General features: G+C 35.3%; 1 protein-coding gene across 1 annotated transcript; it reads right to left on the reverse strand.

Moving 5' to 3' along the window:
• Nucleotides 1–27,937: 27,937 nt before the first annotated feature.
• LOC145679549 (glutamate receptor ionotropic, delta-2-like) lies at nt 27,938–29,158 on the reverse strand. The gene has a single exon (XM_081750126.1). The coding sequence runs from the start codon at nt 29,156–29,158 to the stop codon at nt 27,938–27,940; it is 1,221 nt and encodes a 406-aa protein (XP_081606252.1).
• Between the last annotated feature and the right edge of the window lie 42,931 nt (nt 29,159–72,089).

The following is a 72,089-nucleotide window of genomic DNA, read 5'->3' on the forward strand; positions in this document are numbered from 1 at the left end:
GGTTAAAGGAAACCAACTAACTACAAGGGTACAAATAGTTTATTACATTCATAGTGAAAAAAAAAGACAAACATATAATTATGAAGAAAATATTAAAAGCACAAGTTCTTGGTTATATATTAATAGAGTACATAGAGTTATATTTTAGTAAATTTTTATATATTCAATCATATTGACAAATGGAAAAAAAAAATAAATAATTACATGTATCATATCTTAGGCATGCTAAAGCAAAATGATGATTTGCGACATACGCAAATAAGACACTTATTTCACTTTAAAAAAAAATTTGGACAAAGAGGAAAGAAAAAAAACTTTTAGGTGTATTAGAACTTATATGAGTCTCTACCTCACGTCGAGATATTAAAATATTAATAATTTCGAGCGTCCAAATCACAACTCACGCACTAGTCGTAGTGTCCAAAACGTTTCGCTCCATTTAACTTAATTTGTGTTTATACATATATATATATCTATATATATATATCTAGTGGTTTACGAAAAAAAAACAACATTCATCGACTATATTTGGTTTATAACTCTTAACAGATTGTATCTGCAATCGCACACTGCTACGTTTATATCCATCTAGGGATTTCGAGAAAATCACTTTCACTAGAGGAAGTTTCTCCTCTTAGACGGTCTATTTCCAAACTTATTAATCGAATAATTTCAAGTTATTTATCCAACACTGGGACACTTCACGAGACCTTTCATTAGGATCACTTTCGTATATGTTTATATATGGTTCGGATTTAAAAAAAAATGATCTTCCACAGGTGTACGGAGTATGATGGTTCAAATTGAGGATAAAAAAAAACTGGTCAAGTCACAGGATACATATGAAGGTGAGACGGATTCAAGGTACACTTTCCACAATGGTTTTAGGTTAATTGCTCAGGGATAATATTTGTTATGATGTGGGTTACGTTTAGACCTGCCGATATTTTTTCAATGCATGCCATTATATAATTACAGAGGTTATCACTTACATTGATTCAGAAGAAAAGGAAAATTACTTAAGTGCACGGCGGTATTCTTAACAAAATCTACATTCTTAAATTCGTCGGAAGACTTCTGGTAAACTATAGCAACCAATACACGTCTAGGGGGACAGACACGAGCGCTCTTACATATATTCATAATACATTTAATATCATACTTTTACTTTAACATCATATTCACATACTAATTACACATACATTTCGAAGTATTTATTTCTCTCTCTATATATATATATATTTATAATAAATGCGCACACATTTAAATTAATCACCCCCTACAATAAATTCTAAGAAGGTTGCAACATTGTCCAAGAAAACAAATGACTTCCAACATTACATTTGGAAACAAATTAAATTTTATCTGATACCGCGCGTCTATAAATTTTAACTTTTATATAATCAATTCGTGTTTAAATCATGAAGGGAAAAAAAACTTTGTGAGGCAGGCACGTAACACAGAGCATTTCTAAATATAACTAGGTAAATCAAAATACAATTTCTGGGCCCAGATTAACTACAAAGTAATCGAAAACCAAAACAGAAAGGAAAGTGACCAATGGATTAAAAAGAAACTTAAGAGGAACGACGGTGAAAGAACGTAATCGAAGTGTCGTCAAATACTAAGTCTTTGTTCATTTCAGCGATAGGTCAAAATGTGATGGAGGACCCAATCATTATCTACTCCATTCATGAATCGTGTCTCGCAACGTCTCAGCTGGTAATTTCAGATCAGAGTTGTACGTTAAATAAATCGTAAGTAACAAGTTCAAAATCTTGGGGGGGGGAAGGTTGAAAATTAAAAAAAACTTGAAGAAATGAAGACAGAGAGAGAGATAGAGAAGAAGGAAGACGAAGAATAGGGGCGCCAAAGACTTAAGTGAGAAATAACTAACGCTACAAAGTTAGAAGTCGAATTTCGCTCTCAACAAAATCCATAGCCAAAATATTCTTAACATGCCAAAAAGGGTGGTCTACTCAAATACGTAGACTCAAGGGGCGCCCTGCTGCCAAGGATGCAAGTTCTGTGTCCATCAGATCCCAATCCCACAAGAGTTTGCTTGTAAGATTGAAATCCGATCCCCGTATCCGGCCCAGACCAGCAGGATAAAAGGAGAGGGGGAAAGGGACCAGGTAACTGCGTCCCCAATTTTGAAATCTCTAAGTAAAAAAAAATATTCGACCCCTTAGAAAAACTAAGAAGGTTCGAGGACAGTAATGAAACTAGAATAGAAGTATTATCTAAGATATCCCTAACTAATGATTTGCCGAAATAAAAAAAAATTAAATAAACTGAATTTTGGATCGGTGATTCCTATTGTCAAATTTCACCGATAGCTACCCTGCGCAGACACGCCATAGTCTGGGATGTCGTTAATTTCCCTCGTCTAATTAAACTAAGAAAAGAAATGAAAATACTTAAAGGGACTAGGGGTCGACATCCGGGTACGCGAAAATAAATTTCAATAACTAATTGTTTTGATTCTGTACCCAGTCAGAGCTGTCGCCTCCATGAACATTGTAAGCTAGCCCGAGTAGGTAACGTGGGGAAAAAAAATCTCACGGAGCAGGATATTCTATTTTAAAAAAACCGACCAGAAAATATAATTCACTACAGCCCTGTTGTATAACTACTACTGTCTTTTCATAATTTATTATTCAATATGTCTAGTCTGCGATTATATGATGCTACCCCTTCTATCAGATGGTATTACTATGGTTGATTATTACTATAACACATTAAACTACAAAGTATTACCATAGTCCGACTATATATCGCCCTCCGGTCCGCGTGATATTATGGTGCAGGGGTCAGAACCTGAGATGTTTGTAGCTACACGTATCTATTCAATATCTATATATCAACACACGGCGAAGTATTCACTGGGCTACAATATATTTAACTATATGGGTGTCCTATATTCTATATTCATTTACTACAATATTCATATACTTATTAATATTCATATTCACATTAATATTCATTTGCCACGACGCTATATTCTACAAACACCCTGTTTCCTCTATCTACGCCCAGCCTATTTACACATTTCATCATAATACTTTAAAATCTATAATCACTACAAACATTTCCCGCTCCGATCACCGCACGACAACCTCACTCGAACCCAAGACTCCTTCACACACACACAATACTATGTAATACCTGGTAGCTTTATTAAGAAGAAAGAAAAAAAATCCTACGTATGTTCACTGAAAATAGAATTATCCGTGATAATGTTTAATGTTTATAAAATTCTGCAGCAACAATGAGCTTCTGCAGCCACGAAGAAAAAATGGACATTTATTATAATTTCAAAGCGAAGAACTAGCATCATATCGCCCGACTTCTGTTAAAAATTTACGTATTGTTTATTTATTTAAATATCTCGATTTCTAGACTATGCAGAATGTTGAAACTTTCAGAATATATTAATTTTGGGTCACTTGACCTAACTGTACATTCATATGGGCTGTGAATTATACCTTCTAGGTTTTATTTCGGAAAGAAAGGTCAATTTCATGAAAACTAAATCACTAAGCACCTCGACGGAAGAATGGCGGTTAGTACTGACTTTTGACACTAGGGCTAGCGACGATATAATCAACCCTTGAACAACTGAATGTGACCTTGTACACGGAATCATTATACTATATTACGTTCACTATTAAATATCGTGTATGAGTTCACTTAATGACGGAATAATAAAGAATTTATCGCATAGTAAATACTACACTGTCCAACACACTCTTTCATCACTTAACTACCACTATCACTGATACTACATTACAAATATACACATACTACTCGAACTACAAGACACATCATGCCAATACACACCAATCATCACTATCATTAATACATGTTATACTAATAAATATACACAGAAAACATTCATATTTTACCATGTTAAATCGGCTCTATGAAAGGAAAGGGGAAGAAAGGAAACAGGGCCAACTGGCCCTGTATTTACTAAATCACATTCTTAATGCAAACTGTTTAATCAATGCCCCGAGGGGACATATCGGAGTATTAGCTAACAATAGGACCCCTGCCCTGAAGGGGCAGGAACCCGGAAACAAACTAAATGTTCAACTCATCCCGCTGGAAGCCGTACTCCCAATTTGGGAGTCAGATAGGAGCCCTTACTGATAATTCACACGTGCATTGTGATTACTATTATAACTACCACAAAATTAAATACCGCCATGTATGCTAAAAAAAATCACGTACTAACTACACAGACAGATTACTGAACGGACAGGTCTGACCGAACCTACACTGATTCAGGAGGGGCAAAAGGGAAATTTAACTATTCGATTCACTGAACTTCAAACTGGGTTTGGAAAAGGAGATTAAATGCACACACTATCCTAAATTCTGTCCATATCGATCGGTGGATGAAAACATGGCGTCATTATCTTGCATTTACTATTTCAGATTTTTTAGACCAGTTTTACTATGTAATTTAAGAGTTCATGGCTCCCAAGACTTCCAGTGATCTTTTGGACGTTAATAAAGTCCCAATATTACCTTGTTTGCAGTTTTTCTCACTCCGTTGCGACCTTTTAAGCTCGACGATCAAATCCAGTGTCTTCAATAACACTTTTCGGCGTGGAATGGAATAATTGCGCCCTAATATCATAGCGTGGGTTTATCAGCCAATCAAAACTAAGCATTTTGGCGGTGGGGCTTTGAAACGAATAAAATTTGGTAAAATCTGGATTAAACTAGATTTTAGAAGGACCTAGGTATCTAAAAGAGAGGTGAAGGGTGGTCCTGAAAATTCTGTCGAATTTTAGATTGGTTATTTGATCTGGAAAGTTCCGTCCAATAGTGGATCTATATTTTCGGATAGCACTGACACGTAAGAATTGTAATAATCCATTTACATATACATATGCAAGACTTATAACTAATTTAAAATATAAATAAAGATATTGATTCCCAAAACTATAATCCGTAATGAATTTTTTTTTTTACAGTTTTCCATGTTAATTTGAAATAGAATAATGAACAATATTACGAATTATATGAACAGCCAGAAATTTTTTGTTAAACGTCAGGTACAGTCGGTGCAAAAAATTTCGGGCACCCTCCTATTAGAAACATAATCTCATTAGACTGTAATGGCATATTACAGTTCCCCGGCGTCGTTAAAAAAAATTTTGTTTGAATAACAAAATTTTGTTGAATAGAATTAACATGTATTAATATTAATAAACTAACTACTCACTCATACACTCATACACTCAAATCAGACAGTGTAACATTCACTTTGGGTATTGAGATAGAAGTTCCCGTTTTTTGTCCTCAGTACAGTTGAAAAGTTTAAGACTTTGGAAATTGTGAGTTCCGATACTTTCACCTTTTAGATTGTGTAATACGGCACAATTTTTTCAATAATTTTACTGCTAAAAATGTTCACGAAGGAACAGGACTGACAGGAGTTCCAGCTGAGATATTGGAAGAGACAACTCATAGGGTTTCACTCGCAAACTGGCATACCCAATGACATTAAGATCTAGTTTCTCGACTATCACTCCCTCGATTCGCTAGAATTCCATTTCCGCCATTAGTTTGTATTGGCGAAGGGGCAGAATTCTGAGATCTACTTGCACAGTTATTGTTAACATTGCCGCCTTGACCATTACCGTTTTCTCTTCTCCGGTACGCCCCGTTAAAGTTCCTCCTATTATCGTCCCTATTCGGGTTCGATTCCCCCATTGTGCGGTCATAGGGGCAATAACCCCGGCGATTGTTAAACATCGGTCGGTTACGGAACAGACGTCGACCATTATATTGATTGCTTTCTGAGCCACTCCCACTCGGATAGCGAGATCCAGCTTGGGTGTAACTCAGAAAGTCCGTTTGGCAACTAGCCGTTGCCTTGCTTTTCACAGGTTTCACAACTTTGGCTTGTCGGGCGAAATACCTCTTTGGTGGGCCTCCAGTTTCTTTCCCACACAGGGCAGCTAGGCGTGACGTAACTTCTCGCACCGTTTGGCACAAGTGGGAAGCAATAGCCCGCGACTCATCTGGTGGAAGAGCGTTCACTATGATGTCTACTAGCTCGGCTTGCGATGGATTTTCTGCGATCTGGTAGTACAGTTCGATGATCTTCCAAGCATAGTCCAGAAGGGACCCATACTTGGCTCGATCATATCTTAAGGATTGGAGGTTGCGTTTCTGAAGCCTCTCTATATGTTCGTTGCAGTATTCTTCCTTAAAAAGGATCAGAAAATCATCAAACGTATGAATTCTATATTTAATAGAAGCAAACCACGCGCCTGATGCTGCAATTAAAAGTTTTTCCACTATTTGTAAACGTTCTCTATCGGTCAGCCGATACATTTCTAAACACTGCTGCAATCTACGCAGAAAAACACGAGGCTGTCCATTGGTAATATTCCCGTCAAAAGTGGGAAAACGTTCGATGTCCCTCAGCGAAACCTTGGAACCCATACTAACATAAGCAGGGGAATAGTTAGTGGGAATTAACATATTATCCTGCACAATCGGAGTCGTCACCGGATTTACCACCGACGACGTAGTAGCGGTGTTATAACTACCCATGTAAGTGAAAGGGATTCTGTTGGTCGTATTGAGTATGTTGGGCTCCATCCCCGGACCAATCGCATCCATGAACAACGACTCAGAATGGCACCCATCTCCTCTTCCCGGCAACACGCTATGTGATTGTATACCTCCATGTAAGGAGGGAGCACTCACGCTAGTGACCGTAGTCGTCACAACACTCGACTGATTCGGCACACTATTAGAATTGAACCACGACTTTGGTTCTGACCGATGCATGGGGTAGTGCGTCGCAATATCCCGTGCATCAACCGACATTAAATTTTCTTTTCCTGCGCTACATGTAGTTGTTATCGCAGGTAATATTTCTGAGAAATCGCTACCGGGGAAAGGATAGGTTACCTCTGGTTTTCCGCAACTAGGTTTCGTTATTTCTCTTTGAATATTTACTATTTCGTTCTGAATTTTCGAAATTTTTTGGTCAGTCATTTCCAGTTTGGTTTCTAATGATAAATCTGACAAGGTTGACTTTAAACTATCAATTTCGGCCTGCTGTGTTTCTAATTTATTGTTAATCTTGTGCAATTTGGTATCTATTTGTTCGATTTCAGAATTTACATTATCTAATTTACCCTCAGTCTCCTGCTGAAGTTGCTTTAGGGACTGCTGAGCCTCGCATCTGACCAAATCAATTTCAGTAGACGTTTGCTCCCTCAACGTGGTTATTGAGGCAGCAAAGTCCGAACATATGTTGTCGATTTTCTGGGTTAATGCCTCGAATCGAGATTCGGTTTCTCGTTTCGAGGTGTCAAATTTTTCATTTATTTCACGTCTCATCTCTCGGCTATTCTCATTCATTTCGCGTCTCATTTCCAGGCTATTATTATCTATTTTTCCATTTATTTCGCGTTTCATTTCCTGTAGCATTTGCTGCAATGAAAGGAGGAGAGCGTCATTATTAGATGACCCAGTCTTCCTTTGCTTTTCTTTGGGTTTATCACCAATTGGATCCCCATCTTTTTCATCATCATCGAGGTCAGATATCTCCACTGGAGATATTTGGCCTCGGTTCTTCGGGGTACTAAACCCTCGCTCACCGTCCGAATCGGGATGTTCATTTTCTTTTTCAGAGGATAAACTCATGGGTTCACGCGACTGGTGGAGCTTCCCCTCACATTCTTTACAATATTTGACTATCTCACCAGCCCGGACCTTTTCTGCATTTTCCGCAGTATCCTCTAAATTAATACAACTGAAATGAATCCATTTCAGCCCACATTCGTGACACCTCACTAGCCTACGAGAGACGCGAGCTCTTTTCTCACTACTTTCTAAAGTACATTGTGTACATGAGACTTCCGCGTTCTCGTGTGATACGACTTCTCTATTGGTTGCCATAGCTTACACCCAAAAAGACACAATATAAACACATGCAATTATATACTTATCAACTAACAAGACTTATTATTCAGGTACTATTCATAAATTAAGGGACTCCTATCTAATTCCCTCCTTGGGTCAACTTCCAGCATTTTCAAATTTTAGAATTTACTTTGACAAATTCCTTCATTTCCCCTTTTCTACAGAGAGAGACAAAGATAGCAGAATAGCCAATGACTATAATTATTTAATCTCACTGTGACTTTTTAATTATTCATCTTTGTGGCCAAGTCAATATGTGCTCGATCCTAAACAGTGTTTAATAAATAATTTCAGATTCGTTACCAGGGAAAACAATTGTTTCCATGGTAACTGTCCTATGTCAACGGTCGCCAATATTGAAAGAAAAAAACGTTTGTCCGTTGCCATAGAAACCGCCGTTTCCAGGGCAACAGATCCTGTCACGGTTAGCCAATATTGAAAGAAAACGTTTGTCCGTTGCCATAGAAACCGCCGTTTCCAGGGCAACAGATCCTGTCACGGTTAGCCAATATTGAAAGAAAACAAAAAAAATATGTAAACGAAGAAAATAATACGCAATGTAGAGGAGAGGAGTCGCTAACAATTAACTTTCTTTAACGAGGACGATTACGAAACATCACCTACTGATTGAAATCCAGATTATTTTCTAATAAATTGAATTCCAACAAACTTCCTTGTTATTGTTAATTACTTCATATCGGACTCCCGAAGAAAATTCATCTAAACAACTTATTGACCGTGCCAATAGCGACTACTCTCAATCATGACTCCGTTTTCTTTCATTTAGAAATAGGAAAGAAAGAGAAGAAAGTAGAAGGGTAAAAGAAGGAGGTAGGTAAAGAAGAAAGAAAAGAAATAGGGTATTTTAATAAGAAGCAGATTACTGGATAATTCCGGAAATATAGTAAAAGGTCGGTAAAGTCGTTGAAAGATGAATCATTCTAAATGTTATTAACAACTAATCAATTTTGGAATGCTTCGGAATAGACACATGTTCCCTCATACCACCCAGACCTAGCTCCAGGCACCACGATCATGGGGTTGCCCAGACCTAGACCTGGAAATGGGAAAAGTGAAATTTAATTCTTTGTAATGTTATTCCGACCGGTGACTGATAACTATCCAGCATCTGAACTCCGTCCTCTAGGATCGACCACACATATGAATTAGCCAAGAGGGAAAAAAAACAAGCTTATTAACTCAATATAAATTTAGGTATCGTATCAATAAAAGGTTCGACTTCCTGGAAGAAAGATGTCGTATTTAGGCTTATCCTGCTATTTTTGCTTCACTCCTCGAGCCGATTTAAACCGTTAGTGACGGTCCTTCATGACCTAGGTTATTTACCTTAACACATATATTAAAACATGACACATATATTACAGATGTTAATATGACAAATGATATCACTAGAATTGCTTATATTAAATCTATCATGCATTCACTCGCTCACTCACTCAGGACAGTGTATATATGGTTAAAGGAAACCAACTAACTACAAGGGTACAAATAGTTTATTACATTCATAGTGAAAAAAAAGACAAACATATAATTATGAAGAAAATATTAAAAGCACAAGTTCTTGGTTATATATTAATAGAGTACATAGAGTTATATTTTAGTAAATTTTTATATATTCAATCATATTGACAAATGGAAAAAAAAAATAATTACATGTATCATATCTTAGGCATGCTAAAGCAAAATGATGATTTGCGACATACGCAAATAAGACACTTATTTCACTTTAAAAAAAAATTTGGACAAAGAGGAAAGAAAAAAAAAACTTTTAGGTGTATTAGAACTTATATGAGTCTCTACCTCACGTCGAGATATTAAAATATTAATAATTTCGAGCGTCCAAATCACAACTCACGCACTAGTCGTAGTGTCCAAAACGTTTCGCTCCATTTAACTTAATTTGTGTTTATACATATATATATATCTATATATATATATCTAGTGGTTTACGGAAAAAAACAACATTCATCGACTATATTTGCTTTATAACTCTTAACAGATTGTATCTGCAATCGCACACTGCTACGTTTATATCCATCTAGGGATTTCGAGAAAATCACTTTCACTAGAGGAAGTTTCTCCTCTTAGACGGTCTATTTCCAAACTTATTAATCGAATAATTTCAAGTTATTTATCCAACACTGGGACACTTCACGAGACCTTTCATTAGGATCACTTTCGTATATGTTTATATATGGTTCGGATTTAAAAAAAAATGATCTTCCACAGGTGTACGGAGTATGATGGTTCAAATTGAGGATAAAAAAAAACTGGTCAAGTCACAGGATACATATGAAGGTGAGACGGATTCAAGGTACACTTTCCACAATGGTTTTAGGTTAATTGCTCAGGGATAATATTTGTTATGATGTGGGTTACGTTTAGACCTGCCGATATTTTTTCAATGCATGCCATTATATAATTACAGAGGTTATCACTTACATTGATTCAGAAGAAAAGGAAAATTACTTAAGTGCACGGCGGTATTCTTAACAAAATCTACATTCTTAAATTCGTCGGAAGACTTCTGGTAAACTATAGCAACCAATACACGTCTAGGGGGACAGACACGAGCGCTCTTACATATATTCATAATACATTTAATATCATACTTTTACTTTAACATCATATTCACATACTAATTACACATACATTTCGAAGTATTTATTTCTCTCTCTATATATATATATTTATAATAAATGCGCACACATTTAAATTAATCACCCCTACAATAAATTCTAAGAAGGTTGCAACATTGTCCAAGAAAACAAATGACTTCCAACATTACATTTGGAAACAAATTAAATTTTATCTGATACCGCGCGTCTATAAATTTTAACTTTTATATAATCAATTCGTGTTTAAATCATGAAGGGAAAAAAAAAACTTTGTGAGGCAGGCACGTAACACAGAGCATTTCTAAATATAACTAGGTAAATCAAAATACAATTTCTGGGCCCAGATTAACTACAAAGTAATCGAAAACCAAAACAGAAAGGAAAGTGATCAATGGATTAAAAAGAAACTTAAGAGGAACGACGGTGAAAGAACGTAATCGAAGTGTCGTCAAATACTAAGTCTTTGTTCATTTCAGCGATAGGTCAAAATGTGATGGAGGACCCAATCATTATCTACTCCATTCATGAATCGTGTCTCGCAACGTCTCAGCTGGTAATTTCAGATCAGAGTTGTACGTTAAATAAATCGTAAGTAACAAGTTCAAAATCTTGGGGGGGGGGAAGGTTGAAAATTAAAAAAAAAACTTGAAGAAATGAAGACAGAGAGAGAGATAGAGAAGAAGGAAGACGAAGAATAGGGGCGCCAAAGACTTAAGTGAGAAATAACTAACGCTACAAAGTTAGAAGTCGAATTTCGCTCTCAACAAAATCCATAGCCAAAATATTCTTAACATGCCAAAAAGGGTGGTCTACTCAAATACGTAGACTCAAGGGGCGCCCTGCTGCCAAGGATGCAAGTTCTGTGTCCATCAGATCCCAATCCCACAAGAGTTTGCTTGTAAGATTGAAATCCGATCCCCGTATCCGGCCCAGACCAGCAGGATAAAAGGAGAGGGGGAAAGGGACCAGGTAACTGCGTCCCCAATTTTGAAATCTCTAAGTAAAAAAAAATATTCGACCCCTTAGAAAAACTAAGAAGGTTCGAGGACAGTAATGAAACTAGAATAGAAGTATTATCTAAGATATCCCTAACTAATGATTTGCCGAAATAAAAAAAAAATTAAATAAACTGAATTTTGGATCGGTGATTCCTATTGTCAAATTTCACCGATAGCTACCCTGCGCAGACACGCCACAGTCTGGGATGTCGTTAATTTCCCTCGTCTAATTAAACTAAGAAAAGAAATGAAAATACTTAAAGGGACTAGGGGTCGACATCCGGGTACGCGAAAATAAATTTCAATAACTAATTGTTTTGATTCTGTACCCAGTCAGAGCTGTCGCCTCCATGAACATTGTAAGCTAGCCCGAGTAGGTAACGTGGGGAAAAAAAAATCTCACGGAGCAGGATATTCTATTTTAAAAAAACCGACCAGAAAATATAATTCACTACAGCCCTGTTGTATAACTACTACTGTCTTTTCATAATTTATTATTCAATATGTCTAGTCTGCGATTATATGATGCTACCCCTTCTATCAGATGGTATTACTATGGTTGATTATTACTATAACACATTAAACTACAAAGTATTACCATAGTCCGACTATATATCGCCCTCCGGTCCGCGTGATATTATGGTGCAGGGGTCAGAACCTGAGATGTTTGTAGCTACACGTATCTATTCAATATCTATATATCAACACACGGCGAAGTATTCACTGGGCTACAATATATTTAACTATATGGGTGTCCTATATTCTATATTCATTTACTACAATATTCATATACTTATTAATATTCATATTCACATTAATATTCATTTGCCACGACGCTATATTCTACAAACACCCTGTTTCCTCTATCTACGCCCAGCCTATTTACACATTTCATCATAATACTTTAAAATCTATAATCACTACAAACATTTCCCGCTCCGATCACCGCACGACAACCTCACTCGAACCCAAGACTCCTTCACACACACACAATACTATGTAATACCTGGTAGCTTTATTAAGAAGAAAGAAAAAAAATCCTACGTATGTTCACTGAAAATAGAATTATCCGTGATAATGTTTAATGTTTATAAAATTCTGCAGCAACAATGAGCTTCTGCAGCCACGAAGAAAAAATGGACATTTATTATAATTTCAAAGCGAAGAACTAGCATCATATCGCCCGACTTCTGTTAAAAATTTACGTATTGTTTATTTATTTAAATATCTCGATTTCTAGACTATGCAGAATGTTGAAACTTTCAGAATATATTAATTTTGGGTCACTTGACCTAACTGTACATTCATATGGGCTGTGAATTATACCTTCTAGGTTTTATTTCGGAAAGAAAGGTCAATTTCATGAAAACTAAATCACTAAGCACCTCGACGGAAGAATGGCGGTTAGTACTGACTTTTGACACTAGGGCTAGCGACGATATAATCAACCCTTGAACAACTGAATGTGACCTTGTACACGGAATCATTATACTATATTACGTTCACTATTAAATATCGTGTATGAGTTCACTTAATGACGGAATAATAAAGAATTTATCGCATAGTAAATACTACACTGTCCAACACACTCTTTCATCACTTAACTACCACTATCACTGATACTACATTACAAATATACACATACTACTCGAACTACAAGACACATCATGCCAATACACACCAATCATCACTATCATTAATACATGTTATACTAATAAATATACACAGAAAACATTCATATTTTACCATGTTAAATCGGCTCTATGAAAGGAAAGGGGAAGAAAGGAAACAGGGCCAACTGGCCCTGTATTTACTAAATCACATTCTTAATGCAAACTGTTTAATCAATGCCCCGAGGGGACATATCGGAGTATTAGCTAACAATAGGACCCCTGCCCTGAAGGGGCAGGAACCCGGAAACAAACTAAATGTTCAACTCATCCCGCTGGAAGCCGTACTCCCAATTTGGGAGTCAGATAGGAGCCCTTACTGATAATTCACACGTGCATTGTGATTACTATTATAACTACCACAAAATTAAATACCGCCATGTATGCTAAAAAAAATCACGTACTAACTACACAGACAGATTACTGAACGGACAGGTCTGACCGAACCTACACTGATTCAGGAGGGGCAAAAGGGAAATTTAACTATTCGATTCACTGAACTTCAAACTGGGTTTGGAAAAGGAGATTAAATGCACACACTATCCTAAATTCTGTCCATATCGATCGGTGGATGAAAACATGGCGTCATTATCTTGCATTTACTATTTCAGATTTTTTAGACCAGTTTTACTATGTAATTTAAGAGTTCATGGCTCCCAAGACTTCCAGTGATCTTTTGGACGTTAATAAAGTCCCAATATTACCTTGTTTGCAGTTTTTCTCACTCCGTTGCGACCTTTTAAGCTCGACGATCAAATCCAGTGTCTTCAATAACACTTTTCGGCGTGGAATGGAATAATTGCGCCCTAATATCATAGCGTGGGTTTATCAGCCAATCAAAACTAAGCATTTTGGCGGTGGGGCTTTGAAACGAATAAAATTTGGTAAAATCTGGATTAAACTAGATTTTAGAAGGACCTAGGTATCTAAAAGAGAGGTGAAGGGTGGTCCTGAAAATTCTGTCGAATTTTAGATTGGTTATTTGATCTGGAAAGTTCCGTCCAATAGTGGATCTATATTTTCGGATAGCACTGACACCGTAAGAATTGTAATAATCCATTTACATATACATATGCAAGACTTATAACTAATTTAAAATATAAATAAAGATATTGATTCCCAAAACTATAATCCGTAATGAATTTTTTTTTACAGTTTTCCATGTTAATTTGAAATAGAATAATGAACAATATTACGAATTATATGAACAGCCAGAAATTTTTTGTTAAACGTCAGGTACAGTCGGTGCAAAAAATTTCGGGCACCCTCCTATTAGAAACATAATCTCATTAGACTGTAATGGCATATTACATCTTCTTGCTAACTTCTATAGGCTTTAAACCAATTGTTCTATGCACACGATTATTATATTCGCTAACTAGTGTTGGTAATATCTCTATCCATTTATAATTTCCTTGTGTTGTAAACTTCTTCCACAATGTTTTGTTTAAGTGTTCTATTAACTCTCTCAACAACAGAAGCTTTCTTACCACTATAGGTTGAGTAATGATCAATCTTACCTCCATGAACGTCTTAAGTTCCTTATTGTAAAACTCTTTGCCTTGACCTGTTTGTAAGTTACTAGGTTTTCTCACTCTTAATATGGATTCAAATGCTTCTGTAACATTCTTGCCGCTCTTATCTTTAACAGGAACAGCAAAAGCATATTTCGAAAACACATCTATAATCGTTAGCAGATACTTATAGCCTTTGTTTAATTTGGAAAGACCTTTTAATACTCCGCTATCCATTTCCACAAAATCAGCTTGCCAAAGATCATTGATACCTTTTATAACCACACTTATTCTGTCAAATTTTTTTCTAGATGATTTCTTCTATAATATCTTCTCTAACACCTTTACCATCATATAGTCAATCTTTCTTTTTAACGAATTGAGTTTTATTAATTCCACATATACTACATATACCTTTCTTTAGATATCTTCCATTCTTTCTTTGTTCAATTCTAATGGTATCTTTCTTCGTATCTGTTGATTTCTTGCATTTAACACAATACATTAACATTATTATTTATTGTATAGAAAATCAAGAAAACAATTAAAATTTATCATTACCTAATACTATACTTTTAACATTATCGTCATCATCACTTGATTTGTTTTTTATCTTCATCTTCTCTTTCTATATACATAATAAGCAATAATAATTTATCTTCTTTCAAATCAGAATCTTTGGATGGTCTAATTCTTAACTGATCATACATATTAAGGTGTAATGGAAAACTTTCAACTAGTGTCTCATTTAAAAATAGGTCTATAAGATTTTTATTGAGGTTTTCTTATATATGCATTATCCTACCTCTATAAAGAAATTTGTATGCGGCAGCTAAATTATATATAAAAAAGACTGGTTTCCCAACTTCATCTTCTGCCAATCGACATGGTAATTCAACTATTTCTTTTCGTGTAAGTAAATTAAACTCTTCTTTCACTGATTCAAGCTGTTCTAATGTTATAACATCTTGTTTATCAATAGCATTAGATACATTAACCAATCTTTTGTTTTTAAAATCAACCCAGGATGTGTAATTTGACGTAAAAAGTTTATCTATTTTATATTCTTTAGATTCTTCTTTTCTACTTTTAACATTACCAAAGATATCCATATTTATTATATAGTAAACGCCTTTACGAAAGCTCTCTTTCTATGCGCATTACAACAAACAATAATTGTCCTTCTTCCATAGCAGAATTTTTATTTGGTTTAATCGTAATTTTATCACTCTTGTTAAAGCTAAAAGGTAAATTTTCAATCAAGGTATCACCCAAATATATCTCTAAAAAGTATTTATCCAAACTTAATTCCATATGTATTATTTTTTCCATTATAGCGGAACCAATAACCATTAGAAAGATTGAATATTCTAAAGATTGGGTCTTTAACATTCTTAGTTCTTATCGATATAATAGAGGTATGGTTTCTTTCTGCATAATCAATTTAGTAGTATCCATTTTAATCTTTTGAAAATCTTCTTTCTTTATGTATGTGTCTTGTAACGTTTCTAATACATCTTCAAATCGTTTTCTATCGGTCTCTAATTGAGCCTCTGTTGACTTAAGTTGACTTACACTAACAAAATCATTTAAATTCTCCAACAATTTTAATTTTTCTTCACTAATATAAAACTTCACCTTTTCTATTTACAACATTACCAAATATATCCATGCTCATTTATTATAAAGAAAATGCCCATCCTAATTTTTCAAAACATTTCTTTAACATTTTATTTGTTTAGGTGAGTGTTTAAAATCAATATCAACATGAACATCATGCTTTTTCAACAGATAGTACAAAACACATTTTAAGTTAAAAAAACATTATTCTTTTCGGATACAGTTCTTTAAAGAGCTCGTGTAAGTTTTCGAACTCGTTTATAAGTGTTTCTTTCATATGTTGTAATTTTAATGGTTTTTGATCGGTAACGTGATAGTGTATTAAATAGACATCATCATAATATTCTATGTATTTGTTTTTCTTTATTACTTCTAGAACATATTTTATTGATATTAAATCTTTTAGCATATCTCTAAATTCATCATTTAACACCTTGAACACATCTTTGGAAATAATTCTATCCTGTAAAGCTTCTAAACGAGATAATTGTAACTTAAATCTTTTTGTAGTATCATAACGTGATTTTCTTGCACAACCAGCTTTCATTTCTTCATTAGTACTGTAAACCCAACCACTCTCTACAGAACAATCATTACAAATGTAGCTATTCATACCTTTTGTTAATGACTTACTAACACAATTACTGCATCCTAATGGTCAGAGCTATAATTTGACAACAACTCCTCTAAGGTAATTATTGGACGTAACTTTTTCAACTCTTCATTCGTGTACAAAATTTTAGGTATTAACGTTTTCCATAAGTCAATAACTTTATATATGTTGTTTCTATCTTTTAAGTATATCTCACTAACATACTGAAAATACTCATATAAATTATATCTATCTAGTGCATCTAGTTCATCCCCATGCTTCTTAAAATAATCTAAAACTCTATTGTGTATAGCTTCCATATTTATCTTAAACAAAACTTTTATGGATACAAGCCATAAAAACACTTAAACTTAATAATATTTAATCATTTTTATTCATATACATAACGTCACTAAAAGAATACCCTTGATTTAGAATTAAAACCTTAACAGAAAGATGACCACATATAACTGAATTAAAGTCTTGTATTCGTTCGTCATTGTAAAATAAGTTCTTGGTACCAAGATATTGTACTAGTTCTTTAGGAGGAACACCGCCTTAAGAATCGGACACGTACTTGTCGTTGTCATCTTTCCAATAGCATATCCAATGAGTACAAATGTTTTCTGATTTATCGAAGTTAACTATACCACACTCATTTACACAGGGTTTTTGTGGAGTTCGTAACTCATAAATACACCTGTAAATCGTTTTATCTTTAATTCTTTAACCAACCTCTATATCGAAGTTGGTCAATGGTTTTAGTTTTTTACTTCTTTGGTTTACGTGCTCCTTGTTTTTCTTCTATAGCCATATTGTACCTTTTCTGTTCTTCAAGTCCTTGTTTATTTTTCTTAGCATCAAGCACAGTTTTAGTAATCGCTGCTGCACCACCTGCTAATGAACCAACTGCTCCTAAAGCTGCTAGAATGGCTGGAATTGTAAAGATAAAACCACGCATATGCTCTTTCTTAATCTTTTTCCTTTGTGCAGTAGTTAGAGTTAAATCCATTCCCTTACCTTCTTTAATTTTCTTGGATTTATCGTTAAGTAGTTTCTTTGTTAATACATGATCGATATTTAAATTCTTTAGTTCACTATAAGGAACACTAAACATACAACCTTTAATAAAACACATCTTCCTATTTATTTAAGAGAAAATCTTGGGTTGTAAAAGTACAGTTGTTGTAGCTCCACCAAAATCAATTAAGGAATCATTCTCATCTGTTATCCTTATCTCAAAATTATCAACCTTGTCTTTAGATATAGGGGAAAATAATGGATAAGTAGGCTCGTAAATAATACTATGTTTAAACTCGGCATCTGTTTTAAATGATGCTATAATTCCTGTTTCTCTATGTGTGTACTCCGTATCTTTAACAAAAATACTATCTGCTATATTACAGTGAACATTAATTGTATCGAACGGATGAAACTTTGGTAACTTAATTCCAATATGTGTTTTGTTCTTTTCTAAATATTCATAAAACCTAAATCCAAGAACAGTATCTATATTTCCTATTATGATATCAATATCACCTGTTTCTATATTTACTCTATTTGTTATATGATCCTCTTTTAACGTTATGTTTATGGAGCGAGATTTTAAATAATCATTAAGACTGTGTAAGCTGTATTGTCCATTTGGTATACTAACAATTTAACCTCCATAGCTAAACGACGTATTATGTTTAATGTTTGGAGTTAGATATGTACTGTAAAACCCAACTAGTCCTATACTTAAATAGTTGTTACTGTTGTCTAATTTCGTAATGGAGTTTCTTCTTTAGAACAGAAGTATCACTCGTTAACTTAAATACCTTAGCCATTTATTATATAATAAATGAACGAGTTTGATTTACCTAGAGATATTCGAAGAGAGAAAGTAATCAAGTTAATAGAAGATATCATTCAAAAGTTAGAATACAGCTTAAAGAAAAAAAGAGAAAACTAAGAATTGTTAGATATGCATACTACACTTTGATCACGTTATCGGTTATACTTTCTGCAACAACTGGGTTTATTAATATTTTTATACCCGTAAAAATTTACTCAATATTGGCAACGTGTCTTGCAACTGGAAGTGCTATTATAACAGGTTTGTCTTCTAAGTTAAACATAAGCAAAAGAAAATATGAATATAAGACCAATGTCACTTGTATTAACTCATTTAAGGAACAGTTAGAGATGATAATAACATTAAATGGGGAAATGGATGAAGAATATATAAAAAATACGTTGCATAAGATCAGAGAACAACTTAAAGATATAAAATCATAAAATATGCTGACACCCAGGGCTTAACTTATAAGGACCCGCCGATTTGTCAGGTCTGAATAAAAATTTTCTATATAATAAATGAGTAAGAGAACTATTAATTGGGATGTAAAAGAGATGAAAAAGAAACAACAGCTAAGAAAAGAAATGGAGAACTTCTACCTGATGACATTCGATGTCTTATTGTTCGTCTATCTGGTTGTGGTAAGACTTTTCTGTACTTCTTATTACAGCCAGGTTGGTTAGACAATAATTATTTCTACATATATTCTAAAAGCATGAACCAGCCAAAGTATGAGCAATTAAAACAACGATTTGGAAAAGCAGAACTAAAGTTCAAGAAGGAAATAGCAACGTTCTTAAACAGTAATGACTGTATTGTAGCTATTGATAAATGTGAAAAATACTCTGTCGTTGTGTTTGATGATTACATTTTGGAGAACCAAGATACTATTAGAAATTACTTTACGAGAGGTAGACATAGACATTTAGACTGTTTCTATCTTGCACAGACATATTCAAAAGTACCTAAACAGCTTATAAGAGATAACGTTAACTTCCTATGGGTATTTAGACAAGATGATACTAATCTTAAATATGTGTATAATGAGTTTGTTGGAGGAGATATGCCTTATAATAAATTTAAAGAGATATGTTCAAAATGTTGGCAAGAAGATTATGGTTTTATAGTAATTGATATGACAAGGAAGGTAAACAATGGGAAGTATAGGAACAAGATAAAGCACTTCATAAACGCTTGACGTTTTTTACGTTTTTACGTTTTAACGGTTTACGTTTTACGACGTTTTTTCACGTTTTTTCACGTTTTTTGACGTTTCTTCGTTTTCTATATAATAAATGGATGAGAAAGAAATTAATAAGAATATTAAGTTAAAGGAGTTCTTGATAAAGGGCTTCAAATCTAGGAAGAAAGAAAGAGCAGGTATATACGATAAATTTAAGACACAAGAACAAACTGTAATTGATGCTATCCAAAATTTAGGAAGTGAGATCAAAGAAGTAGCAGAACAAAATTAAAATATAAAAACTGAACTTCTTCCAGGTGTACATAAGATGGCTTCAATAGATCCTAGTCTACCAGAAACACCTAAAAAGATAACTTATGATAGTTCTCCAAGTAGTAGTGATACACCTATAACAGGAGAAATAAAGCAAATGAGAAAACAAATTAAAGACAAAGTCAAAGGAGTAGAACCTTTAACAACAGCACAATCATTTGGTAAGATTGCAACAAAATATTATAGTAGAAGAAACGATAGTGTATTTGGAATAACAGCTGTTGAAGAAAATGGAAGAATAATAAATAAGATAAGAAATTCTGCAGTTAACGTGAGTTGCGATGATTTGATAATTAAAGGTAAAACTTATAAAGGAACAGAATGTCTATGGGAATTGTTAACGATGAATACTAATAAAACCTTTGAAGATTATGATAATGACAGTTTTGAACAGTACAAGGAAATAATAATAGAATCAGATGCTGCATTCCAAAAATATATTCGAGATAAAAAGTAGCATCTAATATAGGTTTTAAGTACATTAATATTATCAAGCCTATTTGGGATGATTATATTAAGCCATATTTATTTCCAACTCCAACAAGAAAGAAAACACCAACGTCTGGGGAAGGAATAAAATATACAACGAATTACCTAAAGAATATATATGGATGGACGATGTGAGAAAGTTAATTGATCGGTTAATAGTTATAGATGGAGAAGAAAAGGCTGGTAATAATAACTTTTATAATGAGAAAGTAGGTATAGTGATTATGATTAATAATAAACTTTCGCAATTTATTCCTAATGATTCGAAAGGTATAGGTTATTTGATTAAGATCTTAAATACGTTACCACCACGATTCTGGATGATGAGAAGCTTGGAAAAAAATTAGTAAATGATTTGATTAATAAAATACCGTTTGAGCTACATATTCCTGGAATGTCGTACTGTGGTCCGGGTACTAAGGTAGAAGAAAGGTTAGAAAGAGGTGATAAAGGTATTAACCCATTAGATGAGGCTTGTAAAGAACACGATATATACTACAGAGATAACAAAGATACAGAGTCAAGACATATTGCAAATAAGGAACTTGAAACTAAAGCATGAAATAGAGCATTTAGTAGTGATGCATCAATTGGTGAACGATTAGCTGCTTTTGGAGTTGGTACTGCTATGAATGCTAAGGTTAAGTTAGGATGGGGATTATAAGTTTTTAAATGTTATTATGTATAATTCTTTTATGGGTACATCCAATAAAAGCGTTGTTTCAAGATTTTCTTTATAATAAATGGATAGTAATGAGAGTTATGAGTTACAGAATTATAAAAATAACACAAGAACATTTAATAATTTGAATGAAGCTAAGAAAGATATTGAGTTTGATTTCGATGTGGGGAATGGTTTTATACATCCACACAAAGCAGATTGTCATATGACTTTTGAAGTTGGTGCATCAGCTGGAGGAACATTTGGTGCAAATCATACTATAAAACTTGTATATAACTTCTTACCATTCTTCTTTTCTCAAATTGAGGTTAGAAAGCATGGAGTTGTTATAGATAAGATTGAACTACCTGGAATAACATCTACAGCTATTAGAACATTAAAGATTTCCAAACCAGAAGTTGAATATCTAAAACAAGCAGGATTTGAAACAGATGATAAACTTGGTCTACGAAAGGACTTTAGCGTTTTGTATCAATTAAGATTCATTCCAGGCTCTTTAAGTGATTATAAAGAGGTTATGTGGAAAGGTGGATTAAGAATAATATTAACAAAAGCTAACAACATTAACGATGTCTTGTACAAATGGGCTGGAACAGGAGCAGGTGCAACAGCTCCTCATGATGGAAAAATAACAATAAAGAATATGGAGATAAGAATGCCTATTATTGAATACGAATCTAATTACAAAAACAAGTTAAAGTTGAATATTCTTAAAAAACCTAAAATCATGTTTTCATTCCATACTTATCAGTGTGTTCAGAAAACTGTTGTAGGTTCTTTCTTGGAGTTCGATGTTACTACTCAATTTAATTCTAGAAAATTTGATATGCCTGATTTCGTAGTTGTAATGTTCCAAACTGATAGAAGTGGTAACCAAACAGCAGATGCAAGTAAGTTCGATCATTGTAAGGTAAAGAATATCTATCTTAAGAATTGAAGGAATGAGGTATTTCCAAAAGAATCAAGAAACTTAGATATTGCTAACAAGAATTATTTTACGATGTATGAAGATTATAATGCATTTAAGTGAATAACATGTGGTAATACCGAAATGTACTATGATCCTAAAGAGTCTATAGATAATAGACCAATGTATGTGATTAATTGTATTAAGAGGAAGAATGGGTCGGTAAATGATAGAACAAACATAAAGATTGTAGTAGACTTTGCAGCTGTGGCTGATAACACTATATGCTATGCGATTTTAATTTCACAAAAACTTTACATATGATCCTAAGACTGAGAAAGTAGTAGAAGAGTTTTAGATGATTAAATGTATTTTTTGTAGTGTTTATGGAAGTTTTCCATACACGTTATTCTAAAATTAGAAAAAATGTTTAAAAAGTTTTTTGTTAAAGATAAAAATTGAAGAGTGATCATTGATTTTCTATATAATAAATACGATGGCGAGTCATATTGAGCTTTTAAATAAACTTGGAAGTTTTGAGCAGAAACAAGTTATTGGATTAAGAGAATTAGAATTAGATACAGAATATAAGATTGTGAAAATGGAAAAGATTAAAACTAAGTTTGGAAAGAGGATTTTAGTTGGAAAAAGGAGTTTAACGTCTTTCTTCCAACTAGATTTACAAAACATTTAACAGATAAAATGTTTGATGAGATCATTAAAGATGGATAAAAAATCAAATACACTGGTCTATGGCTAATTATTTGAATAGGAAAAATGACGTTAAAGCATTGAGATTCCTTCGCATAGGTGAGTTAGAAAAAGTAAACAGTATGTGATAACATTATGGAAATTGATTCAAACACAAGGTTATGGTCAAAGAGACACAAGGTTATGGTCAAACACAAAGTTATGGTACATTTAGATGAGAAATATAAGATGTTATTACCACAAATATATAATGATGATATTGAGCAAATGTTGAAAGACATGAAAAGTATAAGCTGTTTGTTAAGTATGAAGGTTTGAAAGATTTAGATAATGGTTATAAAATACATCAGTTTTACTTTAGAAATGAATCCCAAAAAATAACAAAAATGAATTAAAAAATTTTCGGAAGTAAAAAATGGAGTGTTAAGTATGGAGCCGCAAAAGAAATTTATTCTTACGAATAATTTCAATGTAATCATTAAGAATGTTCAAGAAAGCACAGAAGTCGTCTTCGAAATTAATGGTTGTTTATTCAGCTTAAACTATGACCAATGGACTGAGTTTAAGAAGTCATTGTTTCCCATAGAGAACGAGGTTAACAGAAGATTCCATTATAAATATCCAAACTTGTAATTTTAAGTATGTTTTAAGTGTATAAGTGTTTTATGGGTACAAACCTATAAAAGCTGAGATCTTTAGACATACACAACGCTATGTTAATTGATTTTTAAAGATCCATACATAAATAAGAGATTTATTTAAGTTTTGTTATAGTATCCTTAGTATTACGCAACCTACAAGACACTCAATGGATATTAAAATTATTTCTCTATTGATAGCCGTTTGAATTTTGAAAATCGGCTAATAAACAACGGAGATATAAAGATTTTAAAATAGTACCCTCCAATACGCCTCATGACAGGGTTGGTTATCGTGTTCAAAAAAATTATCATGTTTGGTGGTAATTCATTGGTAATAGTTTCAAAGCTTAATTCGTAATTTTAACAATTCTGGAAAAACATGTTAAAAATAATTAGTTTTTAACCCTGTTTTTATAATTTCCCTTACAACTTTGGATTTAACTAAGTATTACTGAATGTTGATTGGAAGGAAAGAGACCTAAGAGATATTTTGCCATGGATTCAATGACGTCATGTATTGCGTTGTCTCGTTCATGGAGACTACGTCATGGATTCAATGACGTCATGTATTGCGTTGTCTCGTTCATGAGGACTACGTCATTGATATAGCGCCATCTCACGGCTGGCAGCTAGAAGTTCTTTTGAAGGAAAGAGAAAAGAAGGAAGGGAGAAACCAGATTGTGAGTCACGTCTAAGAAAGAAAGAAAAAGAAAGGTTATACTGCTCTTGCTTCTCAACTGAATTGTATGTGTATGCGTGTGTGGCAAGAGTGTATATGTATGTAACAGCGAGTTGGATGAGAGACAATATATACAATTGACTGTGTTCAGCATACCAAACTTTAACTTCTCATCATTCCGCCATCTATGGACCGATTTGGATCAAACAAAAACTATCTGTTCAATCAAAGATAGCACTATAAGTTATAAGTTTTAGATGTGAGTATTTATGATTTTAAATGTCATAAAAGCCTATTCAATCTCAATTTAGAATTGTTGTTATGTTAATACTTTGCACTATATATAGTTAGTTGGACCCCTTATGTAAATAGTTTTGTACTATTCTTCTGTTCTGGTCAAAATATTGGAAAAGTAAAAAAGTGTCCTAGAACCTACATACATACCCTACTAGTCTTGCTAATATTCTTGCTATAAAGAATAAAATAACTAAACATTTGATGTAAATAAATGTAAAACAAGATATTGCAGATTACTGAAATTGCGATTTAATTCAATTTTAAGCATTATACACCTATGTGATTGTTCAAGTTGTTTTATAAAGATGTAGATTATGAATTATACTAATTTCTCAATGAAATGAAATTAAATCTTTAAGCTTGACGTCCCACACTTATGTCGGCTATCTGATGGAGACGGTGATGATGAGAAATGAATTGAAATCTCTTCTCATTGTAAGAATGTTAACGTTCCTTAGTTTATCGTCTTTGTATAAATTGATGGGCATGGCGAATGAATAAGGCTAAACTTTTGAAACGTGACAGTTAATCTAATTTTGTTTTTTCAAGAACTTCTAAATAGAAATTAATACTTTTTAAAAAGCCATTCCTATAATAAAAAAAGGAATTTACTGTACTGAGGCTCGAACTTCCGCCCTCCGTATCTAGAACTTCAACAGCAATATTAAACAGGATTGACCACAAAAGCAACTCATTAAAAATGCATTGTGATATACTTAATAGTCAATAGAATAGCTAATAGATATAGTTAATAGCGCAGTTCACACTGGGAGCTTTAAATAGCCATTTTCTGACTTTTTCAGTAATTCCAACTGTAGATATTGATTGATTTCCCATATTGGAACTTCTCGAAGCGTGAATTGTCTGTTTATCTAAAAATATATTATTTTCTGTAGTTTCAATTTTACGTTTACTATTTGTGAGTGTTCCTAATATCTGTGCATTGTATGGAGTCATTTTTCCTCTAATTTCCATCGCAATATTCTTCGCATAATTATCTGACAGACTGAAGTTTCATAAGAATCAAAGATTTTTGATTATAATTTTCTTATTTTGTTTCATTTTTCTCAAAAATTATAAATAGTTATTCATTACTAAACTGCTTTGTTAAGTAAAGCACAAAAACACGATAATATATTAAGGAAATTAAGTTATTAATGAAGATGTGAAAGTTATTTTATATGCGAACTTTTTATTGCGGATGACACAGCTTACAAATATGGAAATTTTGGGGGACAATAGGACACTTTAAATTGTTGTTAAGAAGAGGAAGAGAAGTTGATTGGGACATTAGAAAAAATAATTGTATCACGAGGAACGTGGTGGAGGGCATGGTAGTAGAAAAGACGAGGGGCGAAGAAGAATATAATTGATGGACAATATCAAAACAGAAAAATGGCACTTGAAGACCGCGGAGCGTGGAAGCTTCTCAGTTGCAGCAAGTGATTTGCCAATAGTGGCAGAATGCACATGATGATGATGATGATTAAAACATTTTTACAACAGTGTTCCAAATAGTTATTTATTTTGTTGAGCTGCAAATTTTGCATTAATGAAAGTTGTTGTGATCAGTTGTGTTATTTACATTTGTTGCATGCATTTGTGATTGAAGTGCAAGTTTCATTCCTATCACCTATCCCTTTGAACAATTCAGTATAGGTAAATGAAAGCTGATGCTACTTGTGATAATGTAAATTAATTTCCAGTTGAGGGATAAAAATGTTGAACTATTATCGTTTTCAGAAAGTATTTACGTCGAATTTAAAGTCCTCGTTAGAAAGGATTTTTAAAACAATCTACTATTGTACAAAAGTAAGTTTTTAACATTTATCTTTGAGGTTGAAAACATCTTTTTAACTGATTCCAAATCAATTCTTAAGACCTTAATATTGAATTTTTCATTACTTGAATGTCCTGTTGTTAACTTAGCCTAAATGTGAAACTACTTTTACGCAATTAGTATCGATCAAGAAACGTTTGATGATCTATGATATTGCCGTTAGGCAGTTTCTATACTTCCTGTGCGCACGTGGAACACAATTGCATTTCTGTATTGTTTGTGGTAGAAATATGTTGAAACAGGATCTTTCCCATACAGTTTTTAACAGTCAACTCTATCTTCCCCGCTTAGTGAAGGATATTTTAATGCACACTTTTCTTATTTCAAATAAACATTTTTCTGTCTCTTTACTGTAATGAAGAAAGAAGGCTTACGTTTTTAATATTAGCGTAAATGTGTTATTTTTAAATCAGTCATTTTCTTTACGTATTTCAAATATTTTTTTTTATTTTCAAAGGTAAAACCGTTTGAACTAACTCTTTGACACTGATTATATTTAGTTCATTTATACATAAAGGATATTAATATTGAAAGGTTTATAATTTTTTTTCAATTTGAAACGTATATTATAAACAGACAGTGTGTAATATTAATTAGTATATGAACGGTATATTTGTTAGTGACGTTAGTTTCAAGTTCCATTTATTGCATGCTTAATACATAATACACACACACACACACACACACACATATATATATATATATATATATATATATATATATATATATATATATATATATATATATATGTGTGTGTGTGTGTGTGTGTGTGCGTGTGTGTGTGTGTGTGTGTGTGTGACTGTGTGTAGCTATTATACCTCTCTTTCTATATAACTGTTTTTTATGTTTGTTCGGAATGAAAAATGCTAACTCTTGTAGAATTGTAGTGATATAGTGTTATACAGATTAATGAAACGAATGATTCTTTCTATATAATATGCATAAATATATTCTGAAAATGTTTGTACTAGCAAGTCAAAACATTCATCTATAGAAGTCTAAACATTCAAATGTTTCATAATTCACTCTAATTTTCATTAATAAAGTCTGGAAGTATCCGGGAGAAGCAGAAATGTCCAAAGAGGTATGTTTTGTGGAACTGACATTAGGCACTTTAAATTATTTCATTTTAATGATCTGAGTTTAATACTTACACTATTTTAAGATACATTATACGCCCGTCAATACGAAGAGGACCTCCTTTAACAAACTTAGCAATCCATAGAAATTAACGACATTAACTAAGAAATATGGTCCATTTATCAGTGTGTACTATTCTTTTACATTTCAAGATCTTGTAAACTTAAAAAATGGAATTATCCTCATTGCACTAGGATACTTTAAAACCTGTTTTTCAGACATTTTTCATGATAAATCTGTCGTAATACTTCAATTGTAAATACGAGCAGTCCAGTTACATACCCAATTAAAATTATGTAGAAACACGGGCGTATTTTGTGCAATGAAATTGATTCGACACCAGCTGCACAAGGATTTTCACATTTCCTGTCATCCTTAGATTGTTCTACAACTTCTTTTTCCCATTTCTCGATCAATCCAGCGTGTTTCATTCTTCCAATAAGAGTATTAAAACGATGAAGAAATGGTGAACCTTTGGCTAGAGCAATAGCCTGAGGACGAATATCCTCTTTGTCATTCATCATATGAAACCGGGGAGGACAACTTAAACATTTATGAGCCTTGTGTGCATAATAATCTAAAATATTATCTAAAATGAAAACTGACGTATTTCCATATTGTATTAAGTTCGCTACCGTATTTTCAAACTTTACATCTATAATAAATCTCTTATGAAGTGTCCACAGCAATCTGTTTGATTTATCATTAAATACCATGCTACTCGATCTAGAGCCTCTTACTTCCAGTTGAGAATCTACAAGATCTTGAAGAGTGTTGATATCCGAATATCGTTTGGGGATAGATAAAATACTCACAATACCTCCTTGATATAATGACGCAAAGATTAAGCTACAGTAAACCCACATAAAGAATATCATTCTTATTGCGTTACTCTTTGGCTGAGTTACTGATACTTGCCAAAGAATAGACCACATATAACAAAATACTCTACATAATCCTTTTCTAGTATCAGCTTCAGCAAATTTTCCGGCTGGAAGTACTATTAGAAAAACAAGAATCACAGAAAAAGTACTAATAATACAGTACCACACTTCGGCTTTATAGAATAATACTAAAGCCAACCACGTTGGTAATTCTTTCGCTTTAGGTACCAAAATTGCATATCTTGGAATAAAAACACAATCTGTAAAATCAGTCGCCTTATACCTTTCAAGGATTGACCCAAAAGTCACTCCTGCCATATCCGCTTCCTTTCTCACAAGATTTCCCATCATATACAACCAAGTACCATTTTCTGCATTGTATCCAATTTTGAAAGCTCCGTGGCTTACAACACTTTTAGTTTCGTAGTTCATATACTTTTTCAGTGCTTCGAACAGAGTCACAACGAAACCTTCTTCCGTGTAGTTACCAGCATCATCAACATTCCTGGAGAATATTGGAAGAAGATTTCCTTCCATATTAGTAGTAGTCAATACATACTTGTGAAGATCATTTATTTTCTTTCTTGAGTAAGCTTGTTGAATTATCGAAATATTTTCTGATATTTGTTGTAGTTTTATATTTTCCTTATACGTTATGTTCAAGAAAGGGTTGTACGACCACACAAAAGCAACTGGCTTAGATGCATTGTTACAAGATGAGTTCTTAAACATGAAAATATTTACTGAAATCACAGCAACATAAAGAATTTGTGCTTTCCAAAATCTTAACAACAGAGAACTAATGTCTACTTTAATGTGTCCGTTCACTGATACATCAATAACCAGGAAATTAGCTCTGTTATTCCAATAATACTTGCGAGCAGGATCTTCTAATAAATACGTAAGAACCTGCTCACTTTCTGTGATTAGAAATATAACGTCTTTGTCACCAATTATTGGCTTTTGCATTGAAACACTTGAAGAATATTTACTGTTGTTGTTTAGATTCACTGTCAGCGTAGAAATTACATTTTTATTCATGATGTTATAAGAGAAAAATTCTGTATGACATTCATTGAGATTATATAACATGGCAACAGTACTAGCATCAGGGAACACCTTCGGAATCAAGTGCCAAATCGAATGTGCCAGCTGAAGCTCATATGACTCATGTGTTGTAATATCAGTAATTATGTGTTTTTGTGCTGTGTTTCTGTGAAGAAAGTATAACAACAGACAAATCACTAGAATTTTCTTATTGTTTTGAATTTCCATCCTGGGTTTATTTCGGATAACAACTATATTGTGGCAACAAATCTCTTGCGGTAGTTTTTATATTTACCTGAAAATATAAAATAGTATTATGGAACATCTGTAACTTAATTAATATTCTAAAGTACCATATTGTCATTATAGAATCAATTTCATAAACATCTATTGTAAATTATTATGCTATTATATTCAAAATTTTAACTGTGTGGGTAGTTCGTTTGGTAGAGAATAATTTTTTTTTCTGTACTAAGACTTTACTAAATTGCATTACGTGCTATGAAAGTTACAGGCCACATAATTGTACTTAATTCAAATTCATATATGAACTTGCTTGTGCGATGGCAACATTTTTCTCCTAGTTATATTCCATAAGCTCTGTATATTGACTTAGGCTTATAATCTTAGACTATGCGTATCTTAGCTATCGTAATGCTTGTCTCGAACATTCATTAGATTTTTTAACTCAGTCGACGTATAATATCTTGTTTTATGACACTACGTAATTTGCGAAAACTTTTTGGCAAATTACTTTCAGGTATTTTCATTAGTGTTCTTATTACGTGTGTTCTAATTATTATTTTTTGTTATTGTAATTAACGTAGTTATTACTTATGTCAATAAATTATACATGCCAGTGTAAATTGGCACAATGACTCTGAGCAACTCTTTGGTTGATTCAGTATTTAATTTCCTTTTTCGCATCGAGGCTATATGAGACCTGGACGTACAACTTTACGGGTGGTCGAAGTTACATTATGTTAAATTGATACATGACTTCCCCCTTCCCTGACCGCCGGTGGATGTTTTAACCATGTAGCTACCAAGTAGCTACTGGGAATATCTAAAATCTTAGCATGAAAGCGATAAAATACACCTCGTAATCAATGTGTGAGTTTGGGGAAAATTTTACATAACAAACGTTTACTCAATTGTTGCATATGTTTTTTCGCAGACTGTTCTCTGAAGAGTTACAATAATCTATAATGATGTTGTTAATCCGAGAACTTTCTCCCCGTTCAGATTTTTCTCTGAAGTTGTTTGTCTCAAGAAGGGCGTTTACCCATTTAGTTTGAGAGTAATATTAAATTGATTTAGTATCTTGATTTAGCATCTATGATTATTTATTATTGGAAATTCTATGAAATCGTATTAATATGAAATTGTACTAACATTGTATCTACTATGAACACCAAAAGGAACTTCTGTATAGAGTTGCTATTTCGATAGATGGAATATGAAAACATACCAATAGTCAATACAGATGTATGTCAGACCGCCGTGAAAATCATTGTATCAATTATTTAAAATCATTTATAAATTTATAATTTTATACTATCAATTATTTAACACTAAAACACTGTTTGAAATCTAAGACTTGGGAGAACTTATGTTGCCTACAAGACTCGTGAAAATTTCTCATGTTAGAAACGAGACAAGATTGTTCGTGTTTCCAATCTTGTTTCAAATTTTAAAATACACTTCTAGTTTCGTGGACAATACACCGGAGGCAAGCTTTTTCCAAATTCTGTTGTGGTAAGTGTCTTTAACATAATGACCAGTTTATCTGATTGCATGTGTTCACCGAGAAAAAAGATTGAGGTGAAAGTGACCACGCGGTGTGGGTAGAAAGTTTGCAAACAAATTGGCTTATTTGGGACGTTAGGTGGTCACTTGCATCCCAAATGCATTAACTGTTTGGTCAACAAAATGACTATATGTCACTGTAGAATACTTTTAACGAACACTTGGGTCATACCCGGTTAACGGAAAGTGTCATGACGCGTGAAACATATAGTCTAAACGAAGCTGATTTACGTTGACGATTTAGTACTGCAAAAATTTCAACACATGTTTTGTTATTTACTGTCTATTTAGTCGAAGTTATACAGAGTTATAACTTTGCAGACGCGGATTACTATAACAACGTTAGCTCCGGTCCAAGTGGAAGGCTACGGTAGAATAAAATAGTGTTTTAAAGGTAAAAATCATTCTATATTACCTATAATGCATGAATAGTAGTGGTGTCATGTGTTTTTTCATCTGTTCTACTTATGTCCTAGAACATAATAACATCAGATGGTACAACTGTAATTCGTGTAACTTGTCAGACTATTCACAAGTTTCAATAAATATTGTTGTGATCAATTTCAGAAAACATAGAACTTTATTCGCTACTTGGCATAAATGCCAAATATAATACGTGAAGCTTTGCTCATACCAAAGAAAGGAAACAAATGCAAATATTCACAGCCAGTAAGGAGTTGATATCACTAGAACGCCGTTAAGGTGTCATTTTGATACTTCTCCTAGTAAAACCATGAATAAAATATTTATTTCTTAGGCTAGAGGTGTGTAACTTTTTTACTTTTTTGCAAAATAATAATGTAAGCACGGGAAAGAGCTTGTGCCCAATTAATTTGTGTATTAACGAAAGTTTGATCAGATTTGCTAAAAACGCCCGAAGGAGTAAAATGGGCACTCTAGATTAAATTAATTAAATGAACTTCTTTCATTCCCGAAGAAAGGGCGCAACCCTTTAAGCGGGTATACGTAAAAAAAAACTTCTTTCGCTAAAAACTAATACATACTGTTCTAGACTCGATCTTCATCAATTAAACAAGACTTCTAACGGAATCACCCTAAAAACAAAGAATCCCGATCTTTATAAACATCTCATCTATAAAGTTGGACCAGCAATTTTTGGCGTTAACACGAAAATTCAACTCCTTAAACTGCCCATATTAAAATACTCCTCCGCCTCGGCGTACTCCATTACTCAATGTAGTTACCTGTGGAGTTGATCCTACCTATACTGAACAAGATATACTAGAGGAACTAAAGCAGGATGGGATCCAACCTACTAGAGCTCTCCGTATTGAGAATGCTAGTGGTCCTACATACATAGTCAGACTTCTAACAGATGATCCAGCACTGGTAGACGATCTTCAAAATAACGATGCATACATTTACCGTTGCCTTCATCGGGTGGAGGCTTCGCGCACACCTCCGCCTCTCTCACTACTGTGTGAAAATTGCTTAACTTATAATACGCTTCCGACAAACATTTTTGGATAACGCAAATATTAGATTCTAAGTAAAGTCTTGACCCGACTACGGTAGGTCACATAGTTTTGAACCTATGGACCTTTAAAATTCTATATTTTTTTTTCATGTTTAAGGCAGCCTATAACTCCGAAAGGAAACATTTCTGAATCCAGGTTGGTCCATATTTTTTGTCTTGTCTTGGTTCAGGAATCACCTCCCAAACGTCATCAGTGATGTTTTGAAACATTCTGTATATTTGATACCAAATAATAGGTATGGTTCAGAAGTATAAAAAAGATAATAATCAAAATTCAGTAAGGTTTATCAAATTTGCTTTGGAAACATGCGAAAATCTAGTTAAGAATTTCAAAAGTACTTTAAGAAATTTATCCCAATTTAGAGATACGAATCCACTTTATTTTAAAGGCGTAGAGGACTCAGATTCGATTCCGGGTGGGAGCTCATGTGGTTCGGATTCCACGTGAGTTAGTAGGTTCACGTCTAATATAGCCTCGCTGCTGAACGGAACGTTAAACTCAAAGTCAACTCAACCCAACTTCATTTCAAGTTTGGTTATGAATACGAATTTGCTTTAAATCACTTGGAAAGAAAATACAATTTTCGACAATTGCATTTTCCTTTTTCATCAGTCAATAATGAAGCCCTACGTTTTCAATGCAAGAGACGTCTTAATAATGCCAAACAATGGTCGTAATTAGGTATATCTCTTGTATACAGTATAATTTTTAATTACGAAGGAATGTTACGTATGAAAGTTTGGCGGCTTGGCAGCAATTGTGCAAGGAATTGGTAGGCGTAATCGCTAGTGAGAGGCTAGGGTAGAGGTAGCATTTCGGCTTTACGTAGTGAGGGATGCGAGATCGAATCCCACTCAAAGAAATTTTATTTATTTTTAATATATTTCGATGATTGCATCACAACTTTCTCTGCATGCTTAATCACATATTCACATAACATTTTATCGATGAAATGTAGCCCTTAAAAGGGCTGTTTGAAATTAATCACGTTCTTAATATGATGTCCAGTGACCACCTGCTTCAAGAACCGCTAACATTCGACGAGGCATTCTTTCTATCATTCGACGGACATAGCCCGTGCCATTCGTAGCAAGATCTTCCCAAGCATTAACGACCGAATCCCAGAGCTCATTGGAAGTTCTAGGAACTTCATTAGCCCATTTCTCCCTCAAACACCTCTTTACCTCTGCCCAGACATTTTCTATTGGGTTAAGATCTGCTCCGCGTGGAGGCCAACTGATTACCTCTACATCATTTTGCTCTGCCAGCCACTCTTGGACAACTCGTGATATATGGACAGGTGACCGATCGTGTTGAAAGTGGATTGCTCACTCAGGATAACGTTCGCAAACAGATGGCAGCATAATATTCTCCAAGACGAACTTATACTGCGCACCTGTAAGACGCCCATCAATCCTGTGAAGATATCCAAATCCATCTGCAGAGATCCAGCCCCAGACAGCCACTGATATGCGTCCGCTGGAACAATTGTGCCATATGTATCGAAGATCGAACCTGGAACCTCTCTCACGAAAGACACAGACTGGTCCATCATTTATTTGCAGAAGAAAATATACATTCATCGCTGAAAATGTCACTTGTCCAGTTCCGATGCATATTTTCCTCTGCAAATTGACGTCGTCGTCTGTTGTGTTCCACAGAAAGAAAATCCTTAATGGCTGCACGCCGAGCGAAGAGATTAGCCTCCCTGAGTCGCCTAATAGCTGTTTGACGTGATCCAGGAAAGTCAGCGGCTTGTCGCAGTTGACGCGAATTTGAATGGGGAGTTTCCTTGGCTTGTTCAACCAGACGACGGTCTTGCTCGTTTGTGATAACTCGCCGTCTCCCATTACTACTACGACGAATTGTTTCCCCGGTAACACGATATCTGTGTGCCCACCGCTGACCTGTTCTAGGGTGAATGCCTTCATGTTCCGCGGCTTGCTTAGCGCTGTAACCTTCGTCAAGAAGCGTTATGAAATGAATTCTTGGTTCCTCCATGACGCCTACCACTCAAATGTAAGTGAATGTCTATCTAAAAAAAATCCCATGTATTACGTGGCATTTACTAGACACGAACTCCCTTTTATCGAATTTTGATTGGTTGACATATCAGATATTTGGTAGTGTGAATTGAGTCCTTACTTAATAGCCCTACAGTATCACAGGAAACACAGCCAGAGGCATTTTCTTTCAGCTTTACCTTTGAATGTACATAATGTAACTTGTATTCTCTAGGCGTTTCAATAATAAAACACACTTAACTTCAGAACTAGTAACAGTATATATGTATATCCCTCAGTTTCATTCAATGACATCTAGAATACTTCTTACAGCACCGAGGTTATATAAGACGTAGACTTACAGACTAGCGTTTAATTTGAACAAATGCACATTCACCGATAATCGAATCAGGTCCGTATCCAGGGGGTCTAGGGGAACCGGTCCCCCCTAAATTTTAGCTGCCCCCTAAAAGTTTCACGGTAGTCTTGCAAATGAACTATAATATGGTTGGATCGGGCCTCCCCTAACTTCAGCCGGACCCCCTTTACATTTTTTGGGCTGGCTACCGGCCTGAATCGAATCCAAAGTACCCCATTCCTTTCACAAGGATACCCCTTAGCCGCAAGTGAACGCAACATTCCTTTAAATTATATATACCTGAACCACTTTAAATCACATATGGACCCTATTTGATTCATTTTTAATTTTCTTCGTAACAATAAATCCTATTTTATATGTATACAATTTACCGGTAAAATAAGTACAACTGAAATAGGAAATAGCGATGGCCAATTCCAGAATTTTTACATCCCGGAATCCGGAAAGTAAAATCGGAAACATTCTAGATTTCGGAAAATTCCGATTTTGGAAAAAATCGGAATTCGGAAAAAATCCGGATTTCAGTAAAATTCCGATGTCGGAAAAATTTCGTATTTTTTCCGAAGTCCGGAATTGTTCAGACATCGAAACTTTTCCGAAATCCGGAAAGTAAACTTACCGATTCCGGAAAATAAATTTTCTGGATTCCGGATCGCGAAAAATTTTGGCCATCACTAGGAAATAGTAGGCTGTAATCTATTTATCAAGGGTGCATTTCGTGCTTGCGTTTTAACCTGCATCTGGTTGCTTCAGAGAAGAACGTAAAATTTCTACATTTATTTCTTTAATAGCAAAGATGTACGTTCATTGTACGGGAAAAGTAGTGTTATTTGAAAAATATTTTGAAGGTTGCTTGGACCTTCTTCCTCCTCCCAGAATGCATATTTGAATTGAAGTGAACTGATGAAAACTAAGCTCGACTCAAGTGCTTACTATGTGCACAAATTCATTTCAAATGGTTGAGTCGTTTTTCGTGGTGAAACAGAAAATATCGATGCAATTTTATACTGTTTATTGAGAAAACATAGAGAAATAGTTGCGCTTCCTCCTAAAAGCGAAATTTTCGGAAACTTTGGCTCTTGTGTCCATCGAGTTTTAACAAGGAGTTTATATACCAGATTCTAGATACCAATCATTTGGGGTTCGTGATATACTATATATATATATATATATATATATTGCATAATTTTTAAACCGACTATCCCCCTAGAGCATTTTAATGAAATTGACATGACAAAAGCAATGTCGAGTTAACTGTTCATAACTTCAATTTAAACACTTAAGAAATTTTCTTATCATGATGAGACTTGTATTGTATTCGAATGCGAAAAAAGTCATGGTAGAAATTGCTCCTTCCCTACGTGAAAACGGAATTGTTCAAAATACTAGAACTTGTGCCTATATATTTTAAATTAGGAATATATACGATGACTTTCATATTCTTAACTTAAAGATCTCGTAAGATACTTTATTTTTATGTATACTTTGAATCATGTTGCCCTCCTTAGTATATGTGTCCGTCCTTATTAAAGTAAAATAAATAAATGAATGAATAAAACATTGAGGTGGAAGACAGTGCTAACTATGCGTAGCTATTATCATGTTACCTTCATTAAAATAAGTTTGCTAAAAGATTAGAGATATTCAAAATATATACCAAAAATATATCTTGGAAATCACTCAAGTTTAACAGATGAAACTCAGTATATAATTTCCTTATTAAATCTAAGCTAGTATGAGTCCCAGCGCTTTCGAACATTTCGATTTATGGGTATGAGGATATCAATTTCCATATTATTCTAGTTTCCCATAGCCTGTTCATAAAATAACCAAAATTTGAAAATGGTTACATCGTTTTAATTGAGTTTCTGACTTGCGTCTACCTGAGTTTTTATCATCTCACTTTAATTCATAGGGGCATCCTAAAAGGAGAGGAGTCCCCAAATATACCTTTCAAATATGTTCCATTTGAACCGGCATTTCAACTAGTATATTGCGTAAATGAAATAAAACTTGACTATATCGTCGAAACGAAAAAAATAAAAGAAGAATTGTAGGAATGGTCCAAAAAATGATTCAAGAGATTGCGATCTTGGCCAAGAATTAATTTCTGAATCAAGAACAAAAATTTTTGAATGGTCCCTAAATCAAGTGTTCGTATTTTCGACGGAATAAGCACATTACACTGAGTTATGTGATAGTTTGGGTTTGGCTATACTAAGGAGCATTATTAGAACAAAACATTGTTCTTTAAGGAATACACAGAATCAAGCTTTTCTAAAAAAAAAAAAAAAAAGTTACTATAGGGTATGGGATTCGAAGTGATGATCGTGGAAAAGTAAAATATGTAAAGAAGAAGCTTTAACCGACTACTCTACGAAGGCACGATTAGGGCTGCACCTTGGCAGACGAATGTAACGAAACCACTAAAACAAAATGCCTGATTGTTTCGCACATTTTGTAGCTTATTTCTATTTAGTCCTTTGTTTAAATGTAAAATGCTTAATAGCAATGATTGTTAGAGCTGTGCCACATGTATAGTAACTAACCTTATGACAGATTTACGTTGTATTTCTAACAAAGCATAAAATTCCCTCCCTCTTTGTAAATTTCGCTACGCGTTTGCCACGTTTACGAAAAGGTAACTTAGAATTTTTCGATGAAAGTTTCGGAGATTTCTTTTTTTTAATTATAACTTGCTTATTTCTTAATTTTTTATTGAAATATTTTTTGGAAATATGTGTTTTGTTTTTCTCCCTATTTCCAAGAAGAAATATGACATTTTCTATCACAAGAAAGAGAGTTATTTTTATTTATGTAATTTCTAAAGACATGCGACAACAATTTTGGACACAAGTGTACTTCAAGAAATCTAGCGGCGGAATGTCGTACTGCTACTTGTATGGCCAGTAAATGAAATTCCCGGAAATTTTGGGTAGCACCTCGTACTTAAGAAGAAGAAAATAGCTTTTTTTTTTTCTTGTGAGTCTTGAATAAAGGATAAGGAAGGTACCTCGTAATAAGGACACGATAACATATGTGAGGAAGAAGAAACTAAACGAAATGAAAGAGGCTACAATTGATAAACAGTATTAAAAAGGAAGATTGCTTCGTTCATGCTAGTTGAGAACATTCTTATGTAAGCACCTTTACCGGTTTTAAGCAAGTAATTCGCCTGCAATTGCAGAACACCAAGGAAAATAATAAAGATTTGAGGTTCCTATTAAAACATCATGCAATCAAATCTCGTTGTAGGTTATTTTTTCTGTTCTATTTATATGTTACGAGCCATATTCTCAAAAGCGGAGCGATTGATCTAATTCACCTAAATAGCTCATAAATTACTTTGACTTCAGTTTTGGTTCAAATTAGCCCAAAGCGGCCGCTGAAGGGGAATTAAAGTTCAAGGGTAGGACGACTTTATACGGGACTATGATACCTCTTGTAAGAAGTCAATGTAGACTCCAGTGGGAAACAAATAATCAAAACTAACTTTAAAGACATACTTACCGTCTACAGTCAACTGGAAATTTCTCAATAATACTGCTCAGCACATCAAATGTGTCGCAATTATTCTAGACAGACCGAGAAATAAACATGTAATAATAAATGAGGTTAGATGGAATAAATATCGTACATGATTAAAACATCATGAATATTTTATAACATTTGACCTGTATTTCCCCTTAATAGCGAGTATTTACCAAAGATAAACATCAGTGCCATTGATATGTTGTGAAATAGAGAAATACATATCATCACAATTAGTAGTAAAATTCATTACCACAAATATAATATTCATTTGTGTACGAATTATTGATAACTTCAAACAAGAAAGAGGATTGGATCTATTTCAAATATAGTTCTATTTCAAGTATTTCTTCGATGCTAAAGACTACATTATACGTTGTATTTTAGTTTCTTATTCTGTCCATAAATTCTTGGTAGCGGGTTCTGGTGAAAAGTGTCTTATTCATTAGGCACCGCCTCTTTTATCTAGTATAAATCAATCTACGGAAAGAGAATATACATAAGTTCCAAAAATGAAGGTCGCCAATAGTGTGGCAAGAAAGGGCATAACATTCCTATCTGATATACCACATTGAGTTGAGGGCCGCGGTGTTTCAGTGGTAGAGCGTTCACCTCTGGTGCTTGGAGTCCTGGGTTCGATCCCAGCCCCCGCCAAGTGAACCTTGTGGTGGACAAACACCGTGTGCGTGGGTTTCCTCGGAGTTCTCCCGTTTCCTCCCATTTTCTTCATTCCACCATTTCATTCATCACTCATCATCACCGTCTCCTTTACCCTAACCGACATAACCGTGGGACGTAAAACTCAAAGATTTCATTTTTTTCACATTGAGTTCATACCTAGTCTTCCGTTTCAGGCGCTGCTATCGGCTGAAGGAATTCCACTCCCTTTCGCTAAGACTCTCTCGCTTAGCAACAGCTGATTCTTTATTGGCTCAATGCATGGCTGTGTCAAGGGTGTGAGCTTTAGTTCGCATTTTTGCCACGGCTCGAGACATTTTGGCAGCATAATAGTCATTCAATCATTTGAATGATTAATTTGTACAGCATTCTATTTTAAATAAAGTTAGAGGAAACGCCTAACGTGATTATAAAATTTTAAACAAATGAATTCCGTTTTACAGTTCTAAGACTACGGTAGACTTCCAAGCTATGCGAATTCAATATTATAATAGATATTTACCACTTCCGGTCTTAGTAGAGTGATATAGGAGAATGTTTTCTTAAAATCCTGAATTGATTCCAAAAATCCGCTTCACCTTATCTATTACTGTTTTTGTTCTGTAGCGATAAACGTTGAAACCGCAAACGGTAGAATTCTAGCACTCCCGGTTTTAATAGATTGTGAATGAAGGATATTGAACCTATTTTTGGTACGCTGAATTACAAATAATAATAATAATAATAATAATAATAATAATACAAGCCTTTCGATATATTATACCGTTTTCACTTTATGAAGATGAATAAAGGAACCAGCAGTACTAGATTTCACTTTTGAATTAATACTCTGTTCATTTGAGGTCATATGCCACGTAACTGGTAACAGATTCAGACTTCCCCAGAGCTCATTCGTGGTTAAGCGGTTAGCATACGCGCCTTTGGCGCGGGATACCCGGGTTCGATTCCCGGCGGGAGCTCATGTGGTTCGAATTCCACGTTAATCAGTAGGTCCACGTCTCATATAGCCTCGCTGCTGAACGGGACGTAAAACTCAAAAATCAATCAATCAATCAATCAGACTTCCCCAGTACACGCTGTAAATTAGAAACGAAACAAAAAATGGCCATACGGTTAGCGTACACGTCTTTAGCGCGTGAGACCCGAATTCGATTCCCGTTCGAATTTTACCTTAAACCATAGGAAGGACGTTAACCTCTAATCAGATTAATACTACAATCCCACATTTATTATAAATAATTATTGACTGATATGTATTTAGTTTCGAACTTTCACTTCCCCACTCTCTATTATGTTACTGTCCTACACTTTTCTATTCGTTTAGTATATATATCTAATGGAAAAATAATACCTGGGACAGAAAAAATGACGCAAAGAAAAGTGGCCAGTAAGGTTGATAACCATTATTGTTCAAAGTTACCGTTTGGTAACCAAGTGTCAGCCATTTTGAAGTCTACTGAAAACAATGTAGCCATATTGATACATTAATTTTTTCTCGAAGATGGAAATTGCACTAGAAGAAAAGTTTCAAATTTCAGAAGTTTGAAACTTAATTCTGTGAATCCTTCAATGCTGAAAATCATCAAATGATACAAAATTTCTCCAACAATCACAGTTCCAATAATAAAAAGAAACTAATTTTCATCAACTTCAATGCAGTTCCTCTTTCCTACTTTGGTTGCGTTAATGTTACTTATATAAAACATATATTTCCAGTTCATTCTTAAACTACAAACATGGTGTTTGTGCAAATGAACACAGAGTATCAGAACGGTAGTCACATCAAAACCAAAACTCCTGAAAGAACCAGAACATCTATGTGTCCGTTGATATTTCTTTTCTTCTTCCTTTTTGGTGTTTTTAGTTATATGTCCTATGCTTATTTCTAGAACCCTACCAACAAAAGGAAGCGCTCTACTACTGAACCACTGTGCCCACCCTTGACCTTAGTACCCGTTCTGGTAAGTTTCGTCATTTTCTTTTACGCAAAAGTGACAGCTGAAAAAAATCAAACGCGTCAGAGCTACAATTATCATTGTAGAGATCTCCAAATGTTGAAAGCTTTCTTCTGGCTAAGCGCTTGGCGTATACGTCTTTGGTTTCGGAGACCCGGTTTCAGTTCCCATCGGAGTCTCTCGTGACGTTCGGATGTTCGGTTCGGTTAAGTTGTAGGTTCACGTCTCATATAACCTCGCTGATAAAAGGAACGCTAAACTCAAACTCAAATAAAATACAGTTCAAATGTTAAGGAAAATAAAAAAAAGGTCGACCATCTAAAAGTATGTTCGCACTAGGAAATACATATAGAATAGAATTTTCATAGAAGTTATTTGATATTTATCAGTTCATAAGTTGCTTCCATACTATAGTCACGCTACATTCATTATATACTATACATGTAACCAATCAATAGATATAGAATGAATATTAATGCAATAGCGTCATGTAGTCTGTGGAGTAAATAGGTCTCATTCGATTGTATTTTTCTATTTTCTAGTATATATACACGAAATGTTTTGTTATTGATAAAATGTTTCCTAATGGCTTGCTATAGAAACCAAAATATTTCTACTGTCACGGAATAGAATTTCACGTAAATTATTTATTTAGGGTAACGAGTTATCTTAATGTATGTATTCTGTATGTAGGATTGCTTCACTGTCTTTAGTATTTTCAGAATGACGAAGTTATGGTTACAATGTTATTAACCAGCATATTCAATCTACAAGGAAAATAAATTTTAGTCTCTCTTTACCTGTTTTTTAATATTTTTACTGTTTTAAAATATTTTTCTTGTGTAATATTAAATAATCTCCCTAATGGAAATGTCCACTATATTTTATTTTATTTTATTTATTTATTTATTTATTTATTTATTTATTTATTTATTTATTTTTTTGTAATTTAAAACAACAACAATTTGCAAATAAACAAATATATCTTTATTTCATGTATGCGGTATTAACAAAGCTAATGGACTTTGAAAAGCCATTTAAGCTCCACCCACTAAAAAGGATCTCGCACCATAATTCTCTGAAAATGTGAGCGGTGCCAAAAGAGTCTATCGTAATAATCAAATAACAATAAGTAACGTGCATTTGAGATTGTATTTGAGCACGTGTATCTAGTGCACTTACGTTTTCGTTATAAAAAGAAAAAACTAAATGAAATTACTTTAACATCCCACAGTTATATTATTTGAGCTAAAGCCTACGGATGATTACTGAAAGTACACCATAATGATATTATTTGTTTAATCATGTAGAATCGAACCCAAGGATCACATTCACCACAGGTACAGGCGCTAGCACTAGACAATGGGGATGCTTTTACTTCTTTTTCTTTCAGTTCAGTTCAGTCCAATACATTCATTCTCAATATAAGCCGTTCTTGGCATGGGTAAGGAACAGCTGGTTGAGCATTCTTTGTGTTTCTTCACCATAGTCGGTATTGCGTTGGATCAGGCCTTCTACCCTAACTATACAGATGACGTCAGTGTTGCCACAGTCCTGGCTCTGGAGTGGGCTGAAAAATAGTACCAACTTGAAACGAAAAGGGCTGAATTTATTATTTTATAACAGTGTAATACATGGCTCTATAACATGAAACTAAAAGATGGTAAGTTCTAAAACATCTCCCCCCCCCCGTCTCCTGAGTCCAAATCAAGAAAGTGCTCTTTTAAAAATTACTTTTTAAAAACATTCAAATAGGACCCCGAACAACTGTGGAAGTAGGTGAAACTTTTCTCGCACGAAGGGAGTATAACAAAGGCCGCAAATTAAAAGAGAAAACAGTTATCATCGCCGGTATGTATTGTAAGGAAACCAAACGCGCCTTTATTTCACTGGCCAATAAACCAAAACAGTATTATGGCCAGATATGAAAAAATATATAAAACGAGGAGCAAATCAACCATCTCGGAGTTCGTGTGTAAACAGTACGTTACAATAAAATATTAAAATATAAATTATTGCATTTTATTCTCACTTATTTCACGACCGAAGGAGGATAATAACACTTAAGAAGAATATTGTGCTACTTTTTGTTTTCAAGATTTCAAGCTAAAATTTCCACCACACTGATTCTTCCTCGTCTCCTTCATGTGCGGCGCGGATACGCCCATGTAGCGTAATTTGTTTCTTGACATAGTTCGAATTACGAATTACCCACACAAAGTTCGTAGCGTTATGCAGTGTAATGCCGCAGAATGAATGTTCAACAGGGGTTTTTAAGAGTCCAACACACTGTATGAGTAACATGAGATGTAAGAAAAGTCTTACTAACACTTTTAAAAGTATTTATTAAATGGGGCTGAATTGGGTAGAATTGTACCAACTTTTTCACAAAAGGGGCTGAAAATGCCAGCGTGGTACCAACAAGGTTTTGATGAATGACAAAAAGGGCTGAATTTGGTACAATTGTACCAAGTGTGGCAACACTGGATGACGTTGTCCGCAGTGTTGTATAAAGATATAGTATAATAATAAAATTTCACCGATGTGCCTAATGTCGTCATACCCTCAGTGCTCGTCATATCGGTTTTTATGGGGACACAAGATGGCTCCCACTGATATTCAAAAGTAGTTACTTTTTGTGCATATACGTGCGTCCTTCGACTTTCTTTTGTCATGATTGCATCGGCACTGTCTCTCGCGTATGCCGGTCAAAGTGGAGTTGAAGCGCCCGATGACTACAATTTTGAATTTTCTGTTGCATCTTCAAATTTGAAAAAATTGACGTATATTGGAACATGAGAGACAGGTAAGTGCTTTTTAATTCTTTATGTAATTATAAACAATTGCTCTAGTTTTTGATAAGACTCCTCACGTGAGCCTTATTTAACATGAAACAAAGGGGTGACGAATATTGGTATACAAAATTAAAATTTTTGCCTAATTTCGTCATGAATGACGATCATCGGTACTCTTCCATAACACAAGTCTTAGCACGTAGGTCACATAAAACACATAAACACGTATTAACATCTGGTTAGGAGGACCAAATCTTTATGATGGACTGTATCACACAAACGCTGGTTCGTTCTTTAATAATTCGGTTTAATAATATTGTTAATATTTCTTACAATTCCCGAGTTAAAATAAAATGCACATTGAACACTACGATGTTGCAGCTATAGGCTACGCGCTCACTCACATACTGCAGCTATACACAGTTTCAACAAGCACCTATACCTTGCTTCTTCTTCTTCTACAGCTAACAAGTTATATTGAACAAACATCTTCAAACAAAACTAAACAATTTAAATAAAGAAATTAGGACTAAACAAAGTTCGAGAAGCGGAACTTACGTGTGAATTGCGTTAAGGGTAGAAAACTAATTTTACCAGTAAGTATCCAAGCAGAATTCCAGGATTACATTCTTCATTATCTGGCACCAGTAAACACTCGATACTATCTGACAACGCCGCACTATTCAAGCAGCGTTTAGCATAGTAGCGAGAACACCTATGACCCACCTTAAAGATATTTTTTTAAAAGAGCACTTTCTCTATTTGTACTCTTAGAAGGTTCGGGGGGAGTGTTCTAGAACTTTACCTCTTTCAGTTTCGTGTTATAGAGCCATGTATTACACTGGTATAAAATAATGAATTCAGACCTTTTTATTTCAATTTGGTACTATTTTTCAGCCCACTCCAGAGTTAGGACTGTGGCAACACTGCATAAGACCAACAGTCACTCTTAAGTCTGGATAAGCTATAATGTTGATCATCTGATACTTTATGACTAATGACATTAAAAAAAAAAAAAATTAAGAATGGTATAATTTTATAGAATCTTAATTTAAATACATACGATTTAGGTTCAGTGAAGTTTAAAAAACAGTAAGTGGAATAATTTAGAATACGTGGATAAGGTGAAATAAGTTGAAATAAGTAAAAATAAGTCATGAGTTCGATTTGAGATTTAGTGAGAAATTTTGAAAGAAAAATGGAATTACCTAAGGAAACTTAATAAACCTATGCCTGGCCTCTAAACGTTTCTAATCCTAACAGATTAGGAGATAATTACACCAGATATGAAATTTGATATCAACATAACAAGAATACACCATACGTACGTACATAATATACGTACATAATATCAATGCGAGTAATACTGTATTGTTATTTAACCATGCATAACATACACACATATTGGCGAATATACAAAAATACATATATATAAATAAATCATAAATATAGGCATGCATACCTACATGGAATACAATTAAAACTCAAATATTCATATTGAATGCAAAGACGTCTTTTAGGAGATTCTCAGACAAATGTGTCTAATTTTCGTGGTTTTTCTTATGTTGCAACAGTAGCATATGCATATAGCTGTAGGTTGTCGTCATTAGTGTGATCTATGCGCATAGACATCTGAACGCTGTATTGTTTAGAGGATCAAAATAATACATTAAATACTTTGCTTAGCCTTCTTTATGGTTACTAGCCCATACGTTATCTTCATGACAGAATATAATATCTGTTCCGTTCTATTGATGGATTCCGTGTCTCTAACCCAAAAATGACTGATCGTGAGATTTTTCTAATCACTATTTAACCTTTGAGCTCTCTACGTCAAATACTTTTATTGAGACATTACTGCAGATTATTCATTACACTCCTATTAGCAGATTGATTGAAATAAATTCATTGAGTTACCAACTCCTATGTAAATAACTTTACAAACACAGAGATTTTATACAATTTAAACAATACACTGAATGCACTTCTAGAAAATATAGCAAGCTTTCTTTTAACTATCTTACATCCAAAAAGTGCCTGTCAATAGCGTAGATGACGCACTTTGACTCTATGCAAAATTTAAACATCCTAATTTAAATACTTAGATCGCCTTCTCTTATCAAAAATTGCACAATCCGAGCCACTTTATCTTATCTTATCTTTCTTTATCCACAATTATGAATCATAACTGACAAAAACAAAAATTACGGGAATTAATATGTATTTCGTGAGAACGATGCGGTCACTAATATCACATAATACACTATATAAGTAAAATTGCCAAAGTGTCTCTATAGTTCAATGTAAGCCGACCTTAAGGTAATAATTTTAATCTTTGATAGCTAAAGTTCGAAATAGAGTACCTATCCTCAATGGGATGAAATTAAGTTTTTGAAATCTCAACTATTTCCGGCTTTTAATTTTGGTACAGAGAACGTCTCGTATCTTTATTTAATGCTGAGATTCGCCCTTTCAACACCAACAATTAATTTAGGTGGATCCTACCTTTCGTTGTCGCCACTGCGCTGACCACACATGCACAGAGGTCCTTACGTTTCCTTGTTTTGTGCCTGCACGACGAATGTCCTGCGTCCTGAGTTCTCTCCTCGGACTTCTCCTGTGCCTTCCTTCTAAACTGCCAGGGGCGACGCGCTTTGGTCTGTTCATCTTCATCGAAACAGGGCTTCCGTCGATCTATCTCTTGAACAAAGCACTTTTCTGCACTAGCACTTTCAAATAACACACTGCACCAACATCACTCTTTCTATCGTGAGTGTACTGTTGCACGGACTAATTATATTAAGAACTTTTACGAAGTGTTCATGGTGATGAAAACTAATCGCGTATTCTTAAGGCTAGTCTAAGTGCTTTCTGGAAATGTGTGAGTAATGTTCAAGTTTATTTTCACGACTCGTTACTAAGCTTAGCTAAACCAGTCCGTGAACGCTTGTTGTCTGGAATGTTTCGTAAATATATGTATATGCGTGAAAATGCATCACTCACACAAAGGTATGTAAATATTTTAATGTATTTCAGAGTTTTAAAGTTTTTTATATAGTTTAAGAAAATCTCCATATGTCTATACTTTAGTGCTGGCGAAAAATAGTGCACTGTTTTCTAAGTTAGCTATTCATCGTTGTAGTTGATGTGTGTTGTATATTTTTGAGTGTAGTGTGTGGAACTTTTGAGTATGACCGAATTTTTGCAACGCGCTTGTTCCCGGTCTCCAACTAACTACTACTGACTTGGAATTTTGAATTCTCAACTCGCCGATCTTTTAGGACACGCCTCTAACTGAGTTTTCGATTTCCTCCTTTATCTCTCATTCGTCAATTTCTTTTGGTGTCCTCAATTTTATTTTATTCGTATCCGCCCATTTACTGCGCTCTAGCGTACTCTCTCCAAAGTACGTGATTTCCTTAAATTTCGCAAGTTGTATCTAAAATTGTTATGTAAGTTCATTTGGCCTTCAGACGTTCAGCGAGTATTGTTATTGGGACAAAAGAAGGATAGTTTAAATGTCCTTGCCGCTATGACAGGTACACAGAATGAAAAGCATCTTACATTTGGATAGGGAAAGAAAATAAAGAATGCTATTTCAGTTCCCTTTGCTTCGCTAAAGTTGTTTTAATCATATGCATAACTGAATTAAAAGAATTTATTTAAAATTATATAAAAATGAATATGATCTTTCAGTAACTATAACAATGCCATATTAAAGGAAATAAACACGTTTACTCACAGCAATGTTATTCATTTGGCAGAAAGTGAACCTGTAACTGTGAAAGAGGAGAAATACAGAAATTGTGTGAAAACTATGTGCTGAATGCTATTATTTTTGCTAAAAATAGAAACATTTTCTTCAGTGTACAAGGCAAGTCATCATAATGTGGATATTACAGATTTTTGTAGTAAAGAAGACAATAAAACACACGAAAACTTTGGCAAAGAGTTTGACGATAACAGTAGCACATCATCCACAGCAGAAGATGAAGAGACACTTACAAGTAAATTAGGTAAATCGAGTTGCTGCTCGAGACACACGTAATAGAGTTGTCCTAACTGCGCTAAATGTGTCAGGGAAGTTCCAGTGCAAAGCTCAAAGGGCTTAGGAGATACAGTCACTAGAAAATGTGATGACATCAAATGTTTCTATTCGGACATCATCTGAGAAAGCATTCCAAGTGATAAGAAGAAAGTCCTCCTGTTACTTGGTTCGTGGAATTCAAACAAAGACGACAGTGTTCCATCAGTGTGTGTGCCAGAAGACTTTGCGTTGATCAAAGGGCTGATACCTGGTGGATTTACTAGCATAATTCAGCTTCTGAATGTTCATTTGTTCCGTCCATACAAAGCCATTGTCCATCACTGATACAATAATAAAAAAAATGATATGAATATTTGGCATCATGACAGGTTCATACAACTTGTCACAATTCACCAGTTCAGTGCTCTTTGTTTGCGCAACATGATTCGATTCGCTTCCATAAGGCTGGATACTTGAATGAGGAGCTTGGTAGTTGGGTCGCTCCTTACGGTTAGTGCTTTGACAGAATTGTAAACGACAAATGTTTCAAGTGCGACACAATTACATTTGTGAGGTTTACTCACTGCGAACAGAGTATTTCTGCGAGGCATGCACTCATTTTTGAACTGTATATTAATTGTAGTAATTGGTAACTTTTCTATGGAATATCAAAATAACTTCGGATTTGCTAAACAAACACTTTTTCTTGAGTCCCATCAGTCATGCTGGAAACACAACCATAATCTAGTTTAGAGAAAATAATAGGTATAAGACATCTCTCTTATGTTTTGGACTATGTATTACGATTATAACATGTACCTTCATGTGGCCTTCTTGTGGCTGTATCTCCTAAACCCTTTGAGCTTAGCACCTAAAACGTTCTTGTCACTGAGCTCATTTAGTGCTACTGTCACATGTGTCTCGGGCAGCAACTCGATTCACCCAAACGTAACGTATACTTGTTAGAGGAGCTGTTGATCATTGGGTGTTAAAATGTTCATCAAACCTCACAGATTTATTTCCTATATTTCCGTAGCCTCTCTGTGTTGTGCCACATTCAGCAACTTTTCAGTGACTGGGGGCCGCGGTAGCTCACTGGTAGAGCTTTTACCTATGGTCCATGGTTCGATAACTCGCGCTAAGTGAACTTTGTGGTGGACAAACTAGTGGTGGGCACAAAAACCGGTTTTTCACCGAAACTGGCTTCAGTTTTCTCCAAAACCGGTTCGGTTTTCCACCGGAACCGGTTTCGGTTTTCTTCAAAACCACTTCCGTTTTTTATTTGTTCTATTTCTGACCGAATAGTGTTTTCATTGTTCTCCGGAAACCGATTCAATTTCCACGAATAGTTGTATGTGTTTTCCAAAAGTTTTCACCGAAACCGCTGCTATTACGAAAGGTATTACGAAAATATATTCTTACGTTTACGCCTTGCTTTCATAACAGAAAATTCTTCTATTAATTGTTCAAATCCAAACTCTTCGCCATTAAGGGTCTCGGCTTCAATGTTAAGAATTGCAAAAGAATTCAATTTTTCTTCCTTTAGGGTAGAACGTAGATATGACTTAATCCTCTTTAATGACGAAAATGCTCTTTCTCCGGAACATTTGCTAACCGTAGTACACAAATACATTCTAAGAAAATCTAGATTAGGAGCACTCTTCTCTGAAGAACTTGTTCATAGAAAGAAATGAGCATTTGATATTATTGCACTTCATCAATTTTGAAAAATGCACGCATTCACTCCCAAATGGTGACTCTAGATCAGCATCGTAAAGATTTTGCTGTTTTGTTGCATGTTCTAAAATTACTGATTTTTGTCTGTTTGAAAGCCAGAAAAGACTGAAAATCTATCAGACACTATAGAAAATGCTTCTTTTCTTATTAGTAACAAGGGTGGATAACTTAACGAAATGTGCAATATTTACAATTTGTTATCTGTTACGGTTACTATTTTGTAACCCATTTCTGCACCTAGTTAATAACGTTATTGGTCAGTGTAACTTTTAAAATGGTACGCTCTGAATTATGTTACGCTGAGTAACGTTACTCAATGGAACATTCTGCATTTTGGTATTGTAGTTACGGTCACCAAGGGATTAGCGTTACTCGAAATACCCACGTATGTCGTACCTGCTTGAGATTGTTAAGATAAAACTGGTTCCACTGAATACCAGTTCTCTCTCGAACCCAAAGGGTTTTGTTCCTTGATTTTAGCGATATGAAACATATTGAAATTCTGCAGAACATTTTTGTATAAGTAGACATATTTTTGTTATGATGAGTACCATTTCTATGTTTCTCTTTTCTTTATCGGTTACCTTTTGTACCTGTATTTCATCTTCTTCAATTCTGATGGTCTTGGAGTTACGCTTGAGTAACGTTTAGACATCCTTGGCGACAGGGAGTCTAAGGTTAGCTAGTAAATAAATTCCACGTCTTTCAGTCAGTTTTCTTTTTCCTCATACTTAAGATTCAGTAAACACCTTAGGCCAGCGTTTCCCAACCGGTATGCCGCGGCACACTGGTGTGCCGCGAATGGGCCGCTGGTGTGCCGCGAAAAAATCGAAACAAATTATTAATTCTATACGAACCAAATTGCAAGACAGGGGAAAATGTATATTTATATTTCACATTACTATGAACCTCTACTATAAATCTACAATTTTAAATTTCATATTGTGTTACTTTTCTGTACATTTTTAATGTTGAAAAACGTATTTGTCATTGTCATGACCATTATTACTTCTTTATTGTTGCAGACTATTTCGTAACTTGAAATTTTAACATATCATTCAATAAATTCAACAAAGCAAGCATGCATACAAATTACCTACATTTGTGTTTTAAAAGTATAGGAGATTTGTTTATTTGTTCGTTATTTAGTGATCTTCCCTTTTAGTTAGAGGTTAGATACAGTTTTCGAAAGAGAAAGTGGATTTTTAAAAACCCGAGTCCTATATTTCATTGCTATTGTTTTCTATTTTAAAATTAGAATGAAAAATAAGTATAATGATTTAGCACGGGGGAAAATCAGTGATCGAGCTTTCTTCTCTGTAAGAAGGAAATTAGTAATCACATTAAAATACCACGGTAATTATATATATATATATATATATATATATATGGGTGTGCCGCGAGAATTCAAGTTACACCTGTAGTGTGCCGCAAGTTGAAAAAGGTTGGGAAACGCTGCCTTAAGCCCTCAGGCACATGTCCTTTGAGAATAGCATTACTTTGATTGCTCTGTATTTAAAAAGAGGAAAAAGAGAAATGATCAAAGAGTGAAGTTTTTAAAGTAAGCTTATTGATAAGATTTTTACTTCTTGTGATGACACTGCCGATAGTTGAGTTGATTTGGAGTTTAACGTCCTTTTCGGCAGCGAGGCTTTATGAGACGGGACCTACTGATTAACATGGAATCGAAACCACATGTGCTCACGCCGGGAATCGAACCCGGGTCTTCCAGGCGAAAGGCGCGTACGCTAAGCGCTTAGGTATGAAGGAGTTCACTGCCGGTAGTCACCATATATGTTTATTTTACAACAGTCTTGCACTGACCAATGTGGTTGAAGCTCGAGCTCACTTCCCAACAAGGATCGAACCCGGAGCTACATTCACCAATGTTAAACATATACTGACCCCCAGGGAAGCAGGAAGGAAATTTCATTTGCTTGCAAGCAATTTAGTTTATAAATCAAATACATATCAGACATCAGTGGCGTAGCGAGAAACTCATCAAGGGGGACCAACACACAAGATTTGGTAGAAAGGATCTTCTGAGGGGTGCACCAATAACTACCAGTAGGCCTACATTTGAATTGAATTGGATTTTTTTAAATGCCTTTAGGCACCTGTGGTGTGAATGAGGAAAAACCCTGGATATCCTAAGTATCTGTTCTCGGTGAATCCTTTTGTTGAACTTTAAGAAAATTGACTTAAACTATCGATTTTGCAAAACTTCCCTTTGATTTAAGCCCAAATCGAAACATGACAGAGGAAAATTTCGGAAAGTGTTGCTATTTTCACTCCTAGCTTCTCACTTTAGGTAGTGTATATTTACAAGGAAGGGGGTGCACGTGCACCTTTGCACCTTTAAACATATTTCTATTTTATCTTATTTTTGTAAAAAAAAAAAAAAAAAAAAAATCTGCCAGAGAAAGAAAATTGTCAAAAAGTGCTACCCATTCAGAAGACTATTTTCTTCTCATGTGAATGTTTTGACTTCTCGTGGCAATATGGTAATCTACAGTTTATTTTATCTCTTTTTCTCCCTTTGATTTTTAATGTTCATTGTATTGTTTAAATACTTATAAGTTAACTTGCGAGAAAGTGTCATAGTCGAAGGTTGTACTACTTGTAGAACTGATATTAAAAGTAAATAAAATAATTATTATGGAAACAAATTTTTATGTGGCATTCAGAAAACAAACATAGGGTTCTTGCGGTTCTAAATTGCGGTTCTGAAATTAATATATCGCAGGCATTCGTTGACATAGTAGCCTACATGTTGGTTTTCACCAGATACATTCGTGAAGTGTCCCCTCGAGATTCGTGTAAAATTGATTTAAATACAAAGTTCTCTGCTGTCTAATGTGTATTGTACTAAATTTAGCTGCCCATGCCGGTAATTGGCATATTTATGGGCCTTCATATATCCGGAATTCTATCATACACTACCATAACGCTCGGACACAAAATTCATTTTAGTTTCTTTAGATGTTACTCACTGGACATGCATATGGGCATATGAAAAGCAAATTGGATCAAGTACTGCTTCTGACACATGTTACCCATCCCGGCCGCCATCTTAGATTTTACTTTTGGTTTTTCAAATGGAAATAGGTGCAAGTGTTACATCGGACATTTACGTTTACAATCACTGGTGTAATGTATTTTACCGTAGCTTGTACCATTTGGAAGGTATTACATGTTCATTCCCTCCAGCCACTTTGCGAATAGACATTGCAGGTTAATATCAGTTACGCTTACGTTTTTGGTGTTGACAAATCAAAACAATTTCTAACTGGTAAACTCCTTACAACATAGGTGTCATAATCTTATTACATTTCCATGAGTGATTGTTATTACTTCCATGTTATACTATAATAAGGAAGTATTGTATTACTGTCAAAATGCCTAATGTAGATCCAGATACGGCCAGATTTGGGTGAAGACCTACCATTTCCGTATTGACATCTGTGTGTCTGCATGTATATAAGTTCAGAGAATATTTCATCAACGATAACACATAAAAGATTGCATATACACACGGGGCCCTGCACAACTTTCTATTTGGTTCAATATGAAGTGCTTGACATTTAATGGTATATACAAGCTACGATAAAACTCAGTACACCAATGAAATTCCGAGAAAAGTTTACATTAATTTGATGTATCATTTGAACCTATTGCCATTTGAAAAACCGAAAGTTAAATCCAAGATGGCGGCCAAGGTGGGTAACATATGTCAGAGAAGGAGTACTTGATTCAATTTGTTCTGCATATGCCCATATTCATGTCCAGTGAAATCTAAAGAAACTAAAAGCAACTTTGTGTCCGAGTGTTATAGTAGTGTATGATTGAATTCCGGATATATGAAGGCCCATAAATATGGAAATTACCGGTATGGGCCGCTTAAATTAGTACAATACACATTGGGCCACGGAGAACTTTGCATTTGAATCAATGTTACACGAATTCCGAGGGGACACTTCGCGAATGTACCTTGTCAGTCTCCGTACAACTTGGAATCGCTTAACATTAGTTTTACGGGAAGAAAAAACAACATCATTTGGAACAACTTTCCAGTTTCGATCATCTGTATTTCCTCCTTATTTATTCGGTGTGAGGACCTCAAACTTATTTTGTTGGATCTTGCTTATCGAAAGGTTTTAAAAACTGCCTTACTGCCCCCAAAGTCTGAAATTCAGGGTGGGGTGGGGGCGGATGCCCTCCTGCCCCATTGACGCCCCTATCTAGCGGCTGTCATATGAAACTATCCCACGGCCTTTAACGTGGTTTTAGTTATACTTATTGCGGACTCTTGACTGCGAAAATATTACGTTTGGAAATAGAATTCATTTGCTGAGCAAACCTGAACCTTATTAAAAATCGATTTGGATCCATAGTGCTCTGAACGCCTCATATATTACTTTTCTCCAATGAATTATTGACTTAAAAAACAACCAATTACATAGGCTTGCAGAAAATATTCTAAAGTTAGCACAACATGAAGTGTGCTTCAAACTATCATTACTTTTCGAAAATTTATTATTTTAAGATAATTTCATTAGTATGAGTGTTCTGAAATAGTAATCAAATTTTTGCAATTAAAAATCACACCCGCCTCCATGAAACACGATCTTAGCCCCTAAGAGCATAATTAGGAAATTTTCAGAAGCAGTAACTCCGAAATGACTTGGTTTAAGGCTAAAGTAACCACACAAGCGTATTTCTGGTAAAGTTCTAGCCTTAAAACACGTAACATACTCCATTTGTATTTGAAATTTTGAATTCCAATCAAAAATGGCAGCCATGATGCTTGATAGCACTATCTGATGTGTCAGACCACTTAAAAGTTTCATCATTATCCCTCAACCCGTTCTTAACGCACAAGGGTGGTGAGGACTTTTGTTTCACCATGCATATTGATAGATTGTGTGAAATCTCCACAGTAGGTAGATTTTAAAATCTACCTAAAAAGCTAATTACAACCAAGAAAGTACTTATGAGAATCACTGGCAAGAGGGTGTAATAAAAAAGGGGTTGGAATATGAAATAAGTTGAGAATTACTAATCTATACTGAAATATTCTGTACTCAGCACAGTGTTATTAATCAGGATAAAATAAATGAAAAGGTCGGTTGCTAGTAAAGAGCAAAAAGCCCTAAGAAATAAGTTATTACATGATTTTGAAACATTTTAAAAATCGTGTTTTAAACTGTTCAAAATGTTTGACATGTTTTTTTTTTCGTCTGTGTTTTAAAACATGTTTAAAACGTTTTGAACATTTTTTTATGTTTTAAACACATGTTTTGTTCTTTAAAAAAAAATAAAACTATTTTTTCCAACCCTTGTCTGGTACCTAAGTAATATAAAACAAAACCATGTACCAAATTGGTCGCCAGGTTGGAATTTTCGATCGCCAGATCGCCAATGATGACTGAATATTTCAGTTTGACGATAGACATTTGCATAAATTATATCTTGCAAAAAAAGAGGAAAAAAAGAAAAAAGAAAGAAAGATAAGGAAAAAGAAAAAAGAAAAAAGAAAAAAAACTATATGATCTTGTTGCTGGATTCAGACTTGAGGTTTCGTGGCGTGCCTGTAATATATAGCAAATCAATATATAGAAGTCATTACATATGCCGGCATGAAAAGGTAAGAAATATGGCGTTTGAAGCGAATAACTGACAATGTACAGGGCCAAATGAACACATTCTCACACCCAAGATTATACTTCAGCCCCTTCACCTTCCATCAAACAAAATATATTCGCAGTTCTTTTGTTGTTGTAAAGGCGAACCTGTCCTTTGCCCTGTCGCTTTGTAAAGTATAGCGATCTTTATTCTTTGGACAATGGGCTATCTGCGCACCATATTTCGATTATATTCAGCCAGTAGTTACGAAGAAATAAAATATAACATACAAGGCAAGCCGAGCCGAGCCTATCGCCGGCCGAGCTCGGCCATCACATGTAGTGATCTTTATTCCTTAGATGATTGGGTATTTTCGCATCAAGTTTGGTTTAAATTTAGCTGATAGTTACCGAGGAATAAAGTACTACATATGCACACACATAATTACAGTACATCTGGAGTAAAAGTACAACATCCGGTCAGCTTACGCCGGGAACTAAAAAGAAAAGTCCTAACATCAGGATCACAAATAGAACATACTATATGTAAGCGGAATCCACTTTCAACATCGCAATATTAATGGGGGGGGGGGGCTTGAGCCGGGTGATCCTCCCTGACTACGCCACTGTCAGACATGACCTACAGCTTAAGGGGATGTCTTCCCATCATCAGAGGCTTCAGAATCTTCATAAGATAACATGTAAAATTTAATTCATAAATATCTTAGAAAATACTGCATTTAGGAACTGGTAATTTTGTTGCCAAAGAGTAGTACAATTCAGATGGCTGTCACAATTTTGCACCTAATTACTTGGATTAATTGTAATGCATTCTTCCGTATTGAGTTACTGCAGGTAAAGAGTCAAAAGACCACTTGCAAACCTCATGAATTACTATGGATGACATTCTTTGAAGAACAAATGCTGAGGAGGGATGTATTATGACAATTTGAAAAGTGAAACCCGTGTCTACCCCTCCAGTTTCATAATCATTTATGCCTTGAGCAGTCTCCCTTTCCACTCCCACTTCCCACTGATTTCCCACAACTTTACGACACAACTATCTGAATGTGCTTTTTCGGCGTAAGTTGGTATGATTCAGGTGTCAACAAAATACTTCGTAGAACAGAGATAATGATCTTTAAAACCTCAGTATGGAATGTCTTTCCAATTGCTTTTCTACATCTTTTGTTGGTTGAAACGGATGGATTCTCCTTCGAAGCAGTAGCTTTAATCTCTTCCACTCACAAATGTAAACCAAAAAAAAGTCTAAATGTTTCTTATATATTTGCCTATTTCTTTTGTTTTCTGGAAGGATAGATTTCTTTTCATTTTATTATATTTATCACAAAAACGCACACAGTGCGATGTTTGTGTGGTTAGAACGGATTAATTGTGTGCAGGGATGACAAAAATCAAGTTTTCCTTGTAAGTTTTTTTTTTTTTTTTTTTTTGAATAACTAGAGTTTGGTTTATCAAAACTCCATTATATATTTACCTTATTCGCGTGTGTTAGTGTGTGACAAAAATAAATAAATAAATAAAGTATTTCATGGATCATCACCAAATTTGGTAAAAATACAAAGAGTCAAGAATTAGGAAGTGAGTTTGTTAATAAAATAGTCTTCTCAAACCGAAAGTGGTTTAAAGAAACCATTTCCGGTTTGATCATTGATCATCATAGATCGAAAAACGTAATACGTATTAAGATCCGGGTTTCAGTTTCGTAAGAACATATTTAATCTCTATTATTAACTCTCTAATAAAACCGGAAGTGGTTCATTCAACTATAATTTCTCGTTTCAATAAATATTGGTCTACATAGAGCAAGAGCGGTAGATGAAAGCAGTTTTCTCCATTCGGATAGCTGTCAAGTGTCTCAAAAGTGCAGTGGCGTAGTCAGGGGGGCTCACCCGCCTCAAGCTCTCCCCATTAGTGTTGTAATGTTGAAAGTGGATTATTTTTACGTGAAGTATGTTCCATTTGTAATGTTAGAACTTTTCTTTTTAGTTTCCTTAGTAAGCATAAGGGAGCTTGTAGTTTTACTCCAGATGTAATGAAGTATGTGTGTATGTAGTACTTTATTCCTCGGTAACTACCAGCTAAATTTAAACCAAATTAGATGTACAAGTACCCAATCATCTAAGGAATAAAGATCACTACATGTGATGGCCGAGCTTGGTCGGCGATAAGCTCGGCTCGGCTTGCCTTGTATGTTCTATTTTATTTCTCCGTAACTACTGGCCAAATATCATCGAAATTTGGTGTGCAGATAGCCCATTATCCAAAGAATAAACATCTCTATACTTGGTGGCCGACTCGGCAAAGGACAGGCTCGGTTCGGCTCTGTTTGTATATTGTACTTTATTTCTCGGTAACTATTGGTCAGATTTAAATCAAATTTGGTTTCCAAGTATCGCTTAAGGAATAAAGATCATTATATATTATGTCTGGGCTCGGTCGCCGACAGTCTCGACTCGACTTGTCTTGTACGTTGTATCTTCTTTTTCAGTAACCACTGGCCGAAATATTTTAAACAGGGACGCAAGTGGAATGCAGGACAAAAATGTCGTTCTCTCCTCTTGCCTTATGTTTTCTTACTTGCTTGAAAAAAAGTTATATTATTTTGCTTGGTGAATTATTTTCCTTCAGCCTTCAGAAAATCATGCTTTTGCAAAGCTCTGCTTTCTTTTAAGCCCCAAACAGATACATGATGGCAAAAAGTTTCGGAATGTGTTGCTATTTTCACTGCTCGCTTCTCATTTTAGATAGTGTATATTTACAACAAAGGGGGGAAGTGCACCTTTGCAGTCCCTAAATCCGGCCCTGTATATATATATATATATATATATATATATATATATATATATATATATATATATATATATATCCATACATATATATAGATAGATAGATAGATACATAGCTAGCTAGATAGATAGATAGATACAGTGGCGGTTCCAGGATATGAACAAGGGAGGGGCTAAACCATAGCTTGCAGCTTTATCCAGTGTAAAGCAGAATTGAAGCCCATTTTAACCAGTGTATACCTGATCGTTAAGGGGGGGCTATAGCTCCTATAGCCTTCCCTCGGATCCGCGCCTGTATACAAGGGCGCCGATTTCTCTGTAAAATGGGGGGCCTCATTTAGATGGAGAAGGCATATATGAGGATTTTAAAACAAATTGCATTCAAATTATTCCAAATATTATATATTCTTAAATACAATAAGGGGGCCCACATGTGCTTTGGGGGGGTCCCCTTGGTCCCTCAGGATCGGCGCCCATGCCTTGAAACGGATGGATTCTTCTTCCAAGCAGTAGCTTTCACCTCTCTGCCACTCAAAACTATACAACGAAGAAAAGTCTAAATGTTTCTTATTTACCTATCTTTTGTTTTCTGGAAGGATAGGTTTCATTTCATTTTATATTATTTATCATAGAAAACAGACAGTGCAACGTTTCTGTGGTTAGAATGGATTAATTGTATGCAGGGGTGGCAAAAACCAAGTTTTCCTTGTTTGGTTTTTGAATAACTAGAATTTGGTTTACCTACTCCTTTATATATTTACCATACCTGTGTGTGCACGCATATTTTCGAAATACACTGAACTCTAGCCATAAGGCATTGTGAACGGGGTTACGCTTGGCAACAATGTAGAAAACATGAATGACGTTTATATCGCGATCACGAGTCATGACCTACATATAGCAGAAAGTAAAGGCCAGACGCTGTCGGCCCTGGTAGTCGAGTGAGCTAGCGTAATATGCTAGTAAGGAAAATCGTTGTTGGCGTGGGTTCAAGTCCTGTTAGGGACGTTTTTCTTATTATTTTTAATTTTTTTATAATACTTCTTTCGTTAAAATAAGATTAAAATATTATTCAACAAGTGATTTAACGATTATTTTTTAAAATTTTCATTAAAGTTCTTTCATTAAAATAAGATTGCCCTTGTACTTATACAGATCCATAGCAAAAGTAGTAATAATAATAATAATAATAATAATAGTAGTAGTAGTAGTAGTAGTAGTAATAGTAGGAACGGGTTAGATTGCAATTCAGCATTCATTTGTTTCCGTGCGATGTTGCCAAACCTAATGCCTTCTGGCTAGGGCTGAGTGTATTTCGAAAATATGCTGTGTGCACGTGTGGGAAAAAAAAGAAAGAAAAAGTAAAAGAAAAAACTAAAGAACTGCTTGATGGATCATCACCAAATTTGCTCAAAATATAGTCAAGAGTAAGGAATTTTATTTGTCATTAAAACCACCTACCCAAAACGGAAGTGATTTAAATAAACCATTTCTGGTTTGATCTTTGATCACCAGAGATCGAAAACGGCAATATGTAGTGAGATCCGGTTTTCTGCTTCGTAAGAATATATTATTAACTCTACTACAACCTACAATGGTTCAAATCAACTATAATTTCTGCTTTCAATAAATATTGATCTATATATAGCAAAAACGGTAAAAAATAGATGAAAACGGTTTCTTCCAATCGAGCAGCTCTCAAGCGTCTCAGGTGTACCTTTCATCTCTTCTTGTGATCTTCAATTGAAAGCTCGGTTTCAATAGTGATCTCCATAGAACAGAAATGAAGCGGGTTTTTGCTTTCTATTCAGCTTTCTAAAAATAACTACTATATTCTGTCTTCCAAAAGATGTGGAAATCAACTACTATCGATTTTAACTTCGATGGCTATAGAATAAAAACTGTAATAGATAAGAAGCGGTTTTCTACAATTTATTAGGCGTTCCGAGAATATATTTCGTCTCTAGTCTAATCTCTCTACTAAAACCGGAAGTGGTAGAAATCTACTACAATTTACAGTTTCAATATTAATTGTGAAAATATCGTACCACAAACACCAAACTCTTCTGTGTGATGTACACGTGGCACTGCTACTTGTTTTTGAACCATTTTCTTTATCTTGTGGATAATCGTGGCCTCTATTTTTTAAATAATAAAATAAGTCAAACTCGAGGTCATATGTAAACTAGTTTTACAAATGATTTACCAGTAGAGCACAAATTATTTACTAGTCTGCCCATTCATTACTGTTCAAGATTGAATAAGCCAAACCGAGTAGAGTGTCTGAACAAAGGAGTGAGTTAGGGAAGCTAATACCTAAGATTATTTGCATGAATAAAACCTACTTTAGATTTGTAATAAGGGATAAAAAATCTTAAACATCTGAGAGGTTATTTGGTTCACACAGTTACAGTTAAGAAATTGATAAGAGAATAAGATAGATTGGGCTAGAGCCGAAGTTGGGATAAAGCGGGAAGTATAAAACACATTTTTGTAATGAAAGTCTTGATTCTGAGCGAAAACAGCTAGTTGACCTTTGACCTCGAGTTGGACCGGTTTGCGGTCACTTCTTAAGATTGAGACCGAGATCAGTCGAATTAGCACCCTCAAGTTGCAGTTATTCATTTTTTTTTAAAGAAGGGGCCATGGCTACAAAACTTTTAATTTATTTAGATTACATATGGATAGAAATAAGTATTTTCTAGCCCGTTCTTATGTAACAGGGGGGTTATGAAGGACGGGACCTACAGTTTAAAGTGGGTTACAAACCATTACTCGGTTTGAATCGGAGAGAAATTGTCCTCTAGCTGGGCTCAAACCTGGGACCCCTGCCTGATTACAAAAGTGACAATTCTACAGACTCATCCACGGAGAACACCTGATAAAGATATATTGTACTGATATTGCATGTACTGTACTTGTGAATATTTTAAGAATCGCTTTACAAGAAGAGAAAAAAAAACTGCACAAGTTAAATCAGTACAAAGTACAGAAGATATACTTTATTCCTCCAAGTTAGTTCACAGAGTCAAAAATTTAGCGACCTAATTTAATTTGCATATAAATATAAGAAGTGAATAAAGATATGAATCAATTGAATTCACTCTGGTTCTGAACCATTTATATTCCCCATCAGGATCCTGCCGCCTATAGTCGGACAATTTGTGCATGCCGACCAGATGCCGCGGTCGGATTGCCGGCGCCGGACACCGGCGTCTTTCCGCTCGATTTTCGACCGCGACGAGCAAAAAGAGATTCGTTCACCAATAGAAAACAAAGAGAGTTAGAAGGTAATTTGTTGCTTTAAAATACGAATTAGGGCTTATATTTCCCTCGTATAAAGCTTTCTCGAAACAGTCGGCAGACAGTCGGACGACGACTGCAAAAAGAGACTGCCGGCAATTTCTTGAAAAGCGACGTCGGCACGACGTCGGCGAAAGTTGCAATAACGCGTACCAGCGGCAAAGAGTCGAATTTTGGAAAATGAATAGAGCCTGTATCTTCTTTAATGATGAAGTAAAAATTGAAACTGTCCGAAGGTTTTTCTTGTGGGTGGGCACTAATTCCATAAAATATGTCTTGTGAAAACGGAGTCGGCAGAAAGTCGGCATACAGCGGACGGAACGACAGCGTCAAAGGATGGTTGTAAAGACGTCGAAACGTTGACGGCGTGCCGACCACGAAAAAGGTAAATGCATGAAAAGAAATGTAGTACAGGGACTGCACGTAAAGGGTATATGAGAAGTAAATACTTAAAATAAATGACAAGTACGAGAGGATCCTTGACAAACATTTTGCAAGGAGACGGCAAACAGCGGACTTCGACCGCGGCAAATATTGTCGGAAAGACGCCGAAACGTTGGCGGCGTGCCGACAAGTAAAGGAGCCGAAAGAAGGTCGGCAAACAGCGGATGGACCGACCTTGAAAAGATGCTCGGACAGGCGCCGAGCCGCCTTTGCCGTTGAAGAGCCTGATTGCAGAAATCGTAGTCTGGTTGCGCTGCCTGTATGTTCGGTTCGCGTTCTTCATTTGTCACATTGTGATGCAGTGTGGGTAAAGTCCTTCAAAAAAAAATTCGTTGAGATAAGTTTACAAATGGGAAAAATAATGTTTATCATAAAAATATTCATTCATTGGAACTGTACGCAGTTGCTGGTTAAGCAAATACCACGAAAACATGAAGTGAGAGAGTGGTGAGTTAATTTAATATTATTCATATACATTTGCATATATTATTGCACTTATTATGCATATACATGGGGTGAGTTAATTTAATATTATGTATATACATTTCAAATTGTCATGAATTTTATATGTTGTTTTACATATGTTAATTGTTGCTGCGCATGAAAAAGATTCGGTTATAGTATGTTCCCGCGCACTGGCGTTTCTGGCATATAAATTTTTTTTTGGGGGGGGTATCAAAGAAAGTAATTTAAATGGTACTACCTAGCCCAACCTGTGTATTAGCTTCGATTCTATTTGTTGCCTTGCTGCTTACCTTCACGAACCCCCTAAGGTATATCGGCAAGTCATTACTTTAGGCAAGGCAGTGACAATAATCAAGTCATCTGAACTGGTTCCCGCAATTATAGTTACAGTTCCCAAGAAGGAAAGACAGAAAACAAAGTGCCCTGCGGGGCTCTAACCCGCCTTCACTCGCTAACGCTCGTTCGGCAATACTATGTACTGACAGGATATCATTGCCTTGCCCAAAGTAAAGAGTTACCGGTATATCAAGAACTCGCTTACAATTATAGGGTCCGCGCTGGCTCAGTGGTAGAACGTTCACCTCTGGTACTTGGGGTCCCGGGTTCGATCCCAGCCATCACCATGTGAACTTTGTGATGGACAAACACTGTCTGCGTGGGTTTCCTCGGGTTCTCCCGTTTATTTACACTTTCTCCATTCCACCCTTTCATTCATTACTCATCATCACCGTCTTCTTTAGCCTAACCGGCATAACCGTTGGACAAAAAACTTAAAGGTTTCACTTAATTTTTATTTACAAAACGAGGGACAGTTAAGAAACTGTAGTACATTATTTTCTTCTTGAAATTGCAAAAGTTTACATGTCTTAGTTTTTAAGATAAGTGTCTTCTAACTCAACGCCAATGTATTTCTGCACAGTGTACGAAAGCTGTATTTTATGTTTACAACTGAAGCGTTACTAGTATGAAACCATAAAAAGTGATATTGAAAAATGTATGATTACCAAAGCCCATATGTTTTCACTACCCTCGCTTACGCGTATACCCACCGTCGCTGACGCACTTGTTCCCTTCGGACACACCCCCGCGCTACCGCGCGGGCCCATCAGCGTTGCCTTGCTCTGACTCAGTTATATAGAATTCGTGCTCTTTAGTGGCCAACTAGCACCTGGTGCTAAATTATCTTAGAGAAACGTGGACAATTTCTCATAATGCTTGTGCCATGACAAGGTTTGTGTTCCTTTAGTATTCTCTAGTATTTAGTGTATCTTTAGTAACCTAATAAGATCCACTAGATTATATACTGCAGGACTTGTTTCACATGTGAGCGAAAACTTCCAATTTAAAAAAAAAAAAAAAACCAGGAGAAATGAGGTAGTGGTTAAACGCTCTTGTGTACAGGTTTACTTGTGGCGCAATACTAAAAAAAAAAAAATGAAAAATTATAATTCTTTCACCAGTTTCTTTTTTATTGTTCCCTAGTCGGTTTCAAATGGGCGGAATATATTTTATTTGGCATAAATAAAATTCAAGGGGACCTCTAGAAGTAATTGCTGAAAAATTATAATTCTTTTACGATTTGCGAATAAATAAGGCTTCCAGATGTCTAGCATAAAAACAGCGCAAAAAAGCACAAAACAATCTGTGCTGGGTGGCCACTAAATAGCACGAATGCTATCGAACCGAGTCAGATAGGGCGAAGCTGGTGGGCCCGCGCTGGAATACGTCCGAAGGGAGCAGGCACGTCTGCGATAGTGTGTATGCGGAGAAGTGAGGGTAGTGGAAGGAAGTGCGTTTTGAGAATAATACAAGTTTCAACAACACTTGTTGTTGTTTCATACTAGTAACTCTCCACTTGTAAACAAAATACAGGTTCTGCACGCTGTGCAGAAATATGATGCCGGTGTACACGGTGCAGAAATAAGCCGCCCGTGGAAAATAACATCTAATAGAGCCATTTTTCATATGCACTCATTTGTTTTATTCGTCGTAAAGCACTTGTAATGGTTTAACATTAGTAAACGTAAGATACAGTTGTATTACATTGTATGTAATTAAGTTACCTGTAGAAATTCGTTCCTTATAAACATGTCTTTTCATGGAAAGTATTGAATTTTACCTGTAAATCTTCCAAAATGTAGTGCACCAAAACTACACCTGCACCAGACTGTCTTATTTTGATTTTTTGCTGGCCGCGGTGGCTCAGTGGTAGAGCGTTCATCTCTGGTGCATGGGATTCCTGGTTCAAACCCTGCTCCTGTCAAGTGAACTTTGTGGTGGACAAACACCGTATGCGTGGGTTTTCTCGGGATTCTCCCGTTTCCTCCCACTTTCTTCATTCCACCATTTTCATTCATCTCTCATCATCACCGTCTCCTTTAGCCTAACCGGCATAACCGTGGGACGTAAAACTCAAATATTTCATTTTCCGAGTGTTAACCCTTTCTCCTGACACTGTTTCACGATGTGTAGGTACAAAAACTTGGACATCGGAAGTTTGAAAAAATTTAACAATTTAACATTAACATCTGTAGAAAACCATTAGCGACTACTATTAAAACTTTTTTGAGGAGAAAAGCTCATCATGAACGAGGGTTTGAAAAAACCCGGGCTTTTTTGAAAAAGCCAAACCCACCTGGGCCCATTTTTTCGGGTGTTTTTCGAGTTTAATTGGGTTTTTTCGGGTTTAATCGTTTTTTTTTTCGAAATATTTCAATGTCTTTGGGGTAAAAGTGTTAAAATGTGATTTATATTTCAATATTGTCATTGTCACAACTTGCAACAATTTTCTACTCTGCCGTTTTGAAAAAATGGCCGCCATTTTGATTATTTTTATTTACATTGGACCGCCGAGAAAATCTACACAGCAAATTTAGCATATCTTGTGCTTCTACCGTCAAAATTTCAACTTAAAAGACTGAAAATTGCGCTTCGTAGCGTAGATACTCGTTCATTTGACAAAATGGCCGCCATTTTGATATATTACGTTGGTATGCCGCCAAAATCTAAACAGGGAATTTAGAGTGTCTTGTGCTTGTACTCTGAAAATTTTAACTGAAAAGGCCGAAAGTTGAGTTGATTTTGTGTTTAACGTCCCTTTCAGCAGCGAGGCTATATAAGACGGGACCTACTGATTAAGGTGGAATCCGAACCACGTGAGCTCTCTCCGGGAAGCAAACCCGGGTCACCCACGCCTAAGACGCGTACACTAACCGCTCAGCCATAAAGGAGCTCGGCAGACAAACGAACAAATGTAAAGTTATAGTTTTGTGATTTTTTTTTTTTATAGCGTTTCTCAAAGTTATGTTCATTCGATTGAATTCTTATTACAGATGGTTTGTGTTTTAGATATGTTACTCAAATTGACTCCTAGGAGAACATAAAATGTATTTGTTTTGAAACTTTTATCATTTTTGCCCACCTAATCGATTTTACCTGTAGTTTATTTAAGTATATGTGCATTTTATTTGTTCCATTAACAAGGTTTTATTTTAAGATGTAATATTTTGTAATCAGCCGAATACAAAATTCTCAATTGCCAATACAATAGTGTCGCAAAACCCTGACGCGTATCGAAGTTCTATTTCAAAGTAATATAATGCTATCTTCACTAAATAAAATATTCTATTTTAATACATCTTTTTGTCTGGTGAGGGACTTAGGGATTTATTGTTTAACTTGCAGCTTCAAGGTAATGTTTCAAAGATTTCTCAAGAAACTCAAATTCCTACCATTGGATAAACGGCAGGATTTCTTTTCTTTTCTGATTCTCGTTTGGGGTGGCGACCGTACTGTTGTAATAAAGATTAAGTAAAAGTTAACGGTTTCGACGTAATTGAATTCTTCATCAGTGACTATAGTTTTCATTACTCTTACAGGTTTTCTTGTAACATATAGCGTTGAAGCCGGTTCATTGCAACAAGGTCTATTACACTGTGTAGTTTGGTTTGGTTTTGGTGTGATGAAGTATATTTTCTATTGTAATAAATATACGTGATGTGCCAACGCCGTACACATTGAAGAGTATATTTTACAAAGCATTATATTTGTTCTATTTTAGATAGTTCATTTATTTCTGGAAGCAAGGGGAAATGTTGCTCAAGAAATACAGAAGTGTTGCAATGGAAGAAGACCCACAGAGAGCAGTAGCGTAGCCAGGATGTGTGTTTGGTGGGGCAAGTGCTGTTATAGGTACATATGGAACAATTCCAAACAAAAAATATATAAACATAAAAATATATAAAAAATTACAAACATCAAACTACATTGTCGGACCTCTTTGGGGGCCCGGCCTCTCTGGGCCCCCCTTCCCTACGCCACTAACGGAGAGTATTGACAAAAATCATATGTACTGACATCCTTAAAGATATTTGTGAAGAGTGGTAGGATATATGTGGGACTACAGTTTTTTTTTTTTTTTTTCCTTTTAGAACGGGTGAATTTCATTCAATCATAACATTTGTAAAACATTTCCCATTTTAATGCGGTTTATTTCAAATCACACGGGAATTATGGTCATCACTTACCTTTGAAGCGAATATTGAGAATTACGGCTTTGAAATTGATTTTTGTTTTGCCAATATTACCTTAGTCTCCCTATCCCAGTTTTTGTCGTTAAATTCTTTTTTTATTATTACTTCATCTTTTCTATGCAGTGTTGTAAAATTTTCTGTATCTCTCTATATTCTCACAATCCTGATTCTGAGCTATTTAAATTCTACATTACTATTTCATAGGTTTGAAGTTTTCTTCAATTATAAAGACAACTGTTGTTTGATATTGTTCTTTTTTTTTTTTTTTTTTTTTTTTTTGCGTGGAATCAGTTAAGAGAGAAAGTGTAATTATATTTCTCAGAGTACAAGCTCCTTAACGGTGAGGTTTAGTACCATCGCCTCCTTTCTTTTCTATCCCATTGATTTGTAGGGGAAGTATTCTTCCTTTTCTTTGAAATGAATAAAATTTTTGATGTTCTGATTTTACAGATTTCTTCTGAATATCTATTTAAATGTCCCTTGCTTTGTCAAAATGATCTTTTAGTATATATAAGTATATTATTATTTAAATTAGATGTCATTTATGAATATTAAAAACATACAACACAGAATTTTATTTCCACAAAGTAAGAGACATTTAAATAGACCTGAAGAAAAATAATAAAAAGTAAAACCTTAAAATCTCAAAGAAACAGAGGAAGATTTCCTCGTATATATCAATGGGCTAAAAAAGAAAAATGGCTGAGTTATTCAAGACAAAATATGGATAGCAGGAATTCTTTAGAATAATATAGTGCTTTTTTGAACATTGTAATCACTTCATATATATTTGCTTTTCTGATTTTACATACTGTATGAAGGCTATCTGTGTTAAAACTCAATGTTATGGAATGCTACAAACTTCTGTTTAAAAAAAAAAAAGTAGTAGTACATCCGAAGGTATATTACATATAACTTCTAAATGATGATAAGGTTCATTACATAGGCTAATGTATATAAGTTAATACGATGTGCATTGTATTTTGTTAATACAATTTGGTGTGTTTTTAGTGCTAATATAGACCAGAAAAAATTGTGATCTTCCCTTCATTTATTCTCTTAAAGAATTCCTTTAAAACAAAGGATCTTTGCAAAGTATTATGTTAAAACACTTCATTTTTTATGTAAATGACTTCATTAACCTTTTTTCTCTATATAATGGGTATGCACTATGAGTATACTGTACATGTGGCTGTTTCATTTACGATATAAATTATTTTCTCACATTTTTCTGTTTCATTGTATACAATTAATGTATAAATCATATAGGAACGCATTAAACTAACAATTAGTTACCTACTTAATTGTTATTTTATCTTAATATGATTTCCACTTTTAAAGTGTATTTAAATAAATATTTAAGGCATAGAGTTAGAACTGACAGCTTAGTCGTTAGAACTTGTGTTTAGTGCATTTCAGTGTTTGGTTTCTACGAATATAGTCATGGGTGTAAGCAGACAAGTGATCGCTCCGGCCACTTTTTTTTTTTTCTTTTTATACCAAAGTTACAACAAATGCAGAGACATTTTGGCTTGGTTGCTTGGATACACGTCTCTGTTTTCCATATATTGACAAACTAACATGGTTACTGTCCACCTTTTTCTTGTTTACTTTAACCTTTTTTTTTTTTTTTTTTTTTGCGTGTAGGCTCGGTTTGAATCTCTCTGCCACCACATACCTTTTATTACAGTATTTTTATTTATAATTTTTACTTCATTAATTTTTATTTAAATCTCATTTTCCATTGGGAGTGTGACCCCTGTACTTTAAAAAAAATTAGAAAATCATTGACGTTTAAAATCCTTTTCCAATAGTTGATGGGAAAACGACAACCTAAAAAGACCGTATTTCCGACGGATTGCTGCGGCTTTTTTTTTTTTTTTTTTTTTTTTTCGAAGAAAGCGTTTGCAACTAGCAAATTTTGATTGCATAGAACAGTGTTGTTCCTAGTGGTCGTGATAGTGAAAGATGTGCTTTCAGGGGGAAAATGTACTGACTGTTATAAGTTTTTCATATTAGGCGCACAGACATGTTAATTGAATTATTCTTAACGTTCATTATTAGCTGCTCAGTTGTTATTTTTAGTTCGCTTTTAAGCATTTGTAAGTCATTCCCAGATACTTTTCCTCTATATAGCACTTAAATCGTACTGAGAATTGTAGAAATGTACTGCGTATGTACCGAGTGCAATACTACTGGTGGGAGGGGGGGCGGTGGCTCAGTGGTAGAGCGTTCACCTCTGGTGTTAGGGGTCTCGGGTTCAAACCCTACTCCCGCCAAGTGAACCTTGTGGTGGACAAACACCGTATGCGTGGGTTTTCTCGGGGTTCTCCCGTTTCCTCCCACTTTCTTCATTCCACCATTTCATTCATTATTCATCATCACCGTCTCCTTTAGCCTAACCGGCATAACCGTGGGACGTAAAATTAAAGATTTCATTTCATTTTTATTACTGGTGGGAATCCGCCATGATTTTCATTGCAGTGCTACGCATCTTTTCTGCTGTCTGTCGACTGGTCGGAAAGGCAACTTTCCACCGGCGGCGCTGGCGCATTTTATGCGCCTTTCCGGTTGTTTGCCGACTGCTCGAAAGGACCTCTTTTCGATGTCAGCTTCTCAATTCTCCCACAGGCGGCATTCGACCTCTTGCCGCAGTCGAAAAGTAGCCCTTTGCCGACTGGATATCAACCCTTCAGGAAGGCAAAATTTTCACCACTTTTTAGAGTAGCTTTGCCTAAGTTTGCCTCCGTGCTATGATTTCTCATGAAGGGCACAATTGCTAGTTCTGAAAGTATATAATACTTCCATGTCCCATTCAATTTCTTGTTTTTTGGCTGAAAGTGCTGCAAAAAAGCAAAAAGAACAAATTTTGTACTGGGACACACAAAAAAATGCAAGTATTATACTTCAAGAACTTCCAAGGGTGCTCCTTGTCGAGAAATCATAGCATGGAGGAAGACTTAGGCAAGACTAATGTAAAAGCTGATGAAAATTTTGCCTTCCTGAAGCGTTGATTTCCAGTCGGCAAAGGGCCACTTTTCGACGGCGGCAAGAAGTCGGATACCGCCAGTGGGAGAATCGGGAAGCCGACATCGAAAAGAGGTCCTTTCGAGCAGTCGGCAAACAGCCGGAAAGGCGCATAAAATGCGCCGGCGCCGCCGTCGAACAGTTGACTTGCCGAGCAGTCGGCAAACAGCCGGAAATGAGCATTAAATGCGCCGGCGCCGCCGTCGGAAAGTTGCCTTGCCGAGCAGTCGGCAAACAGCCGGTAATTAGCATTAAATGCGCCGGCGCCGCCGTCGAAAACAGGCCGGCATAAGGAGTCGGCAGAGGGTCGGAAAGAGGTCTTTCCGACTGTTTTGCCGACTCTGGCGGTCGGCAACAGTCGGCAAAGAGTCGGCAAAGGGCATCATTTTTTACGATTTTCGACCGCTTGCCGCCTCGGCAAAAGGTCGGCAATTTTGAACAAGTAGATCGTCGTGCCGCCGCGGACGGGTGCCGGCTGCCTACCGGCGGCCTGCCACCGTCGACGGCGGCAATCCCTCTTGCCGACCGCGGCATCTTGATGGGGTTATTTTATTGGTTTAAATCAATTGTTTGTTTAACATACACATACAAATTCTATGAACTTCAATAGGAAAATAATTTTGGATCTTTGGATAATTTTAGCACCAGTCGAGCTAACACTCGACTCGACTCGAAACTCGAGTCAAGTTTAGAGTCGAGTCAAAGGTAATTTTCTCGAGTGGAGTTCCGAGCCGAGTCACTGTTTTTGACGTCGAGTTTCGAGTGAGTCGAGTTTGTTAAATGGCTCGCTCGTTCAGCTCGTTTTAACTCGTTTTGAAATAATGGTCTGATTAGACTGGAAAGCGAAAGCCATGAGAAATGTCAGCAGCAGTGTGAAATACTTTTAGTGTTGCTCATGACAAGGAACACTACTCGCATCTCGTCTCATCTCGATAACGAGACGACAATATTTTTCTATTTTTTATAACGAGACAGCCTCAAGTGTCATGAGCATCAATATAAGTATATACTGTAGCTCTTACTATCAAAGCTGAGATCTGCACGTTCGAATTTTTGAACTCAAGCAGAAGCCCAACCCGAGTGGTGATGTCAATCGGCTCGGCACTCGGTTCAACTGAGCGAACAACTCGAGCCGGCTTGGATCAGATGAGCCATCGGCTCGGCCCAATTGAGCCAATGGCTTGAGCCATCTCGGTTGAGACGAGCCGTCGGCTGGCACAATTGAGCTGTTGGTCCGAGCTTGCTCGGTTGGGATGAGCTACCGACTCGGCTCAGATGATTCACCAACTCAGCTGAGATGAGCCATCGGCTCGAGCCAGCTCCGTTGAAACGAGTTCATTGCCTCGGTTCGACTCGGCTCAACTGAGCCGATTGCTCGAGTTGGCTCGGTTGGGTGAGCTGTTGGCTTGGCTCACTTCTCGGTTCGGCTCGATAGTGAATGAGCTATGAACCAAGCCGCTCGAGCCACTGACAACCCTAGACCCGAGCCGAGCAGTTTTGAACATGTTTGACCGGCGCCCTATAACTTTTAACAATTTTTGGCTCGAGCCTGAATACTTTCTTCTCCGGAACTCAAACCCAGATCCTCGTAAACAATGTCCTTGCCTCCTGAAGACTTCTCGGTGACCGTGATCGGAAGTCAACTAGTTTTTAGTATACAGGTACACCCCGCCTACTTTCTTGGTTATACATGATGTTATAATAATAATAATAATAATAATAATAATAATAATAATAATAATAATAATAATAATAATATAAGTAGTAGTAGTGTCATTGACCTATTGTCTATGTTGGATACTT

Source organism: Thermobia domestica, chromosome 2 (assembly GCF_964235325.1).
Source record: "Thermobia domestica chromosome 2, izTheDome1.hap1.1, whole genome shotgun sequence".
NCBI lineage: Eukaryota > Metazoa > Arthropoda > Insecta > Zygentoma > Lepismatidae > Thermobia > Thermobia domestica.

What these genes read in the sequence shown, in the direction of transcription:
- LOC145679549 (XM_081750126.1), bottom strand. Translation starts at nt 29,158, where the DNA reads ATGGAAGGAAATCTTCTTCCAATATTCTCCAGGAATGTTGATGATGCT.